The 72,089-nt window shown below is 36.8% G+C and overlaps 1 protein-coding gene across 1 annotated transcript; it reads right to left on the minus strand.

Annotated features, from left to right (window-relative positions):
- Positions 1-29,468: 29,468 nt before the first annotated feature.
- On the minus strand, positions 29,469-40,570 carry OR5AU1 (olfactory receptor family 5 subfamily AU member 1). The gene is given in 5 exon segments (XM_072623996.1): positions 29,469-29,734; positions 39,682-39,782; positions 39,784-40,178; positions 40,180-40,296; positions 40,298-40,570. Coding segments are annotated over 5 exon segments (1,152 nt in total).
- Between the last annotated feature and the right edge of the window lie 31,519 nt (positions 40,571-72,089).

A 72,089-nucleotide genomic window follows, 5' to 3' on the forward strand; every position in this document is an offset into this window, starting at 1 on the left:
AGACCATGGTCTGATCAGTTTTCTATGCTTAAATTATGAATAACCTAAAGATTAGATTTTTTGCTATTCTGTTCTGTTCTGTTTTATTGTTTTCCCCTAATATCTTCTTTTGTTCTTACCATTTTGGTAGCTTGTTTTCTGATGAAATGTTTGGTATAATCCAACTTTTCATCAGGGTAACTAAGGGGAGCAATGTGTGTGTGTGTATGTATGTATACATACACACACACACAAAGATGTACATGTACAGACCTACATACGTACATATTCCTGGATTAGATCCTCTCTAGTCAGAGATCAGGGATAGACAGGTGGCAGAAGCAAAGAGACAAAAAAGTTCACCTTCTTGAAGTCCATTGGGGGTACAAAAACCTCAGGTAGGGTAATCTGACATTCAGCTGCAAGGGTTGACCTTCCTGCCCCTTTTTACTTGGGATTCTGGCTTCATATCACACACCAGTGTACAGTGGAAAGAGCAATAGGTCTTTGATCAAAGAACCTAGGTTCAAACTCCATCTCAGAGCCTATAACCTAGCTTCCTCTCTGCTTAAGGAAATTCCTGTCCAAAAGAGGCATCTCTGATGTTTCTTCTCTACTGAACCACAGAACTTCACAACTTGTAGCTGTGTATGGGCTATGGACATATATAGAAGAAGGAAGTTTTGCGAGGAAGTCATTTTCCTCTTCTTCCACTAAAGTTTTACTTTGAATTTTCAACATGACATGGAGGTGACCCTGGATTCTCAAAAGCTAGGTAAGTGAAGCACAAGCTTTGGCAGGTTCTAGCAAGCTAGGAAAGCAAGGATTTGAGTTCAAATCTTGGTTTTGCTTCTTAATGTGTGTGACCTTGTACAGTTACTTTACCTCTATAAGCCTCAATTTTCTCGTCTGTAAAATTAGGGGGTTGGAATTGATGATTTTTTATGGTCTCTTCCTGATCTAAATCTTGTGATCTTATAACTAACCTGACTGTCTTTGGAAAAACTCATCACAAGAAGGTTGAATACCAGATAATGAATATTTTTAACCTCAGCAACTCATGAAGACCTTCTAGCAAGATCTATATGAGATCTCCATCAGTGAAAGGAATGCTTACACTATTGAGATCACAAATCTTTTAAAGTATTTGGAGCACTTCTCCATTTCAGCACCTCCAACCACGCTTTCTTAAACGTTGTGCTTTTTCTGGACCACAGATCTCAACATTCGTCATTTTTCTTCATTTGATAAAATAGTTATGTGACCCAAATTTTATACATCTTCAGCAGAGGTTGGTGTTAGGGCAATGAGTCTTTTCACTTGCAAAGTGATTGACTGAGATGAGTGAACAGGAAGCAAAGTGAAGATACAAATCTCAAACCCTTTCCTTGGGTTTATTAGCCTATAAAACCAAGTCATCTGGCCAATGATTCTGAAGTCATTCGTGAAGTGCGTCTTGTTCAGGTAACTGTAGCTTCAGGAGATTGTTCCACAGAGACTGAAGCTACTGTTAGTGTATTTTTAAGCAGCAGTGGGATGTTGCAGTGACAATTTAGCTGTCATTCTACGAGGAGGAGTATGTAAAGAGACTGTGAGTTTAACTGTAATTCTGGAAAGACTGTTAACTGTGATGGCTGAAAAAAGGACAAAGAAAAGGGGTTGATTTCTTCCCCCCTGAAAACAACTGAATTTCACCCTTATTTTTCAAAGAAATACGAAGAGAATTCTTTTTTTATTAAATTATTTTATTTGTTTTCAGTGTTCTACAATCACTTCCATATATCTTAGATTTTTTAAGAAGTACAATCTTACATAGGTTCTACACATACATTTTCACCTTAGTCATGCTGCATAGAAGAATTAAAATGAATGGGAGAAATCATAAAACAAAACAAAACAAAACGTAATACAAAAGAAAATGGTGTGCTTCATTCTGCAATCCAATTCTATGTTTCTTTCTCTGGATGTGGAAGTCATTTTGCCTCAAGAGTTCATTGGGAATTTTTTAAGTCCTTGCATTGCTAAGTACTAAGTCCATCACAAAAATTCCTCTCACACTGTGGTTGTTGCTGTGTACTACGAAGAGAATTCTTGAGAAGACTTTATCTTAAGGAAACTCAATGGTACAACTGTGTTTATAGAATTGAGAAATAAGCAGATGTACTGAGTTAAAGACTGTTATCATTTTCCTAGCTGAAACGTTGTAAATAATCATTTGCATCTTTGTTTTAATGTTGGTTACACTGTTAATAAATAGTATTGTAAGTGACTGATGTTTATTTAGGTCTCGAAGATTAAGGGGCTTGCTATATATAGTTGGAAATGAGCAAATTATTATGACAAAAGTGATTTTTAAATAAATAATATTTAGTAAATTGTGTGTAGAGAGGAATGCTTAAGAGATAATTGTTTAATTTAGAAAGTTGTTGCAGTTTTAGTAATCAATGTGGAAGTATCCAAGCCTAACCCTTTATTGTTTGGGAGAAGAATTAATTAGGAAAAAATGAGCTAGCAGCTTGTAGAAAGAAAGGTAACTCACTAGCCCTGGAGTCAGGAAGACCTGAGTTCAAATGCAGTCTCAAACACTTACTAGTTGTGTGACCCTGGGCAAGTCATTTAACCCCAATTGCCTCCATAAAAAGAAAGGAAGGAAGAAAGGTAACCATTTAGGCTACAAATGGGTTTTGTTGGTTCCAAATTCCTGTCATATAAAATTTAGGAAAGGAACCCTTGGGAGAATGGGAGAAATATTGGTCAGCTTTTCAATATTATTCACATACAAACACATGTACACCCCCACATACCCCAAATCTCTTTTAGGTTAGTATTTGCCTTGTGTGTAGGCCTGGAGAAGAGAATACTTTGGGGATACATGTTAATTGTCTTCAAGTATTTGAAAGACTGTCATGTGGAAGAGGAATTAGATTTCTACTGCTGGTCCCAAAAGGCAGAACTAGAAGTACTAGGGATATGTTGCAGAGAGGCAGATTTCAGTTTGATGAAAAAAAAATTCTCGGTAGTAGAAATTTTAAAAAAAGCATTGGTTGCCTGGAAATGTGGTATTTTCCTCCTCCCAGGAAGGAAGTCTTCAAGTGGAACCTGGATGATGACATTTGTTCTTGTTTAGATAACAGTTGGACTGGGTGACTTCTGAATTCGGAAACTTAATTAAATGATTCAGGCCAATGTAATTCTGTTATCATCTTCTGTTTGCCAGTTTTCTGTTTCATGTTGTTGTTTAGTCGCTTCATACAGAATCCTCCTTTTGTGTTCTGTTGTGTATATGTTGTTATTCAGTCATTTCAGTGGTGTTTGACTGTTTGTGACACTGTTTGGGGTTTCTTTGGCTAAGATACTTCAGTGGTTTGCTATTTCTTTCTCCAGCTCATTTTACAGATGAGGAACTGAAGCAAACAAGGTTAAGTGACTTGCCCAGAGGTAGTAAGTGTATGAAGTCATTTTTGAACTTAGGAAGATTAGTCTTCCTGACCCCAAACCTGGCACTCTATTCACTGCCCATAGAAAATCCCAAAGCCTAGAAGCTAGGTATTCTAGTAAGCTTGGAAGCTAAAGAAAATGACATGCCACCATTGGAAAGCAAGTGGCCATTTGGTACTTGGCACATGTGATTTGGGCCAGACAGGTGCCTTCCTTCCTTCCTTTCTCTTGTTTCTTTTAGGGGGTGTAGAACATGGCTAATGAGGAAATTTATTTTGCATGACTTCATATTTGTAATAGGTTTTATATTTTTTACCTTCTCAATGGATGAAGTAGGAGAGGGGAGAGAATGTAAACTTGCAAATAAAGTAAAATTGAACTAAAAAATACAACTATTTTGATTGTTTTCCTAATGTTGAATCATCTTTGCATTGCTGGCATAAATCCGCTTTGAGTATGATAAATGATTTCTTAAATGAATCACTGTAGACCCTTTGACAGTATTTTATTTAAAATTGGCAATCGGCAATGATATTGGTCTATAGTTCTTTTGTGCTTTTTCCATCCCTGGTGTAGGCATCACAATTAATTTTCTTATAAAACCTATCTGATGGGGTGCTTTATTTCTTAATCTTGAGAATAATTTGTGTAATATTGGTAACTATTGTTTTAAAAATTTGATAGAATTATCCTATGAATCTATCAGGAACAGGAATTCTCCTTCCACCTCATCAATGTGGTCCCTGGTGATGTTTTTGCAACTAGTTCTATTTCTTTTAATAAGATTGATCATTTGATGTGATTAATTTTTCTCCTTTTAGTTTTGATATTTTATGTGTTCGAAAGAATTTCTCTATTTCTTTTGTGTTCTCAGTTTTGTTAACATTTAACTGTGCATAGTAGGTTCTGATGATTCTTTTATTTTTTCTAGTTTGGTCATAATTTTACTTTGCTTATTATCTTTTCTACCTTCTACTTTCTTTTTATTCAGGTTGGTCAAAGTTTTGTCAACTTTATTAATCTTTTAAAAGAACCAATGTTTAATTTTATTTGTCATTACTATAGTTTTAATTTTCACTTTATCTTTTCTTATCTAATTTTTAACATCTCCCAGGCTTACTGTATTGTTGTTCAATTGATTCAGTCATGTCTGACTCTTCATGAATCATTTGGGGTTTTCTTGGCAAAGATACTGGCGTAGTTTGACATTTCCTTTTCCAGCTCATTTTACAGATGAGGAATTGAGGCAAATAGGTGACTTGTCAAGGGTCAAACAACTAGTAAATATCTGAGGCCAGATTTGAACTCAGAAAGATGTCTTCCTGGCACTAACCCTGATACTCTGTCCACTGTGCTACCTATCACCCTCCCTGTCTTATTTTAGGTTTATTTGTTTGCTTTCTAATTGTTAACATTCAGAGTCAGTTCATCAATCCTATTTTTTTTCTATATTGTTACTGTATCTTCATAGGAATCTAATTTTCTTCCTGAGGACAATTTAATTGCATTCCAGAAATTTTGGTATGTTATTTCAGTATTATAATTTTCTTTCACATAATTGTTTCTATGATTTGTTCTTTGAATCCCTCATAATTTGAGGTTACATCATTAAGTCTCCACTTGAATCCATATAGTTTATTTGTATTCCTTGAGTTGACTGCTATTTTTATTGCATTATGGTCTGTCAAAGATGTTTTATAATTCTGTATTTTTACATTTGTTTCATTGTCTCTGTGCCCTAATATATTGTCAAGTTTTGTAAAAGTTCCATGTGATATGGAGAAATACATATTTTCTTTTGCAGTCCCATTTAGAAGATACCGTAAGTTTTTAGCTCTAATTTCTCTAGCAATTTGTTCAATTCTAAATTTTTCCCTTTGTTTCTTTATGTTAGACTTGTCTGAAACTGAGATATTGAAATCTTCTGCTTCTATTGTATTACTGTTTTTATCATCTTGTAATTCAATTATTTTTTATTTTATGAATTTAGATCCCAAGGTATTTGGAACATATAAGTTTAATATTAGTGTTACTTTGGTGAAAATAATTCCTTTCAACATAATGTAGTTTCCTTGTTTATCTTTTTGTATCTTGTGAATTTTTTTATTTTGCTTTGTCCGATAGGATGGTTTCAACTTCTACTTTTTTGGATTCACCTGATACACAGTAAATTTTGTTCCAGTCAAATATTTGGATTTTGTGTATATCTACTTTTTTAAAAATTAATTAATTAATTAATTTTTTATTTAACTTTTAACATTCATTTTCACAAAATTTTGGGTTCCAAATTTTCTCCTCTTTTGTCCCCTCCCCCACCCCAAAACACCGAGCATTCTAATTGCCCCTATCACCAATCTGCCCTCTCTTCTATCATCCCTCTCTGCCCTTGTCTCCATGTTCTCTTTTGTCCTGTAGGGCCAAATAACTTTCTATACCCCTTTACTTGTATTTTTTGTTTCCTAGTAGCAAGAACAGTACTCGACAGTTGTTCCTAAAACTTTGAGTTCCAACTTCTCTTCCTCCCTCCCTCCCCACCCCTTCCCTTTGGAAAGCAAGCAATTCAATATAGGCCATATCTGTGTAGTTTTGCAAATGACTTCCATAATAGTCGTGTTGTATAAGACTAACTACATTTCCCTCCATCCTATCCTGTCTCCCATTACTTCTATTCTCTCTTTTGATCCTGTCCCTCCCCATGAGTGTTGACTTCAAATTGCTCCCTCCTCCCCATGCCCTCCCTTCCATCATCCACCGCACCCTGCTTATCCCCTTATCCCCCCCTTTCCTGAATTGTAAGATAGGTTTTCATACCAAAATGAGGGTGCATTTTATTCCTTCCTGTAGTGGAATGTGATGGGAGTAAACTTCATGTTTTTCTCTCACCTCCCCTCTTTTGCCCTCCACTAAAAAGTCTTTTGCTTGCCTCTTTTATGAGAGATAATTTGCCCCATTCCATTTCTCCCTTTCTCCTCCCAATATATTTCTCTCTCACTGCTTAATTTCATTTTTTTAAGATATGATCCCATCCTCTTCAATTCACTTTGTGCACTCTGTCTCTGTGTGTGTGTGTGTGTGTGTGTGTGCGTGTGCATGTGTGTGTGTGTATCCCACCCAGTACCCAGATACTGAAAAGTTTCAAGAGTTACAAATATTGTCTTTCCATGTAGGAATGTAAACAGTTCAACTTTAGTAAGTCCCTTATGACTTCTCTTTGCTGTTTACCTTTTCATGCTTCTCTTCATTCTTGTGTTTGAAAGTCAAATTTTCTTTTCAGCTCTGGTCTTTTCATCAAGAATGCTTGAAAGTCCTCTATTTCATTGAAAGACCAATTTTTCCCCTGAAGTATTATACTCAGTTTTGCTGGGTAGGTGATTCTTGGTTTTAGTTCTAGTTCTTTTGACTTCTGGAATATCCTATTCCACTCCCTTCGATCCCTTAATGTAGAAGCTGCTAGATCTTGTGTTATCCTGATTGTATTTCCATAATACTTGAATTGTTTCTTTCTAGCTGCTTGCAATATTTTCTCCTTGACCTGGGAACTCTGGAATTTGGCCACAATGTTCCTAGGAGTTTCTCTTTTTGGATCTCTTTCAGGTGGTGATCTGTGGATTTAGGGTTATCTCCTCCACTCTGCTGTTCTGTGGCTTCTGCTGCTCCCAAATTTGTTGGGAGTTCTTCTTTACTGGTATCTTATGGGCTGTGGGTTCGGAGCTAGCATATGTGTATCTTTCTACTCCGCCATCTTGAGAAGGACTCCCCATCCCTTTTTTTGTTGTTGTGATACATGTGTCCCCATGAACCCTATCATCCTCAGAAATAGTAGAAGAAATGCAGTTAGACAGAAGGACTGGGATGGGTTCTGTTATGTCTTGACGATCTTAAAAGATGAATGGAAAGAGAGCGGATAAGAAAAAGGACCTACATAGATATATGATATTTTATCAAGGCATTGCTAAAATTTCTATAAAGTTTATACACAGAACTACCTTTACCTACATCATTTAGTACTCTTGTAGAAAAAAGGAAATTATGTTAGTCTGGAATGATGTATACTTGATAAAGTCAAGCTAAGTCTTTGTAATCACCACTTTCCCCTTTTAGATGTTTGCCAACTATCTTTTTAATGATTCTTTAAATTTCCCCTCCCCCCCACAGGAATCAAAGAGAAATTCACTGGCTTCCATTTTGCAGATTCTATCTTCCATTATTTCAAAATATGGATGTTTTCCAAATCATGTTCTCACTGCCATGTGCTTTAGCATGGGCTCACTACTGTTGCAGTAGAAGGGAGAGAAACGTCTCTTTCTTCTCAGATAAGATAGACTCTGTTCTGGCTACTTCTTAAACAGTCCTATTCAACAAATGAACGTTACCTCACCCTAAGTGAGTACCTGCAAAGACTTTAACCTAAAGGGCCCAAGGTCTCCCAGTGTATCCTGGGTCATCTCCAGTCATCCTGATGAATATCTGGTCACTGGATTCAGATGGCTCTGGAGGAGAAGTGAGGCTGGTGACCTGCACAGTCCTCCCTCACTCAAAACAAAGTCAAGTGCAAGTCATGTCATCATTTCTCTGATGGCACGGTCTTTTTTGGCAATGAAGGACAAATACAAGACTCTTAAGCCAATGGACTCAAAAAAGAGATGTAGCCTTTCTCCTTGATCTTTTCATAGCCCATTGAATAGGTAGTTCTTCCTGGCTCAGTTGCCAGTCATTTTCAGCACAGCCTTCATTATGAGGACCATGGAACCAATCAGTAATTACTATATTAGGCGTCTCCTAAATTTAGGAAGAAGTCAGAAAACATATCCATTGTAAAATTGAAAATTGATTTTAATTCTATTTGTAAGACAGTCAAATTTTCATAGATTTTAATACTTTTCCATGCTGTGTAAGTCCAAACTTCTTACCTTTGTAATTTTGCCCTTCACCTACAGTCTGGAGAAAATTGCCTAAAGGTCAAGTTTTTATCTTGTAATTACCTCCACCCTTTACTCAGATAGCCTCCAGTTTGAGTCTGATTCTATTATTGTAATTTTTAATTTCCGCCCTGGTATTGTCCAGCTTTGTAACTTCATCCACCATCCATCTAATTCAAATTCAAGTTAGTTGTGCCAAACTAATCCTATCACCTGAAGATTACTCCCATTTCTCAATGAGGACAGGATCGTCTTACCTTTGCTAGGGGAGGCCCAAATGATCTACTGTCAGGTTAATCAGAAGAAAGACACACCTAAGTTTAGAAGACTCACCCCCATCCACCCCTCTCTGCCCTCATCAGAGTCTGAGAAAAGCCACTGACCCAATTTATTGGTTACTGATAGCCAAACTAATAAATTTCATACTCAGTCATGCTCTTGGTATATCTTAATTTTCAAGTGTAACACCATGGAGTCAGAGTGCATGACTAACTTGTGATTTGCTTTGGATCTCAGTCCTGAAATTTAGCAGCTAGATACAGCTGCCTTTTGTAGGTCATGTGACAGAATTTGACACAAGGGTGATATTTTAGATACATATGATGTGACATTTAATTGCTCAGAATATGGGGATCTCTTTGAACATGACCAAAGGTGCTCTCTACTTTCAAAAGAGAAACGATAGGAAATCAGCATCATGCTAGGTTTTGTGGCAGATAGAGTGTTGAGCCAGAATTGGAATCCTATATTAAATATTTACTTAGCTCTGGACTGAGTCACTGTGGGAAATGGCCTATAGTGTAGTTTGTTCAGTTGAAGACTAGAAGGACTTCCCCTTTTTGTTAAATTTCTACACACCATCTTAGATCTTAGTAGCCCCTGGTAAGTTTCCATTTCCCAAAATCCATGTCAGCCTGGGTGGTGACCTTCCCTGCTTCCTGGTTCATGTATACTTTTTGCTGCTAAATATGGGCATAATTATTTCTATTGGAAAGTAGCTATTGCGATGAGATTATACATCTGAGTACTCAGTCAATGAAGAAATGGATAAGACGGACCAGGGGACTTGCTTTAGGTCTATAAAAATCTGCTTCTTGCAGCCAGCCAGCGCACTCCCTGGCTGCTGCCATTTGATTGATAAGGGCTATGCCCTTTCTCATGAGAAAGATTAAAAAAAAACAAAACCTTTTCTGTCCTCTGACTCAGACCCCAACAATTATTTGGTTAATGATTTTAGTCCCAAACAGTTTTGGGGGCTCCTCTGGGATTCCCCAGAAGGAGGAGGGGGTCCTTCTAACACAGACTGACTGGTAGGATGTCCCACCAAAGTTTTGTAGGCAGGCCTTGGTCAGGTTTGAAAGCAACTCTCTCCTGTTGGGAAAGGACTTGGGGGGAAACTGAAACTGAGAGCAGAAAATGATCAAAAGGGGGTGAGAAACACTTGAGGGATCAGTTGGTCATGTAAGTCTGTGCACAGACCAGGTGAGCCTTTTTGATTTTAAAACCCTGGGTGACTGGATAGGGCAACACAGGAAGGACTAGTCCTATTGAGTCTATGAGATTGAGGGGTCCGAGAAACTCTGGGAGAGAAATAGGGAGTCTGTTGCTCAGAGACAGAAATTAAAAAAGACATGAGAAAAGTCTCAGTCAAAGTCGAGTGGCGGGAGTCTCCTCCCAAAGAGGAGACCGAGGGAGGAAGGAGAATCTAGATTATGGGAAGGATTCTTTAAAATTGGCTAGAAATCAGTTAGAGTAAATAGCAGCAAGTTTTGACCAGTCTTTCTGAATTTAAAGATGATGTGTACTCTATAATATTTTATCAAATTTCTTGTCTATATATGTTGTGTTGATGTTTCTGTGTGAATGAAAGTCTGTGTCTCTGTTTTATCTGACACTTTGTAAGGTTGTAAATTTAGCCAGCCAGCCAGGAAGAGCAGAAAGGCTGAGCTGGAGTGTCCTTGAAATGCTGCATGAGGAGCAGAGGGACAGGTAGGGATAGAAAAACAATATTTTACTGTTTAGTTTATATGGTTGGTAAGAGCAAGTAAAAGAATGTAGGAGAAGTGTCAGGTCAGGAGTAGAAAGAAATACGTTATGTACAGTTTTAAAGGGTCTTTAATCAAAGTCCACTAGAGGGAAAGGTGAGAAAGTGCAAGTAGGTAGAAATGAGAGGAATATGGGTACCATGTGATCATAAGTGGGAAAAAAAAGGAGGGAAGAAATTTCTCTTTTTCTGTTATATCAAAGAAAGACAGGCTAACCAGCATTTAACCATTTCTTGCCTCACTCAAAGAAGAAACTTTTGTGTAATGGGATACAACCAAAAGTTAACTGAATTCATTCTGGTTGTATTTGGAATTGTAAAAAAGTGAAATGAGTCACTCTTAATTTAATGTTTAGTATAGGTTAGAATTTATTAAAGTCTGGTGGAAGTAAGTGGAAGATTAGCAAGTGAAAAAAAAAATTTCAAGCAGGAAGCCTAGAAGAAAGGCTGAGAGTTTTGTCTTGAAGTTAAAGTTGGTACTTTATGTTCAAAGTAAGTCAACATATCTGATACCAGATAATGTATTTAAAGTGGCAAATAATAATGGTAATGATAAGAGGTTTTTCTGTCTTTAAAAAGTGATCACTTTAGGATAAGGAAAAAAAGGGTTTATTTTATTATTATTATTTTTTTTGCAGAGGGGGAGGGGAAGAAATGTGGCTTTCTTGGTATGCAAATTGTTAGACATTTAACTCCCTCTAGTTTTTAAGGTTAAGGGTAGGACAAAATTGTTAGGCATTTTATTTTCATTTGGAATATAAAGGAGAATAAAAGGTAGTTTGAGAAAAGGCAGAAAAGAAAAAGGAAGACATTAAGAAAAATGGGAGATGGGGGAACAATGGGCCCATGTGCTTTCAGCCACTCCCTTCCCCATATTAGTTCAAAAGATCTGAATATGTTGAGGAAATGAAAATTTGCAACTTGATTGGAAAACTGACAGAAAAAGTTATATAAAGTTTTATTAAATTTAAAAATGGGTAATGACTAGGGTAAAGATATTGATTATTATGATTGGTAATTGTTACAATTCAATGAATTATGAAGTTTCCAAGTTCCCTGCTTAGAGGGGAAGCCTACCTAGTTAACATTGGTTCAGAATTAATAAGATCTCTTTTACCTAGGCTAAAGACAATTAACTTAAGCACATTTTAAGTTAACATAATTTTAAACTTTTTAAGAGATGAAGGAGAAAGGTTATTCAGATTGAGCTTACATAAAAAGTAATAACTTATGAGCTATCTTGTCTTATGGTTAAAATGTAAAGGAAAGCTGGAGAATCTGAGTAATGGGACTGAGAGATTTGGAAAGATGAATAAAGGTTTGATGGATGAAAGCCAGGTAAGAAGGTTTGGAAGCAAAAGGGGGATATTCCAACCCTTCGTGTCCCTAGATAGTTGTTCTTGATCAGGTTCAGATGGTTTAGGTATGTTGTGAGGGTATGACGAAGTATTTTAAGAGGACAGAGAAATTATGTAACTTGATTTGATAATAGCTCAATCAAATCTGATATAACCCTATCTGAAGGATATCAGTCAATATTTAATAGTTGCCTAAGTAATTATAAAGCCAATTGACAGGAACTGCAGGCTGACATGGCGTAGCAAATTTCTATAATAAAGAAGCTATATTAAATGATTTTCAGGTGATAGTGTGCGTCCACGTGTTGGTGAGGAGATGAATTTCTGTGCAAGGTGATGTGGGAATGCATTCACTTGAATGGATAATGGGTTGCTTCAAGTTTTAAATATATAATAGTAATTTATCTTTATCTTGTTCTATTAAGAATTGCATTGTTAAATTAATGATGAATGAGTTAAGAAGCTGTTAAGTAAGTGGAAGTTCTTATGAATTCTTTGTAAAAGTTGCTGTACTATTAATTTTCTATTGAGAAAATAGGAATTCTTGAAAGAAAACAAGAGTGATTTTTTAAGCCTGTTTCATCTAAGGATATATTTGTATATGTTAATCTCGAGGTTTATGCTCTACTACATTAATTCTGCAATAATTTAGGAATGAATAGGACTTAAAGTGGTTTTAATGAATTCCAATGTTTAAAGATTTATTTTTGCTTTAAGGGGGAAATTTTTGTCAAGTCTATTTTGTTATCACTTATGAAATTTGTGAGATTGTTAACTAAGTTATTTGGGGTTACTGTTTTAATGCTGAAACCTAAAATTGTTAATTTATTACTGTGTATAGAAAGGAGGGGATTGGGTGAAAACTTTATTTGTATTGGTTCTACCCATTCAGAACAGTCTTCCTGTAGATATGGAGAGTCAGTGGGCAGGGGCACTAGTATAAGCACCCCTCCCTGGGGTTTGTGCAGATTCCTTTTATTTTGTAACATTGCCAAGGCTCCTGGAAACCATCTGTGTGGGCAAGGTCATCAGCCCCAGGAAAAGAACCTATTTGAGTTATTTGGTTCCTAAATAAGGAAACGATTTTTAACAATTGGCTTTTATACCAGGACAAATGTAAATTTGAGGAGGGAAGATATTATTTGGAATCCATTATGTATGTGAGTCCTGGTAAATATTGCTTATTGCAACTCCATGAGAATAAACTTGCTATATTTTGTTCTAAGCTGTGATTGGTGAAACTTGCTGTTTGAGTTCTTGGGACCATAATTAATTTTGCTTTAAATTTGAATTTGGATATAATTGTCTGCATTAAATCAGTATGTGGGGGAATACCATTAGCTAGTCAGAGAGTGAGAGAGAGAGAGAGAGAGAGAGAGAGAGAGAGAGAGAGAGAGAGAATGTGAATGTTATTTCTGAATCTGATTATCTAGTTATATCCTTGCTTTTCCTTTTCATGTCATGTTTTCTGAAATGAACACAATGCAAGCATGTGAAATTTTGCTGTTTTTAATGCAATAATTGGGTGAATTGGTACTCTTGTATAGTCTTGTAAAGGTTAAATTCACTGGAATAAGAACATTCTTTCTGAGTAGTATGGGAACAATAGGATAAAAGAAAGGAAATAAAAGATACAAACGCAATGTTGCATCATTATCCTATAGACTAAGGTAAGGATTTAAAGTTAGCAGTAATAAAGGTAAATCTGTATGGAATAGATTTTTACATGTTACAAAATGATGTAAGAGCAATTGGGTTTTGATGCAATTGACTGAATTAATTACTGGGACTAACTCAGAGACATCTTCAGTTTGAGGAAAAGAATTTCAGTCTAGGTTTCTTAGAGGCAGGTAACCTCTGGTAGTGTTTTGCATTGATGAAAACATTAAATATTTTTCTTTTGATTTGAATTCATTTCATGAGTTTAAGATTAAGTTAGTGTTTGATATTATTTATGTATCATATTCTTTTAGACTGAACACAGTTACAAAGGGATAGAGAACCTTGGGAAACAGATGTAAATCTAACAGAGCAATAACTTATGAGCTTAATGGTAAATCTGATTTTACATTATTTATTCAGGAACTAGAAAAAATATAGAAAGGCATGCAAGCTACTTAAGCCTTGCTTTAGATGTTCCTCAACCAATGTGAGATTACAATCATATCTAAGACAGATTATTCGAGCTTGCTATTTTAAGATTTTATGGGACTCTTAATTGACTATTCTTCTGAGTCTAACTCCAAGTGTGGATATAAAGAAAGACTGTCTGAGCAACTGAACAATGATGCCAGTGAGCCTGTGAAATGCTGGTATGAACTGCAAAGGGATGATCTCATGGGAAGGTTGGGAGAGTGACTATTCAGCCTGAGCTGAGGTAGGATTCTCCTGACTTAATTTCCCCACTGATACTTGACAGACTTTAAGCCTGGCTAGATGCCAGTTGACAATCTACTCCTGCCTGGAATTGACATGAAGTTAGGGAAATGTTGTTTCCCTGAAATGTCCCTACTCTTAGTGGCAATTTCCTATAATCAAAAGTTTTGTAAGCATAATACCAGATCTATTAAATAATAAATTGTTGGTAGGGGATCATCTGAGATTAAGCTATTAGGCTTGGGATTTAGATCAACAACAATAAGTTAGGGTCCTTTAATTCTTAGTGATAGCATGGGAACATTTAGATTTAGGGCTTGTGAGGTTAGCATACAAAGTCGTTATTATTTTTGTCTCAGTTGGTTAATGTTAAAAGAAAAATGGTTTGTGGTTTATATTGTAAATGCTTTAAGAGAGGCATTACATGACAAGAAGTAGGAATTGTTTTATGATGTGATATGTTAAAAATGATTATTTATTATATGTATGTAAGTAGGCTGTTATTGACTCCTTAGTGAAATCTTATCCTCCTGATGGGGAAAGGGATAGTGAATTAATGTGAAAAAAAAACAACTGGGTTCTAATGTGGATTTCTTACATGACAATTGGTCAAAGTTCCAATTTTGATTTTGTAAGAGTGATAGGAACGGTAATCTAAAATTGTATTAAGGTCAGTTTTGTAGGAGAGTGGATATTTGGATTTCTACAAGAAGATAAAGGGAAGAAGATGTTGAGATGCTATGCTAAAGATGGCTTGAATGAGCATCCAGACCAGAAAACTGCATCAGATGATGTTCCTCCCTAGTCTGCTGTATGAGATGGAACCTCTAAATGACCAATTCCTTGAGTTTCCTTTTTATTTTGAATTTCTGTATCTGTATGTATGAAAGGGGACTGCCCCCTTGTAATTTGTCAATGAGGCAGTCAACTTTGCTCCCTTCCTATATTCATATAAAGGGAAGATAGATGATGGGAAGAATTCCTAGGGGAAAGAATGTGAGGAAACTTCAAAGACATGATAAAATAACAGGGAGGATTGTGGGAGATGGCCTATAGTGTAGTTTCCTCAGTTGAAGACTAGAAGTACTTTCCCTTTTTTGTTAAATTCCTACACGCCATCTTAAGTCTCAGTAGCTCCTGGTAAGTTTCCATTTCCCACAGTCCATGTCTGCCTGGGTGGTGACCTTCCCTGCTTCCTGGTTCATGTATGCTTTTTTGCTACTAAATATGGGCATAATTATTTCTATTGGAAAGTATTTGTTGTGGTGAGATTGTACATCTGAGTACTCAACCAATGAGGAAACAGATAAGGAGGGGGTAGGGGACTTGCCTCAGGGCTATAAAAATCTGTTTCTTGAGGCCAGTGAGCACATTCCCTGGCTGCTGCCATTTGAGTGATAAGGGCTGTGCCCTTTCTCATGAGAAAGAATAAAAAAAAACCTTTTCTGTCCTCTGACTCAGACTCCAACAATGATTTGGGTAATGATTTTAGTCCCACACAATCACTTAACCTTTCTTAGCCTCATCTGTAATATTGGGATAATTACAGCACCTTCAAGGGTTATTGTAAGGATAAAATGAATAACATGAAAAAAGTTAGTGTTATATAAATGCTAGCTGTTCCTATTGTTGGCATTGGCATGGCTGTCATCATCATCATCTCCAACTCCTCAAAGTAGAGATGATGGACAGAGATACCTGCATCCCAACAGCTTCTTACCTAAAATATTTACACAGTGATGTTGTAGGTTTCTGCTCACATGGATCAAGAAGAACATGGTCATCTTTCCCACCAGAGTGATAGTGTTCATGACCAAAAATATAGCTTCTGTAGCCAAGAGTCATTGATGAGACCGAACAGTTCAAATTCCATTGTTCTGCTGAAGTTTACCCCATCCATTTCCTTTCAGGGCTTTGGGTGTCTGGAAACTTACTGAGTTCAGAAAGGAAAGGGAACAGAATACCAGGGGAAACTTTGGGTCAGATAACTCTGGTCAAGGAGAGCACACTTCAGATCAGGCTGAGTCCCATCTGGAGACTTTGGCTTTACCAATGGATCCTATCATGAGAGGGTCTTTTCTTATTTGGTTGATTACTTAACAAGGATTTATGAATAGCTACCAGGTACAAAGTACTGACTTGGTCATTAAGAAAAGGAACAAAATAAAAATTTAAAAACCCTAGTTTCTATTGTGAAATCTTACAGCATTAAGTCCTCTATTGTGTGTGTTTTTTTTTAAAGGTAAAGTTTAATTTTAATCCTATCTTTGATCTAGTGTCCTTGTTCTTCCTTGAATATTAAATCAAATTAAGATAATGAGTGTTTTTAATTCCCTTGGGGCCAGTAGAGGGAATTGTCTTAATGGAGAAAACAGATCTTCCCTAGGGATGTGCTTGCATTACCATTGTCCCTTTTGAGACATTATTCAAGAATTATAGATGGAAACCATATACCTTTATTTCTTTTGTTGATGCAGAATTTCTTCGTTTTCTGTTTCACAAGTGCCACAGAATATGAGCTGGATATTGCTTGAGTCATAGGGTTCTTGTTCAGCAAAGAGATTTCAGTTGGCTGGAATCTCTCTTCTAAATAGATTGCTCTTGTTCAGTTGTTTCAGTCATGTCCAACTCTTCTTGGCAAAGAGTAGTTTGCCATTTCCTTCTCGAGCTTATTTTACAGATGAAGAACTAAGGCAAAAAGGGTAAAGTGACTTGCTCAGGGTCACTCAACTAGTAAATGTCTGAGGTGGGATTTGAACTCATGAAGAGCAGTCTTTCTGACTCCAGGTCCAGCATGCTATCCACTGTGTCACATAGCTGCCCTTACATAAATAAACATATCTCTGAAATGTTTTAGCTAGAATACAACATGAAGATTGTTTATTCTCCCATACTGCCATTATGGTCTAGAAGGGGAAGCTAATCAATCCATTATATATATATTTTTAGTGCATTTTATGCCCTGTGTTGTGAGAGGATACAGAATTCTAGCCTATGTTGCTAGGGAGCTTACAGACAAATAAAGAAATAGAACCCACACATAACATTTTGCACAGTGCCTGACACATAGTGGGTGCTTAATAAGTATTTATTGATTGATGACAAATTAATTGCATATGAGACATTACCAAGTGCCATGTCACTAAAATAGGTCAGTGCTGAAAGTCAGTAGGGTAGAAAATGTCAAGAGTGACCTATCAAAGAATACAAAACATTCCAGAGTATCTTTCTGTTGGTTCACTGATTGAACTGTAAAATTATCTATATATCTATATTTATTTTATACATATATATGTATATATGTATACATATATGTGTGTGTATATATGTATATGTCTATATGTGTGTGTGTGTGTGTGTGTGTGTGTGTGTATTCACAGGACCTGTGAGAAAGTGAAAAGCAAAGAGCCACTATTTGGACTAAAACCGTATTGTACCACTGCTAGGCTTATACCCCAAAAGAGATCAAATAAATAGGAAGAGGTCCTATATATACCAAAATATTTATAGCAACTCTTTTTGTGAAGGCAACCCCCCCCCCCCCCCCAAAACAAGCAACTTGAAATTAAAATGATGCCCATCAGTTGAAAAATGGCTGAATATGTTATGGTATAATGTGATGGAGTACTATATTGATATAAGATAAAAGGATTTTTAGTGTTTGCTGATTTCTAAAAGATAAATCCTCATACTGGAAATTTATCAGTTGGCTCTCTGAGTTAGTATGAGCTGGCCCCAGCACACATCTGGATCTACAACTATTGGCAGTGTAAAATATAGAACACAAAGAAAAAACTTTTGTAAGAGTCTTTAACAGCCACAATGGGTATGGGATTAGTATGAGAAGTAAGTAGTTACATAATTGCTTAATCTTATCGGGATATTTTGAAAAATCTGTGATTTTATTAGTGTGTATACATATTCAAACTTATTGTAACTCTTCTATGTCATGTCATCATGTAAGATTCTTTTTCATGTGCTCTTTTAAGTCCTACATAGGAGCCTCCTGGCTTCAGAGTGATTATCAATAGTAACTGTTGCTGTTTCCCTCACAGTCTGATGTCTTTCTTTTTCTTTGCCTCATTAAAGGGGCCATGCGCTGGTTACTTTTTTTTCTTAATGTATTTATTTATTTTAAGTTTTCAACATTCATTTCCACAAAATTTTGAGTTCCAAATTTTCTCCCCACTTCTCCCCCGCCATGCCAAAACACCAAGCATTCTAATTACCCCTATCACCAATCTGCCCTTTCTTTTAACATCCCTCCCTCCCCTTATTCCCATCTTCTCTTTTGTTCTGTAGGGCAAGATAAATTTCTATACCCCATTTCTTGTATTTCTTATTTCCCAATTGTATGCAGGAACAATACTCAACAATTGTTCCTAAAACTTTGAGCTCCAACTTCTCTTCCTCCCTTCCTCCCCACCCATCCCCATAGAAAAGGCAAGGAATTCAATATGGGCTATGTATGTGTAGTTTTGCAAAAGACTTCCATAATAGTCATGTTGTGTAAGACTAACTATATTTCCCTCCATCCTATCCTGCGCCCCGTTTCTTCTGTTCTCTCTTTTGACCTTGTCCCTCCCCAAGAGTGTTGACTTCTCATTGCTCCCTCCTCCCATTGCCCTCCCTTCCATCATCGCCCCCCCCCCGCTTATCCCCTTCTCCCCTATTTTCCTGTATTGTAAGATAGGTTTTCATACCAAATTGAGTGTGCATTTTTTTCCTTCCTTGAGTCAAATGTGATAAGAGTAAGCTTCACACTTTCTCTCTCACCTCCCCCCTTTTTCCCTCCATTGAAAAGATTTTTTATTGCCTCTTTTATGAGAGATAATTTGCCCCATTCCATTTCTCCCTTTCTCCTCCCAATATATTTCTCTCTCACCCCTTAATTTCATTTTTTTAGATATGAACCCATCCTGTTCCACTCACCCTGTGCTCTGTGTGTGTGTGTGTGTGTGTGTGTGTGTGTGTGTGCGCATGTAATCCCACCAACTACCCAGATACTGGAAAACATTTCAAGAGTTACAAATATTGTCTTTCCATGTAGGAATGTAAACAGTTGAACTTTAGTAAGTCCCTTACAATTTCTCTTTCCTGTTTACCTTTTCATGCTTCTCTTGATTCTTGTGTTTGAAAGTCAAATTTTCTTTTCAGCTCTGGTCTTTTCATCAAGAATGCTTGAAAGTCCTCTATTTCATTGAATGACCATTTTTCGTGTTGAAGTATCATACTCAGTTTTGCTGGGTAGGTGATTCTTGGTTTTAGTTCTAGTTCCTTTGACTTCTGGAATATTCTATTGCAAGCCCTTTGATCCCTTAATGTAGAAGCTGCTAGATCTTGTATTATCTTGATTGTATTTCCACAATACTCAAATTGTTTCTTTCTAGCTGCTTGCAATATTTTATCCTTGACCTGGTAACTCTGGAATTTGGCTACAATGTTCCTAGGAGTTTCTCTTTTTAGATCTCTTTTAGGAGGTGATCAGTGGATTCTTTCAATATTTATTTTGCCCCCTGGTTCTAGAATATCAGGGCAGTTTTCCTTGGAAATTTTGTGAAAGATGATGTCTAGGCTCTTTTTTTGGTCATGGCTTTCAGGTAGTCCCATAAATTTTAAATTGTCTCTCCTGGATCTATTTTCCAGGTCAGTTGTTTTTCCAGTGAGATATTTCACATTACCTTCTATTTTTTCATTCTTTTGGTTTTGTTTTGTGATTTCTTGGTTTCTCATAAAGTCATTAGCCTCCATCTGTTCCATTCTAATTTTTAAAGAACTATTTTCTTCAGTGAGCTGTTGAACCTCCTTTTCCATTTGGCTAATTCTGCTTTTGAAAGCATTCTTCTCCTCATTGGCTTTTTGAACCTCTTTTGCCAGTTGAGTTAGCCTATTTTTCAAAGTGTTATTTTCTTCAGCATTTTTTGGGTCTCCTTTAGCAAGTTGTTAACTTGCTTTTCATGATTTTCTTGCATATCTCTCATTTCTCTTCCCAATTTTTTCTCCACCTCTCTTACTTGATTTTTGAAATCCTTTTTGAGCTCTTCCATGGCCTGAGACCACTGAATATTTATTTTGGATGTTTGGGATACAGAAACCTTGACTTTTATGTCTTTCCCTGATGGTAAGCATTGCTCTTCCTCATCTGAAAGGATGGGAGAAAATATCTGTTCACCAAGAAAGTAACCTTCTATAGTCTTATTTTTTTCCCTTTTTTGGGCATTTTCCCAACCAGTTACTTGACTTTTGGGTCCTTTGTCAAGAGTAGGGTATAGTCTGGGAATCTGTAAAATCTCAGTTCCTCCAAGGTGGCACAGTCAAGTAAGTACACTGGTCTGGGAGCAACCAGAAAATTTTGTGCTCAGAATCTGTGAGTAACAGAGTTCCCTCTCCACAGCCACCTGGCCTCCAGTTCCCCCAAGCCACCACTGGGGGCTGAGATTCAGATAAAGAGCTCAATTCCCCCAGGGGCTTTAGGTGGAGGCAGGGCTGCCACACAGGGCTGAGGTAGGGATCAGCTGCTCAGATCCCCCAGGGGCTTTATGATCCAACAATGGTTGCAGGCTGCTGTGGAAGCTGCTTCAGTCTGCCACAGCCTGAGGCCAGAGCTATGGGAAGATCCCCCTCCCTTCTCGGTTAGCTGAATGATTCTTCCCTTCCTTGCCTGAACAATTGCATAGATGGGTTATTAATAAAGCCTACATTTGGGCAAAGCCTTATTTGTACATGCATCTGGCATTAAATATACCCCTTGCTTTTCTCTTCTCCAGTATTGGTGTCAATATTCCATAAGAGATGAAGAAATTGAAGGAAAGTCTCGAAGTCTAGCCTTTGCTCCTGGACACTGTTTGGAAACCAAATCTCTACATCCTCATCTTTGTTCTTCACATCTTTATTTCTCTGGGGCACCCCTACTTTGCCTGGAAATAATGTGCTTCCTTTGAAACCCACTGAGTGAATTTCATTTGCCGTCCAAAGTTGGACCTGCCCGCCACATGCTTTTACTGTAAAAGAAAAACATTCTGGACTCAGAACTATTAGTCTTTATCTTTACCAGTCCCTGGGTGGGACAGCGAACAGGACTGGGGCTGGAGTAGGGAAGCTCTGAGTTCCGAAATGTCCTCACACACTTCCTAGTTGTATGAATGATCCTGGGCAAATCACTTAACCTCTATTTGTCTGTTTTCTCATCTGTAAAAGGGGCATAATAATAGCACCTACCTCATAGGGTTGTTTTGAGGATCAAAGGAGATCTAATAGCTGTAAAGGGCTTAGCACAGTGCATGGCACACAGTAAGAGTTATATAAATGTTAGCTCTTATCTTCTTGTCTCTAAAATGGGAATAAAAATAGCACTTACCCACACAAGGATGTTATGGGGATCAAATGAGATAACATTTTAAAATCCTTGACAAAAACAAAAAGCACTCCCCTCTGAAACAGTTGTACAGAGGAGGGGTTGTGGAATTCATCAGAAAAATGACTACCCTTCGAAGAATTCTTGGCTTTACCAAAAGATCCCTTCCCATTCTAAGTATTTTGAATAAAGAAACTATAATTGTGGCTTTAGGCAAGTCATGTACAGACTTCAGTTATGGTTTTGTCTTGCCTGGATAGCTGTCATTTCTGTATGTTATAATTTATAGCTGAGAATGGAACCTAGGAGGGACATAAAAAGGGGGGGGTGTTTTCAAAGAGAAACAGGCTAGGGAGAGGAAGGCACTCAGTATCTTCCACCAAGATGATTACTGCAGGGCCAGCACTGGAGCTGCTATGTAGTGGTGGTGGTGGTTGTTCTTCAGTTGTTTTTAGTCATGTCTGATTCTTCAGGAACCCCATTTGGGGTTTTCTTGGCGGAGATCCTGGACTGATTTGCCATTTCCTTCTCTTGATATGTGGATTGTTGCCTATTCTCATTCTCCACTAGTAGAATGGAGAGGTGGGGGAGTCAGGGGAGGGAACCAGAACCAGCCTCAGGGGAGCAAAAGGAGGCACTAAAGAAACTGGAGAAAACTGTAGAACAGAAAGATAGTCTTGAGAAGTAAGAAAGATTTAGTTAGTTTACATCACTGGGCCAAGTCTAATGAGACAAAATCTAAATTATCTGGAACTCGGTACTTGCATCTTGGGGTACTGGTGAGTTGGTCCAACTTCCTGCCTTTCCTCCAAGTGTAATGCCAATGATGAATGTAGTAGCTTCCTAGACCCTGACTGGTGATGGTTAGAACCCAGGAAACCATTCTTTTCTTCTTAGTTGCCTGAGATGCTCTATGAGACCATTTCAATGCCAACCAGATTTGTCTAACCATGCCTTGCTCAGCCCAAGATCTGAAAGCAGACCTTTCAAGGGTTTTTAAAGTCCACTGAGGGGAGAAGTATTCTCCAGTGTCATTCAATGTCTTCCCAAGTGCATGGAGATGGTCAGATCTACAGTTTATCATGTTACTCTAATTAATCAGAAGGAAAGAAAACCCCTAGCTGCTCACCTCCCCTGAGGTCAACAGCAGTAGTAGCAACAATCTTAGTTTCAAGGGTTAAGTTTGCTGCCACATCAAGGGAGGAGGATGAATTTGGTACAAAGTTGGGGGTGGGTGAGTGGAAGGGGAAACCAAGGAAGAAATGGGAACACTTGGTCTTAATTTAATTCATTAAAGCATTTGTGCAAAATCAATAGTATCATCAATAATCTCTCCTCCTAAAGATACAAGTCACAAGGGGAAAAAATGTCCAGGATGCTTAGGAAACTCCAAGTCCTCTTCTGCCATGAGCTCCATTTGATCATACAATGTCGAGAGTATCTTTTGTGCGTTCTGCAGCCATTAACATTGCTGTTTGGAGATCAAATGAGATCGTACAAGTAAAAATGTTGGCAAAAACATATGTATTTAGGGTTAGGGTTAGGTGTATATCCAGATATCCCTTCCACATTACACGAGTTAGGGAAGCAGTGCCAGTGGGGTGAGGGCTTCCCCCTCACCCAGAAAATCTGTGTAAAAGTTTTTGGCCCTCTCTTTGGACCAGAGAAGAAGTGTGATTTTTTTTTCTTTTTATTTTATGGAGTATTTATAGTTATCTTATTGTAAAATTTGAGTTGATATTATGCAATGCTATACATATATTTCATGGGTTTCTGAATTTCTAAACTTTTTCTGTGTCATTTGCGTGCCTTTGCATGTCATCTGCTATTTCTGCAAAACTCCCCCCAAATTCCCTTTTAATTTCTTATGCCAACCTGCGATATATCAGAACCACGATGGGGAAAGTTGCTATGTGAAAGGAATAACTGTTATACATACATACATACATACAGATAAAACACGGCTGTTGTTTGGAACAGAGCTTCTTAAACTTTTCCCACTCATGACCCCTTCAACACTTCTTAAACTGTGGGTTGCTACCCTATATTGGATCGCTGGTACATGGGTACATAGCCTTTTATGTGGCCCCTTTGGTAAAGTCTATGGACTTCTCAGAATAATATTTTTAAATGTATTAAATAAAATGCACAAGATTATAAAGGGAACCAGTTACGTTGAAGTATAATAGTTATCAAAATATTTTGGAAAAACCAAGTTCATGAACTTCTGGTTAAGAAATCTTGATCTAGATCCTCTAGCATCCCCAGGGTTCTACCTGGCAGTGTTTTCTCATGAAAATGACTTATCAGAGTATAAAGGAATCACAGAATCATAGAATCTGATAGTTGGAAGAAGCCTCTGCATCCATCTCCAAAGGACCCCCCTCTACAACATAGCTGAAAAATGGTCATCTTGCCTCTGTTTGAAGACCCTCAGTGAAGAAGGAGGTTGATTTTGCTTTTGACCTTTTCCAGATGTACTCTGACCAGAGGGGAGACAAGAAGGTTTATTGCCTTCTTATTCCTGGAAGCTATGAATTGGTGCAAAGTTGAGGGACCAGGAAGGAGAGGCCAAGAAGAAAGTGGGAATAATTAGTCCCAGATCAATCCATTAAAAATATTTTTTGCAAAGTCAGCAACATTGCTAAAAATCTCTGCCCCTGAAGGATCAGGTCACAAGGAGAGAAACATCCTGACTCCAGGAGTTTCATGTGTTCTACTCTTCTACTCAGACTCCACTGGATTGTACGTTACTCATATACAGTCCTTTCCTATACATTCCATAATGCTTAGTATTACTTTGCTGTACTGAAGATTCTGCCATCCCCAAATCTGGCAATAAGGGGTGGCAAGCTTTTGATACTGGTGCTAGGGAAAGCAAAGTAGCTTAATACAGTTATTTAATATTCTTATTCTCTACTAATTGTTATATAGTGAGAGAAATGATTCATTGAAGACCCCTACTCAAACTCTAATCAGTATTAATCAGTTCGTAATGATTTTATAAGGGATAATTATTGTTAGTAATATATTTACATATATGTTTAACATATTCACCTAGTAATACGTATCTAGTCAATCACTTAATAATAGATATAAGAATAAGAAATGTATTCATCTATACTTTGTATAAATCACATAGGAGTATAGATTCTAATAGAAGGGTCCTATAATGGGCCTCAGATTTTAATGCAGTATTCATTACTTGTTTACCAGCTATGGAGCTCACTTGTGCTACCGCAAGAATGCTGACAAAGATATCTCCATCCTGTTGTGCTCAGATTCCATGACCAAACCAAGAATGGGTGTGGCATGGGATGAAAAATCTCCCTGATATGTTCTTGGAGTGTATGTGTAGTGTGTTTTGTCTCCTCCTGCCTAATCTAAGGAGGAGCCCGTCCATCCTATGACCATCTAGTCATTCCTTGCTTCACCCAACTTGTGACCCTGCTGACAGATAATTTTTCCTTATTTTAGCTCATGCTTCATATGTCAACCAATGGAATTCTATATTTTACCATGCCTCTATAAATACAAGGTCCTGGAAGAATGGGGCATCTCAGATTGTGAGGAAGATCTGAGGTCCACTTCATTAGGAGAGGGCCATGGACCCTTTAATAAAGTGCCATTGATTCAGAGCTCTGTCTCAGCCTCTGTAGGTTGGACAATTTTAATCCCCACAATAGCTAGGTGGTATATTGAGAGCTAAGTGACACTGAAACTCAGGAAGATTTGAGTTCAGATTTGGCCTCAGCCACTACTACCTATGTGATCTTGGCTAAGTCACAACCTCTGTTAACACTTACCTCCCAGGGTTGTTATAAGAATAAAATGAGGTAATATTTTTGAGGCACATGGCAAACCTTAAAGCATAATATGTTAGCTGTTACTCCAATTTAATTAGCCAGTGACAAATATACCTTTAAGTACGTAAAAGGAAGTCACAGAAACAGTTCAACTGCCCATCTTTTTGGGTTTTTTTCCTTTAAAAAAATTCTAAAATGAGTAAATACAAAATAAAACAAGTATTTATACTAATAGAACAAAGATTACACACTGCCCCCACCCCTGAATTTCTATTATATATAGATTGCTTTATTTTTAAAGTATGGAAAAGATTCAACACAACTTTAAAAAAATATTTTATTTTCCCCCTAATTACATGGAAAAACAATGTTTAACATTCAGGGTTTTTTTGAGTTCTGAATTCTATCCTTCTCTCTTTCCCTCCCTCCTCCCTGAGATGGTAAACAATCTAATGTAGGATCTACATGTGCAGTCATGTAAAACATATTTCCATATTACTCATTTTGTGGAAGAAAACTTGAACCAAAACAAATGAAAGAAGGAAAGAAAGTGAAAAATAGTATGCTTTGGCCTGTATTCATATGCCATCAGTTCTTTCTCTGGAGACAGATAACATTTTTCATAATGAGTCCTTGGGGATTATCTTGGGTCATTGTACTGCTAAGAATAGCTAAGTCATTCACAGTTGTTCATCCTACAATATTGCTGTCACTGTGTGCAATGTTCTGATTCTGCTTACCTTGTTTTGTATCCGTTCATGTAAGTCTCTCCGGATTTTCCTGAAGTCACCCTGCTCATCACTTCTAATAGCACAATAATATTCCATTATAATTACATATCACATCTTGTTCAGTCATTCTCCAATTGATGGGAAATCTCTCAATTTTCAATTCTTGGCCATCACAAAAAAAAAAACAACTTATAAATATTTTTTATATAAATAGATCCTTTTCCCTTTTTAAAAATCTCTTTGGCCTAGTAGTAGTATTGCTGGGTCAAAGGGTTTGTACAGTTTTATTGCCCTTTGGGCATCATTCCAAATTGCTCTCCAGAATGGTTGAATCAGTTCACAACTCCGTCAATGAGGCATTAATGACCCAGTTTTTCCACATCCCCTTCAATATTTATCATTTTCCTTTTTTTGTCATATTAGCCACTCTGATAGGTGTGGAGCGGTACCTCAGAGTTATTTTAATTTGCATTTCTTTAATCAATAGTTAATTAGAGCCCTTTTTAAAATCTGACGAGAGATAGCTTTGATTTCTTTATCTGAACACTGCCTGTTCGTGTCTTTTGATCATTTGTCATTTGATGAAATCAACACAACTTTCAAAGCTGCCTGCCTTCTCTGTGATTTCTTCTGGTCTATCTTCTGTTTTTGTGTTGTTTTTTTTTAAGGAGGAGGGGAGCTTATCTTAAACTTCCTCTCACCCTAACTTAGCCATAGAAAAAGAAAAAACAAAATCCTATAACAAATATGCATACTCAAGCAAACAAACTCCTATGTTGGTCATATAAATACACACCCATACATAATTTTTCATCTTGAGTGCATTACTTCAAAATTTGGAGGCTGATAACATGCTTCATCATTGGTACTCTTTAAATTGTGGCTTTTTTTCATTCATTAGAGTTCTTAAATCTTTGAAAAACCTTTTCTGTCCTCTGACTCGGACTCCAACAATTATTTCATTAAATATCCACTTCCCCCTACGGCAATATATTCAGTTTTGCCGGGTAAGTCTTTTGTCTTTTGAAATATTGTATTCCAAGTTATCAACTCCTTTATAGTGGTTCCTTGGGACTTGAATTCTTTATTTTTTACTGCTTGCAGTATTTTTCCTTTGAACTGGAAACTCTGGATTTTGGCTACGTATCTGAGAATTTTCATTTCATTTCTGGTTTTTTTTTTTTTTTCAGGAGGTGACCAGGAGATACTTTTTACCTCCACTTACTCACAGGTCCTAAGAGATCTAGGGAATTTTCTTTTTAAGATTTCTTGCAATATGATATTTCTCTCTCTCTCTTTCTCTGTCTCTCTGTCTCTGTCTCTCTTATCATGGCATTCAGATAGTTGAATTCTTTCCCTTGAATGTTTTGCTGGTCAGTTTTTGGTTTTTGTTATGAGACACCTTATATTTTTTCCATCTTTTGACTTTGTTTCAATATTTCTTGTTGCCTCATGGAGTCATTGACTTCTATTTGGTCCATTCTAATTTTCAGGGAGTTTGTTTCTTACACAGGGTTTTCTGTCTCTTGTGCCAATTTTTTTTTTTTATTCCATAGACTTCATTTCTTTTCTAATATGTTTTTTGCAGGTGCTTTCATTTCATTTATAAAATATATTTTTAACTCTTAAAAAAACTTTTGCTTCTTCTCTTCTAGGAATTGTAGTTGGATTTTTGCCCAAGTTGTGTTTTTCTCTGGAACTTTTGTTGTAGATGTTTGGGGTCATTCTCTTCTTCTGGGTTTATGTCTTAAGCTTCCCTGACACCATGATAACTCTTGATGATGGGATTCTTTTAAAAATCCTTTATTTGTTTTCTCATTTTGTCCTGGGTATATCACACTTTTCTATCTATCCCTTTGCTCCCTTGCCCACTTTTCATGTACTCTTCCATGTTGTATTGTAATCCTACAAAAATATTGATGCACCAGAGACAAGGTGTTACCAGGTTCTTTCCTACTGCCCCAGGTTTACATCTTCACTGTTACCTTCAATGGATTTCTGCCTTCACTGTCTCCTTATATACATTTAGAAAGAAGTCTTTTAGTGGTCTGTTTCTTGCCATGCTCTTGTTGTCCTTGATGTATTTATTAACTCTTATGGTGTTTCTGTTTTTTTGGCTATTTGATAAGGAAATGATCTCTTTAGTTTTGGTTTTCTTTCTAAAAAAATGTTCCATTTTTAACAATTTTTTGAATTACTAAATTTATTGTTATTTTCTCCCTTACTTATGATTTAAGCTCAGATTTTTCAGGGTCGGTCATCTTGGCCTGAATACTAAGCTCCATTGCTCTTTGGAATACATTATTCCATTCCTTTCTATGTTTTATGGTGAGTGTAAAATAGCTTTGTATGATTTGAATTTCCTTTCCTTTGTATTTGAAGGTCTTTCTTCAAATTGCTTACATAACTTGTTTCTGAATTCAATTGTTAAATTTAACCACTAAATGTCTTGGAGTTTGCAACCTTATGTTTACTTTTTTCCTGGAAATGATCTATGAATTTTTTCAATTGTTTTTTCATCTTTTATGTTCAGAAATTCTGAGCATTTCCTGCATCCTGGTGTCAAGGGTTTTTGTCCTTTTGTGTTCTTCTGGGAGACCTTTAGGTTGTCTCTACATATCTTGTCTTTGAGATCAGTATGTTTTGCTTACATAATGAGCACATTTTCTTTTAATATTATGGTTTCTGGCTTCTCTTCTTTTAGGTCATCCTTCACTTCTGTACATATGCATTACCTATCTAGTGTTCTCTCTTTCGTTTCTTTGCTGAGGCTTGCCATCACACACTCCAGTTTTTCTATTCTGCCTATTGTCTTGCTGTGCAGTTCATAAATTCTGCTCTCATAATTCTCATTTATCTTTTGAACCACGCAGAAACAGTGTGTTGTAATTCCATGTTCTCTTTACATTCTACAGTGTCTTTGGTCTCATCAAGTGTTGGGTCATTTTATGAGATCTATAGAGCATATTTCTGCCTATTGTTAGTGTTTTTTCTATTGACACATCTGCTTATATTCAAGGTTTTTGTGTTTTCTTCTTCTTTAGATCTTTGATAATTTCAATATTCATCCCCCTGCCCCCACCCTGTTTTCCCCTGTTGTTCACTTTCTGACTGTCCCCCTGATTATAGTTTCCTCCAAATCTTGGTCTTAAAGAGTCTCAGTTTCCTCCCATGCTGAGCAAACCATTGTTCCTCAGCCTAGGTTTCTTCCCCTAGAGACTTCCAGGTGGTCAGAACTGACCCCTGTTGAGTTCTGAGCTCTTTTTCTCAGGCTGAATGTAATGCTGCAAATACACTCGTCCTCCCTCCATCTTCCCAGCTCCCCGATAGTGTACTGTTTGAGTGTCTTATCCTCCTTCCTCTGTTCCTCATTTTTCTGGCCTGGCACCAGTAGATCAGAGAGTTGCCATACTGTCCTATGGGATTGTCTACTCTGACACCTGCAGTTCAGAGTTTTGTAGCATTAGTGGTACAGGGTTATCTGTCCTAGCATCAGTAGTTCAGAGTTTAGGATTGCTAGTGCTCTGGCGTTGTCTGCCACCATGCTGGCTGTCTGTTGTGCCCAAGCAAACTTGAAGCCTAGAACCACAGAACTGGACAGAGGGAAAGGTGACTGGAGTGGGGGTTGAATTTTGTTGCAAGCCTGCATGTCAAATCCTTGGGTCTGATAGTGCATCTCTGTTGCTGGTAGCGTGGACTGGGATGGGGGTGGGGTGATGTTGGCATCAGCTTTTAAAAAAAATCTTCTTTTGGATTCAGGGTATCTTAGACACATGAAGACAGTTGAAGTTGCTTTATCTTTCATTCACAATTTCTATTTTGGAGAGGTTTGGGAGGTCATGGGCATCAGAAAACCTGTCTGGTCTTCCTTCTTGTTTCTCATGTCACCTAGAAGTGCTTTCCCATTTCTTTTAGTGTCACCGCTATCTTTCCAGTTACTCAGATGTAAAATGCCATTGTCATCCTTATTCTCTCTCTCCAACTCCAACCAGTTGATAAAACTTGTTTAAATCTCCACAACCTCTCTCTCACATGTCCCCTTCTCTCCACTCCCATAGCCAACAACCTATTTAAGACCCTCATCACTTTATGCCTGGATTGGTGCAAAAGGCTCCTTTTTGGTCTGTCTCTCTCAAGTCTCTCTATAATCGGCTTCAACATCCACACAGCTGACAAAGTAGTCTTCCTATAGTACAAATCTAACCATGGCACTCCTCCCCATAACCCACACTCAGTAAGTTCCTTTCATTTTCTTATCACCTATAGGATAAAATATAAACTTTGGTATCATTTCTGTTACTTAATCATCTGGCCCCTTCCTCCCTTTCCAGCCTTATCACACATTACTCCCCTTCATATTCTCTAGCATCTGGACATACTGGTCTGCATTTTTGCTGTCCTTCACACATGATACTCTTTCTGTCTCCCATGTCTTTGCACTGGTATCCCTCATGAAAGAAACGTATTCTCTCCTCACATTTGTGTCTTAGAATCTCTTGTTTCCTTTAAGATTCAGCTCTGATACCTCTATGAGACTTTTTAATGATCCTGAGGAGCTAGTGTGCCTTCCTACCCTCCATTTCCTCTAGCTACTTTCAACCTTTCCACTGCTTAATACTTTCCAGGGTATTCATCTTATATATAGATATAAAGATATGTGTCTCTATAATACATATGTATCTATATCTGCATCTATATGTCTTCTGTAAATATTTATTTAATGGGTTTGGAGCATGATTAGAACAAAATGGAGGCAATTACAAAGAAGGAAGAGGCAGCTGGGAGGTGCAGTGGATAGACCACTGGGCTTAGAATCAGGAAGACTCATCTTCCTGAGACATGGATGTTCAGTAGGTCTACACTAAGACTGGGAGCAGACTCTTTCCACTGGTTGGATCTTTGAAACTATAAGACTGGGACAGTTTACTCTCTTTTTCCTGATGCATTCAGGGGTGCCTCATTTGCTTACAGCTGCCAATCCCACATTGCAAGGTGGAGAGGAGCCTGAGGGCCATGCCAACCCCAGACCATGTGGCTCTAGAAAAGGGCTTGAAATTTCGCTCTGTTTTATTTTTCCCTTTCAATTTTAACTGCAGATAATGCAATCCTGGACCCCAGAGCTGCAGCCCTGGAGAACTTGGAGCCCAGGATTCCAGGATTAATGTTACAACTAGGCCAGCAGGGAAAACCTGAAAATCCAGGTTCCTAGCCCAGGTGAGGTGTTAGACTTCAACTTAGTGAGACTAATGCTATCTAAGAAATTTTGTGAGCCTAATATCTCTGGTTATCATTGACTGCTCTGAATTGATAGCATAATAATATTCAGCAACTATAGCAGAGGTCTCAGTTTTTAAGCAGTTGTGGTTGAAAGGCCAAGGTGAAGCTAATGAGCTGGAGACAGGGCAAGTGAAGGGATCTCTAATAATGGGGGAGGGGACTTACTGGTAACAACCAGGAATTTCACTATTTCAACCCCCTTAAGACAGGTGTGTGTTGCTTGTGAGGGAGGGCAGGTGGCACTGGGTCACTCTCTGTGGACTACAAGGAGCTAGCTGAACAAAGTTACCTGCTCATCACTACAGTTGTGCCAGAACTTGTCAATACCATAAACCAGGTAGCTCAGGTTCAGGGAATGGTATGGATGATGAGCCTCCCCAGTGCTTACTTCTCTTTTCCAATGGCTGAAACTAGTCAGGAGGTTTGATTTCATTTGGTAAGGAGTCAAATATACTTTTATTGTCCTTCTCCAGGGCTACCAGAGCTCTCTCATGTTGCAACATTATGACAGGTAGAGATCTCAAAGAAACCTCTCTTCATGAAGGTGTTGAGACTGTATAACTGTACATTGAAGACATTATGTTTACCAGGTCAGATGAGGCCATGGTGGCAGAAGCTCTAGAACAGATAGTGGACTATATAAGGCACAAACAGTAGGAAACCAACCATTAGAAAATCCAGTATCCAGCCTGATATGTCAAATTTTTGGGCAAATAGTAGGTGGGGAAAACCAAGCAGATTCCAGGCACAATGTAGAGTAAGCTACTGATGCTTACTTCCCCATAATCTAAGATGGAAGCCCAGAGGTTTATTGGAGTCTTCAGATTTTGAGGAATCCATATTCCTCATCTGGATAGGCACTAATGTTGGACAGAATAAGTGACTGTTAGACTTTCAGAGCTACCAACACCACAAAGCTTCCGCTCACTATACTACTTTTGGAAGGCAGTTACTTGCCTGTTACTGGGCCCTAGTTATTACTGAACAGATGGCATAGGGTCATACAATCACCCTTTGTCTAGGCTTGCCTATTATGAGTTGAGTGATGCAAGATGGTCCCTCTAACAAGAATGGTAGTACATAAGAGGCCTCTATTGCTCAATGGAAATGGCACATTCAGAGTTGTGCTTGCCAGGGCTCCTTAGACATGAATGCCCTTTACAAAAATGGGGTCACTATGTCTGAAACTGAGACTTGTAGGTCTAGGCCTTGGAATCCTACCTCTCCCACTAGCCCAGTGAGTCTTCACCTATCAGGTCCTGGTTCCTGAGAAACATTGTTTTGCCTGATTTACCTATAGCTTCATCCACTATGAGAGAGGAATATGGAACTGGACTTCTTCAGATATTAATCCAGTGACAGAGGGTACCTTAGGAAGTGGGGGTCCTGGTAAGTATTCCTAGAGAGCTGAGCTTCAGGCTGCATTTATGGCATATGAGACAGCTTTGAGGGATGGGGCAGAAAAGACCTCCATCTACACTGATTCATGAGTAGTAACTATGACTCTGACTAGGTGGTCTTGGGCCTGGAAAGAACAAGTTTGGACAATCAAAGGCTCTCTCCATTGGGGTCAGTCTAATGAAAGACTTTTGCCTCCACTACTTAGAACTGTTTGTAGGGAATGTCACTATCTGTTAGATTCATTGTATGTTAAACAATCAGGTTGGAGTCATTACAAGAATAGGAAAAGTTGAGAAGTGAATCCATTGACAATATGGACATTGGGATGGTGATGTCATGGGCACAAAACCAAATGATCCATCTAACTACGGATAAAACAACTATTCCTGTCCAGCTGTTAGCCTTTTGCCAGTTAGAGCCCTCAGAAGGTTGAGTGGCCCTCAATCTGTCCCCAACTGGCAAAATTGCTGTCTCCTATCTCAGGGCAAAAAGTTTGCCCTTGCTAATTAACAGCTACCTCATCATGCACCTGACTGCTCAGGTCAAGTATCCAACCTCCCAGAAGCCACATTTGTGCCAAATTAATGCCGCCCTTGGAAGGAGAAGGGCTCTTCTATCCAATAGCTCTGGAATCCAGTCTCCAGGAAAACTTACTGGATTAGAATAGACTGTTTTTGAACGTAGTTCTAGGAAACCCTTTCTGATCCTAATTCTTTCCTCAGTGCAGAGCTGCCTTAATATTAAGGTATCTTACTTTCTAATAGCATAGAAAGGTGAAACTGCTACTATATAACTGTAATGAATGTATATTTACTTGAAATGTGTATGTAGTCTCCCTGAAGAATTGGAATTTGGAACTGATTGTGTGACATGAGAGACATTGGTACAGGACTGCCCAGCATGGCATACTCTCCTCAAAGAAGGTGCTGTGTTCTATGAGGAAAGCAGAATTGAAGTAGCTCAAAAGAAATGTGAGATGAGCAAATTTAGAGAATCCACCCCAAATGTTCACTTGGACTATTTGTGCCTAACCCATGGTAGAGCATTCCAAGCTCATACTGGTAGGATCAAACACAGTTACAAATGAGGAAACTGAGGTAAACAGGGTTAAGTGACTTGCCCAGGGTTGCACAGCTACTAAGTGTCTGAAGTCAGATTTTTGAACTCAGGAAGATGAGTCTTCCTGAATTCAGGCCTGGTACTTTTCTTTCCCCTTTACATTCTCTTGATGAGATTTTCAGGGAGGGGGTAGTTTTGCTCTTAAAACTTTGGAGCTTTCCTTCTTATCTTTTAATCATATCTCTTTTTAATATTGCTTTGTCTGAGACCATGACTACTATGCTGGCTACTATCATGATTATTATTATTTTTTGGATATATATAAGGTATAATAGGCTTGACTCCAGCCTGTCATTTTAAGTTTGTGTTGTTCCTTTTATTTCAGGTATATTTTTTGTAACCTTTGGAATTTGTTTTTCTTTGCTTCCCTTTTGGACCTTGAAGGAAAATGGTTTCTTTCTTCCCCATTAAGATCTAAGTATTTGATAATCATTAAGCTTGAAATTCGTCAAATGCATTTATCTTCCTTGGTTTCTTTTGTCTTCTATGTTTTCATTTCAAAGATTCTACTTAACTCTGGTCTTCTCAACAGGAATGTTGGACATAATCTATTCTATTAAAAGTCCATTTTCTCCCCTATAATACTGTATGCACTTTTACATACCTTATTATTGATTGTGAACCTTTTTTGTCTTTTGCTTTTTGGTTTATCATCGTTCAAGTTTTCTTTTACCTTTAAAATAATTCTAGCATAAATTTGTGGTCCTAACTGTGGTTCCTTGAAAGTTTTTTTTTTCTTCTTGACTGTTAGTATGTCTTTTACTGAAGAACTCTGGATTTTGGCTATGGCATTTCTAGGTGTGGTGGCTTGTAGATTCTGTCTGTTTTTACTTTGTCCTCTAGTTTAATAGTTTTGGGGAGCAACTTTCTTTTATTATTTCTGAGATGGTATATAGATTTTCATGTTTGGTTATAGTTCTTAAGGAATATAATAATTCTTAAATTATCTCTCCCTATCCCATTTTCAGGGTTATTTGTTTTTGAGTGTGGATGTGTTTTAATAATTCAATTTTTGAACTTTGTTTTAATGTTCTTGTTATTTCATTGAACCACTGAGTTTAATTAAAGCCATTCTGCTTTTCAGAGTGTCCACTACTTGGGTAGGGCTTGCTACTTTCTATTATTAGCTATTATTTTTCTTCCAAGTGTTCTAATTTATTTCTCTAAATCTTATTTCAGCTCTTCCATCATTTTTTTTTAAATCCATTTTTGGAGTGCTTATGATTAATCCATTTTTTTTCTAGAATTCTATTATAATTATTGTAAAGTTGTCTGTTTTCCTGGTGTATTATATTGGATTCCCTTAATCCATGAAATTTATTTATTATTAGGAATTTTCTTCTGTTTACTCATATCTTTTGCCTGTGTTATTGGATTTGTACTTTTTGTCAGACAGACCATACCCCCTCCCACAGTGTTCAATGGGATGGTTAGGCACAGATTCTGTCCCACTCCATTCTCAGAGTGAGATGCTGCTGGATAGAATGCTTGAAATGCCCACATACATGACAAGAGAAGCCTAGAAAACTAAATACATTAGTGCAACTTGAATAGACTAAATCATGTTGGTATGAGGAAACATATGGCCGTCATATAGTATCAACCAGCTCAGGTATAGGTGAAGAAGAGATAGCAATTCATAAAGGAACTAGAAATATCTGACCAGTGACCTGATTAACTTATTTTTTTTCTTAAATTTTTTTCCTTTTTTATTTTCTCCCTTCCCCCACCCTAGATTAACATCATGTTTCTGGAAAATTAGCAGAAGAGATTATGCAAATTACTGCTTCTACATGCTACATATGTCCCTATAAAAGTTTTTTTTGGTGGGGGCGGGGCATGACTTGGCCCTGGCACAAAGTCCAAACCCAGTAACTCAAGCTGAAGATATGATTAAAGAGAAAACTTCTAATATAATAAAAATTATTATGGATTAGCTGAATCCCAATATCAAATATTAGAAGAAGCTAGTTCCACTTTACTTACTTTCACAGTAAAGTTAGGCATGATTGCATCCTGGGCCATCTCCAGTCATCCTGATGAATATCTGGTCACTGGACCCAGATGGCCCAGGAGGAGAAAGTGAGGCTGGTGAACTTGCACAGCCCTCCCTCACTTAAAACAAAGTCAAGTGCAAGTCATGTCATCATTTCTCTGATGTCATGGTCTTCTTAGAAAACAAGGGACGAACACAACAACGACAATAACGACAAAGTTAGGCATGTATCATTTCTCTATAGGTATATTAACTATGTTTGATTTTGTTTTATTTCCTCATGTATTGAAGGTAGGCATGTGCTATTGCTATGCATAGATGTAATATGTCCTGCATGTAATTTAAACAATGAAGCAATTTGAAGAAGCTAACAATGCATAGCAATTAATGTTTTATATTGTGCTATGTTTATCGCATATGTGGGAGGCAAGAAAGCTCTGTTTTCCACATTCCTAGGTGATAAGGGTAGTGACCTAGCATGGACAGGTTAGAGGTCAGAAACTAATATGCAGGCCCAAGAAGCTGTGTGAAGGGGGACCTATCAGAGACGAGAACATGGAGTCACATGGCCAGGGGACGGTATCGCAGGAGATCCAAAGTTAGGAAAACAGCATAAGAAACCCCATCTTTCTGAAAATGTTGTAGTCTTCCTGTAACCTTACGGGGGAGGCTACCCAGAAGTAAAGGTTGATAAAGGCTTTCCTGATCTCACAACAGGTATTGTTCTTTGTTTAAGGTGTGCTTGTTTCTCACTGTTGGGAGCTTGTTAGACAGGCTCACTTCTAACATATAGTATATATTTTTATCTTTATTTTTATTTTTTACTTGTTAAATAACAAGTATTTTTTAAAAAATTACTCTTCTTTCCACCTGCTTCTCTCACTGCCCTATTGTGCAAATTAAAAACCAGACAAACCAAAAAGCAAATCCCTCAATACATATCTACTTAGTCTGGCAAACCAAATTCCAACATAAATCATGTCCAAAAAATGTATATCTCTCTCTTCATTTTAAGTCCATCTTGCAAGTGGCATGTTTCATCTTCCTTCTTTTTGACTTGTGATATGTCATTGCCTTTTATAGTCTTTCATAGCTGTTTTCTCTGTTAGGTTATCACTGAATAAATTGTTGTCCTACTCTCATTTCTCACTGTATCAGTTCATGAAGATCTTCTCGGTTTCCTCTGAAATTTACATTTCATCATTTCTTATGGCACAATAATATTCCATTATATCCATATACTACCATTTGTTTAGCTATTCTCTAATAAGAGGAAAACCCCTTGGATTCCATTTTTTGGTGAACATGAAAAGAGTTGCCATAAATATTTTTGTACATAAAAATTATTTTCTTCTGTCTTTAATTCTTTAAGGGTTTAGGTCTGTAATGGTAAGGGAATTTGAAGATCTTCTCTGCCCCTTAATTGCCCCATGTAACCTGCTTTGAGCTTTGGCCCAGCCCACAGCTTGAGTCACATGGAGCCAATGGTGGGAGGAGCTTGCTGAGTGGGGTGGAGCAGGAAGAGAGAGTGAAGTAGAGCTGGGAGAGAGAAGAGGTGGAGCAGAGCAGACTAGCTAGCCTGGGTGAGGGAGGGACATTTTGCCTGACACCAAACTGGTAATTGAGGGACCACTGACCTCTATTATAGGCGACTACTAGCCTCGCTAATAAATGGGTTATACTCAGACCTTTGTGCCTCAGTTTCTCTTCATTGCAGATCATGATAGGAGAGAGAAAGCAGATAGCCACAGGGTTCTGACTTATTCTTTGACCATGATTGTCATTGCTTCTGTCATGACTTCACATGCTATTTGTGAGGAACCAAAACTGCCTGATGCCAGCTTGTGGAAATGATTCAGGTCTGATTCCAAGGTCAAAGTCTCAACTAACCCAATATAAACAGGGAGAGATACTGGCTGTCATTATGACTTTTTCCAGGCTGAAATTGATATTCTTCCCTCTAGTCCTCTGGTTTTTTTTTCTTCTTACTTAAGTAGCTGACTATGAGACAAAGTTCTAGACATGAAACCCTTCCCTTTGATTTTTCCCATAACCCTTTGAGAGCCAAATGCTTTGAGATTGTCCTTTTGGCACCCCAGAAAGGAAAACTGGGAGAGTAAGCTGAAGGACATTTGGGCAAATAATTGGATGAAGTTCCTTGAAGGAGTACTTTATAATTTTCAGTGTTTTTATTATGTTCAATAAACTATGCAACAGTAAATGACTGAGTTCTTTGAGAATGATCATCTAGGAAAGGGAATTCAAGAAGGGAGTGAGAAGGGGTCAGCAATTTTTCTATAATTTTTGAATAAATGATGACATGCCACATTATCTATCCCACAAATCTCATCATCTATTCTAGCTAACTTCTGAATACAGCCAGCCAGGGTTAAAAGCACGTTACCCCCTTCCCCGCCCCCCGACACATACACACACACACACACACACACACACACACACACACACACACACACACACACACACACACACACACACACACTGCTGTGCACCACTGACCAAAGATATGAGCACTGATATAAATGAGATTCATTATGAACATGTGACAGAGGGGCATAGGGGAGACCAGATGTTTGCTAGATGGAGTAGACCGCCACCTGGTGGGAAAATTGTACATTCTTTTGATTATTAATTCAGTGACAGGACTTTCCTGCATGCTTGAGGAAGATAGCACATGGCCAACAGAATAATAATAGAAAATAGTAGTACTCAAAGTGTCACATGGAGTAGCCACCGAGGATCACATGTAGCCTCTATCCATGTTACATAATGATCCTGAGTATTCCTTGTAATGTAATTGATTTTAATTCCATATTTCCCACAAGTTCAAAGCCACAGTAGTTCCAGGGCTGCCATTTTTCAAGATATCACTTTGACTTTCTATTTCTCTTTTGGTCATTTGTTTTAATAAGCAGTTAAACAGGGAGCCAGATGACCTAAGGTAAAATCATAATTTTGAAATATTATCGGGAAAAAAATCGGTAAAAGACAATAAAACATAATACAGCATTGACTTTTGGAGTTTGGAGAATTTGAAATACAGCAAGGGATAATACAGAGACCACTAATACTGATTTTAGAAGACGAGTTCACATTCTTGTTTCTAGATTTACAAGGTGCTTAATTGTATAAAAGTTACAATCTTCCTGAGCCTCAGTTTTCAAATAAAGATATTACATACCTTATATGATTGTTGGTGTTCCAGTGCCATCCAAAAGTATTGTACATGGAAAAAGAAACAAGAAATATCTTTTATGAAGTACCTCATAAAAAAGGAGACTGTGAAAAGGAGTTTTGAGAGTATCTCTGTATTAACAAAGTCTTCTTCAAATTAATCATAGGGATATATTTATTACAAAAAGTAGAGGTCTTAGATTTTTAAAGATTGCAAAATATTCAAAATGTGGAAAAATGGTTGAACCCTTTTTCATCTGAAACACTGTCAATCAGTACAGTTGGATCAGGTGCAAATCTTCTTCAGATGAGCCTTGTCTTTAGGGAAAATCCCCTAAAACTCCCATTTATCATAGTAGTTGGGAGTTGCAAAGCTACAAGGATACACATATTGATGAAGGAGCTGCATAGAAATGGACCAGTCCTGAAGCCATCAACAAAATTGTGAGTTGGTTTGTTTTGCTGCAGGCACAAAGCTGTGTTGTAATACAATGAGACTGTCTTAGCTATGCTAGTTTCCCTTTCCAGACCTTCCACTGGGGCAGGTAAGTGGTGCAGTGGATATAGCACTAGCCATGGAGTCAGAAGAACCTGAGTTCAAATCCAGCCTTAGATACTTGACACTAGCTGTGTGACCCTGAGCAAGTCACTTAACCCCATTTGCCTTGCCAAAAAAAAAAAAAAAAAAGACCTTCCATAAACTCCCCCTCCCCTTTCACATCTTTGTTCCTCAGAGAACACATCAGGAGATTCACCATTGGGATGACCACTGTGTATATCACAGCATATACAATCTTGATTCATGGAATAACTGGAAGCAGACTAAAGGTACTTGAGGAGACTTATCCCACAGAAGAGGCATACAGCTATGAGATGGGAGGCACATGTAGAAAAAGTTTCAAATCTACCTTCAATAGAATTCATTCTCATGATAGTGAGAAAGATGAAGAGGTAGGAAACCAAGATTGTGATGGTAGAACTCAAAAGGTTGAAGTCTACAAAGATGAAGAAAAATATTTTACAAAGAAAAGTGTTTTCGCAAGACAGGGACAGGGTTGGGGGTCCATCACAAAAAAAGTGAGTGAAGACATGGGTCCCGCAGACATTTAAACTGAACATACAGCTTGTATGAATGATAGGATTGAGAAAACCAGCACCAAAGGAACCAACAAACAAGAAGACACAAACAAGAGCTGGACACGGTGACATGATATAGTAGTGAGTTATGGATGGTAGCATTGTGGTTAGAGGCCATGGCCGCTGTGAGGTAGCACTCTGTTGTTGCAAATCCAGCATGAAAAAAACAAAAAACCCTGAGCCATACATCCTAGGTAGGAAATCACCTTTTCCTCAACTAAAAAGTTCATCAGGGTCTGGGAGATGATAAATGAGGAATACTAGAAATCCAAGATGGAGAGGCTTTTCAGGAAAAAACACAAGGAAGTGTGCACATTTGAATTAACATGGATCAAGAAGAACATATTCCCCATCAGATTGATAACATACATGATCAAAAATGTTCCCCAAAGCAACTTTTTTAGGTGAGGGTCATTGGTGAGAGCCAACAGTTCAAATTCCATTTTTTTCCTATTTTTTAATTTTTAAAATTGATTTATTTAATTTGTTTTCAACATTCACTTCCATAAGCTTTCAAGTTTTAAATATTTTCCACCATCCTTCCCTCCCCACTCCCCAAGATGTTATACAATCTGATAAAGGCTCTACATATACCTTTTGATTAAACATATTTTCACATTAGTCATGTTGTAAAAAAAGAATTAGAATGAATAGGAGAAATTGCTAGAAAAACAAAACAAAACAAAAAAGAGAGGGAGATAGCAAATAATCTGCTTTGCTCTGCATTCAGAGTTCATAGTTCTTTCTCTGTGGATGGCATTTTCCAACATGACTCTTTTGAAGTTGTCTTTAGATCCTTGCATTGCTGAGAAGAGTTTAGTCTATCAAAGTTAGTCATCACACAATCACAATGTGATTGTAACTATGTATAGTGTTCTATTGTTTCTGCTCATTTCACTCAGCATCAGTTCATATAAATCTTTCCAGGTTTTTCTGGCGTCCACCTGCTCATCATTTCTTATGGAACAATAGTATTCCATTGCATTCATATACCACAATTTGTTCAGCCGTTCCCCAGTTGATGGGCATCCCCTCAATTTCCAGTCCTGGGCCACCACAAAAAGAGCTGCTATAAATATTTTTGTACATGTGGGTCCTTCAAATTCCATTGTTATGCTTAAGTTCACTCCATCCATTTTCTTTCAATCCTTGGGTGCCTAGAAACTTACTGGGTTCATAAAGGAAAAAGAAAACAGTTTGACTGGACCAGATAACTCTACCCAAAGAGAGCACATTTCAGATCAGGCTGAGTCCCATCTGGAGACTTTGGCTTTACCAGTGGAATCAATCATGAGAGGGTCTTTTCTCAGTGATTAGTTACTTAATAAGAGTTTGTTAAATAGCTACCATGCACAAAGCACTGGCTTGGCCACTGAGGGAAGACACAAAGGAAATTTTAAAACATACTATGAAGCACTGCCTGCCCTGGAGCATTTACAGCCTGACAAGGAAAGCTAATAAGTCGATCAATTATTTTTTTAATGTCTTCTCTGTGTCTTGCACAGTGAAAAATGATCTCCACTTTTAAAGAGCTTACAATTTAGTTAGAGAGATCTAGCTGAAACGTTAAGTAAACATCCACAAATGAAATTACATAAATACAGTTACTAAATGTCATGTCACCAAATTCCTCCCGAATTTTAATAAAGAGGTTGGTCTGATATAAAGGAATGGAGTACAGCAAAGGAGTGGCCAACATAAGGGCCTGGATGACCCTGTGTCCCAGCAGAACTTATTGTAAATGCATTGATTAATCTTTACAATAGCCAATGTGTTGTCAGAGTCTATGGGAAAAAGAAAAATGATTAGTCACTTTTTATGATAAAACTACAACCCCTAACAACCACAATGAAGATTGGGATGGGTTTATCATGATAAATAGTTACTTAAACTTTCTGGGGTCTTCCAACCCTTCTTTCTCTTTTCTAGATTTAGGAGACTCTTAATGGTTTGGGAGTAGACATACAAAAGATCGCCAAGTTGGTACCAGGTGGATATTAGAAGGTGGAAGGGGAATCATAGGCAAGAGTCAGAGAGAAGGGAGAGGAGGCATTGGTGAGATAGGGAGGAATCCAGAAGTTTTCCTCTCATCTTGCACAGGAGATGTGGGAGGCAGTGAAAGACAGGCTCCGAGGCTTTTCCTTGCCTTGCCTGAGAAACTGTACAGATGGTTTACTCTGGAAGCAGGAGAGAAGTATGGTAGGATTCAAGAAGGAGAGAGACAGAAAGAGAGACAGAGACATAGAGACACACATACACCCAGAGACAGAGAGAAAGTCAGCATATAGGAACCATTTTCTAGTCCTGTGACCAGCAAAAAACACCAGGGGAAGACAAAACTTGGAATAACCTCATATTGGGAACTTAAGAATTCTGGTTATTTGGTCCAGAGTCTCTGTATTGTTTTCTTTCATATTTTTAACAAAATATTCTCCAGCAATGTTATTAAATGAATTTTTCAATGGGAAAGTGGGTCTCAATATTCTATTTAAAACTCATTTAACACCTCTATTTGGAGACAAACAATGAGGAAAGAGTAGAAAAGATCAAGGGAGCTTCAGTCATTGGCGAACTTTCGGTGGAAAATAAGCTGGGTAGAGTTTCTGTAAATCATTGGGACAGGAAAGGGCTCTGAAATTTGCAACAGACTATTTGATAATACCTGTCACATGTCACACTTTATGGCTGGTGATAAGAGACTCTGGATAAAGAAAAAACAAGGAAAATAGCTCAATAAATGCAAGAGCTTATATCTGGCAGGTTTGTTTTAGAACAACACCTCACACTATATACCATAATAAGCTCCAAATGAACACATAACTTAGACACTAAAAGTTGTATAATAAAAAAATAAAAGGAATGAGAAAGCAAATAACTTTGACATGTGGATAAGTTCATGACCAAACAGGGGATAGAAAGGATCACAGAGGATAAAGTGAACAATTTTGATTACATAAAATGACAAAAAGTTTTGTACAAAGAAAACCAATGAGAAATTAGAAAATTAGAAGGGAAACAGAAAATTGGGGGGAAAATCTTTTTAGTAAATTTCTCTGAGAAAGATCTTCTATCCAAGATATATAAAGAACTGATTCAAATATATCAGACTAAGAGCCATTTTCCAATAAATAAATGTTCAAAGAATATAATGAGGTAGTTCTCAAAGAAAGAAATTCAAGTTATCCATAACCATATGAAAGTGTCAAATAATTTAAAATGAAAGAAATTAAAATTAAAACAGTTTGTAGGTTCCAGTTCATACCCATCAAATTCTTAAAGATCACAAAAACTGAAAAAGACAGTTAGTTGCTGGAGGAACCAAAGGAGAATAGGTATGCTAACGTACCTTTGGAAGAACTGTGATTGGTCCAACAATTCTGGAAAGTAATTTACAAGTGTGACCCCCAAATCACTAAACTGTATAGACATCAAAGATAGAAGAAGGGAACTCATGTTAAAGAACTAGAGACTAAGAGGTGCCTTTCATTAGGGGGATGGCTGAACAAGCTGTGGTATGTAAATGTTATAGAATATTATTGTACCATAAGAAATAACCAGAGGTATATTTTTTAGGGAAACCTGGAAAGAACTGTGTGTACTGCTACAGAGTTTGGGGACCAGAATCCATAGAATAATCTATATATTTACAACATTATAAAGAAAAACAACTATGAGAGACTTAAGAATGATGTTTAATGCAATGACTAATCCCTATTTCTGACAACTTTCTGACAGAAAGGTGATGGAAAAAGGGTGCAGAATGAGGCATACATCTGAGACATACCAATGTGGGAATCTGTTTTACTTAACTATGCATATTTCAACACCCCAAAAACAGGAGAAAGGAAAGAAAAAAGGGTCACTGAAACATTTTTAAAAATACACAGAAGAGCAGATGGGATGCTAAAAGGAAACACAGGCAGGCAAGACAGCTTTGGAAATTACATGCTGTTTATATGGTTGAAAGTACAATAAGTTACATGAAACAAAGATTTAGTTTCAATTTTCATTTTGTTTTCTTCCTGTATGGAAATACTATTTTTGGTGTTTGTTGGGCTCAGAATAAAAATACGGTTTAATAAGACAAAAGGCAAAATGGTATAACAGTAGTTTAGCTTTGTAAATATAGGCAAATAGCATTTGTAACTGCTACAAGGCCTTCTGGGAATTATTTCAGGCAATTATGACTTTCACAAGATTTCAAAACTCAACTCACCAATTTTTAGTCCAAGACTTGTTTCCTTTTCAGTAAAAGCAGATGGGGAGGGCACATTAGGTTTAGGAAACAAACATTACATCCCCAATGGCTTTCAAAGGAAGCATATGGTTTCAATACAAAGAGATGAACAGTCCAAGATGAGGAACTAGAGAAATTATTTCCAAATGGTCTCCAAGACAAAAGTTCTCTGGAGTTGTCCTCTAATCTCATTTTTCCTTAGAGTAGATCCACACCAATGTTGGAGAAGGGATAAGCAGAAGAGCTTGGATATGTGATGAAAGCAGGGCAGTATGCAAATGAGAGACAAGAAGCCTAAATGCAGACAAATGGAAAAACATCTTTTGATGGTGTTTTGCTTTCAAAGATTAAAAACAGACTCGACATTCCTCTCTTTCCCCATTTCTAGGTGTTTTCTTCTTTCCAATCTGGGAGGCTAGGCAAGTCACTTGTTAAGCCTTGATTTCCTTATCTGTAAATGGGAATAAAGACAACACTGCCTACATGAGGTTGTTGAGGGTATCGAATGAGATAATATATGTAAAAACCTTTGAAAAAACTTAAAGAACCATATACAATACGTGTTAGCTATTGTTATTATATTGGCTCTGGATTCTTATAGGAAGAGCGGTATTGCTGACAGCTTTTCAAAGAATTCTTGGCTCTCCCAAAAGGTCTTTTCTAGCTCTAAATCCTAGGTGTTTAAAAACTTAGCATCAGTGCCACAGGCAAAGTCACTTAACATGTACAGACCTTGGTTGTGGCTGCATCTGTCTGCCTGAATAGCTATCATTTCTATATATTATAATTTACAGCTATGAATGGAATTGAGGAGGGGCAGGAAAGAGTGGGATGTTACCGGAGGAAATGAATTAGGGAGGGGAAGGTGCTCACTACCTAGCACCAAGACGGTGATTCCTACACTGGCAACAGCAAGAATCTATAGTAGGTCAGGGGCTGCTATGTGGACTCTTGGGCATCTCAGATATCAGGGAGAACTATAACAACAGAACTAGACTCTGGGGCAATCAAGGGAGAGAGAAGAGACAGATTCAGATGAGCAAAAGCAGGGATGGGTGATGGGTGGTGGGTGGGAGGTACTGGAATTGGAGAGAGACCTAGCTCTATCTTACTGAGGGCTATCTTCAGTCGTCTTGCTCTATATCTTGCCACTGGACCCAGATGGCCCTGGAGGAGAAAGTGAGGCTGGTGACTTTGCACAACCATGCCTCACTTAAATCCAATTCAATTGCAAGTTATGGCATCACCTTCCTGATGTCATCGTCCTCTTCGAGAATGAAGGACAAACTGTAATAACATCAACAAGCTGTATCTTAATGAAACCCAAGAAGGCTTTAGCTTTAGTAGCTTTTTTGACTGCCAAGGGAGGGTAGGCTGTGGAGCAGCTTCATTGGCTGCCCCATCACATTGCTGACTCGAAGTTTGCAGTTGAAATCCCCAGGCATTTTTTAAGACAAACTGCATCTACTATATGCCAGACAGTGTAGATAATAAGAATGGCTAACTTTTCTACAGTGCTTGCTATGTGTTAAATGCTTTATGAATATCTCATTTTATCTTCACAACAAACCTAGAAGGTAAGGGCTTTTCCTTCCTGTCCCCTCAATTTTACAGATGAGAAAACTGAGTCAGACAGAGGTTAAATAACTTGCCCAGCGTCATATGGTGAGTAAGTGTCTAAGGATGGATTTGAACTTAGATCTTCCTGATTTTAGGCTCAGTGTTTTCATCGGCTGCACCATCTAGCTGCCCCAATTATCATTTGTTAAGGCACTGTGCTAGAGATTGTGTGTATGAAAAACATGACCTAGTCGTATTTGGGTAGACCTGTGAGTAGTTTACATTCCACTGAGGTTGTGTGTAAAGAGGTGGAGCTGAGGAAGTCTTAAGTGTATGAAATCTAAGCAAATAAGTAGAATATGAAGTATTGAATGATAAAAGAGGAAAGATCCAGATGAAGCACTCTTGGAAAATTTAGGGAGGGGGAGAATGCTTTGAGCGAGACAAATCAGAGAACACTAGACAGTAGGGGTGGCACCTCAGAAGAGAATGATTCTAAAAGGCAAAATAGAGGTGAGAATGAGATTCTAGGTATGGAGGATGTCCTGAACCAAATTCATTTCTAGTTTGAGGAAGAACTAGCAGTAAACTGTGGATAGATTTAATAATGTTACAGGCAATTTTGGCACCTGGCTCAAACAGAAGGAAAAACACTTGAATCAACTTTGTAATTCATCGTGTGAAAAAATACTTTAAAATTCAGTGTTTGTGATTACGTTAACAAGGACACTAAAGACAATTCACAAATTCATTAATTGCTGTTTACTAATTTATTTCTGCTTGCACTTCTATTCCCAGAAATTGTTTAAGCAAATCACTTCATCCCTGAGTCTATCCATTAGTAAATGAAAGTGTTTCCCAACTAGACATGAATTTCCCAATTTTGGAGCCCTGGCTCAGCTAATCATTTCTTCAGAACAGTTCTTTGTGAGCTCTGGAAGTGTCTTTGAACAACATTGATGTTATTCTACACAATGTTCTCTTGGTTCTGCTTATTTCACTCTGCATTATTTCATGCAAGTCTTCTTATTTTTTTTAAAATTAAATTAGTTTTTCCTTATATTTTAAGTTCTAAACTACCTCCTTCCCTCCCTCCCCACCCTACACTAGAGAAGGCCACTATTTCACACTCACACATACATGTATGTATGTATGTATGTAAAACCATACGATATATACTTCTATGTATCAGTTCTTTCTCTGGAAGTACATAGGATCCTCCTTCATGTCGTTGATTTGAATGTTAATAACCCTCAGAATAGCTTAGTCATTCATAGTTGTTCTTCAAACAATATTTTTATAGCAGTATATAGTATAATTCTTGGTTGTGCCCATTTCACTCTTTTGTGCACTTCTTTTCCATGTTTTTCTAAAATCAGCTACTTCATCGTGTCTTACAGCACAGTATTCCATCACAATCATACACTACAACTTGTTTAGCCATTTTCCAGCTAATAGGCATCCCTTCAATTTCCAGTTCTTTGTCATCACAAAGAGAGCTGCCATAAATATTTTAGTGCCTATAGATTCTTTTCCTGTTTCCCGCATCACACTGAAAAGAGACCTAATAAAATGGTATTGCTGGATCAAGGGATATACACAGTTTAAGAACTCTCTGGGCATAATTCCAGGCTGCTCTCCAAAATGGCTGATTCAGTTCACAGTTCCAACAGTGGAATCTGGAAATTGGAAAGTCTCAATTTTTCTAAATCCTCTCCATTATTTGTCATTTCCCCCTTCTATTATTTAGCCAATCTAATGGGTATGAGATGATATCTCAGAGTTGTTTTAAATTTGCATTTCTTTAATCAAAAATGATTTAGAACATTTTTTCACATAACGATACATAACTTTGATTTCTTCATTGGAAAACTGCCTGTTCATGCATGTCCTTTGACCATTTATCAGTTGGGAAATGAGTGATATTGTAAATTTGACAAAGTTCTTTATATATGTGAGATATGAGGCCTTTATCTGAGAAACTGGCTGTAATTTTCCCCCAATTTTTTGTTTTCCTTCTAATCTTGGCTGTTAGTTTTGTCTGTAGAAAATCTTTTTAATTTAATGCAAAATTGTCCATTTTACATCTCACAATGCTCTTTCTCTTATTTATTCATAAATTCTCCTATCCATAAGTTGGATAGGTAATATGTTTCATGTTCTTCTATTTTACTTATGATATTTCCCTTTATATCTAAGTCATGCTTCCATTTTGACCTTCTCCTGGTAAATGGTATAAAATATTGGTCTATACCTAGTTTCTGCCAGATTGCTTTCCAGTTTTCCCAGCAATTTTTTTTGAATAGTGAATTCTTATCTCAAAAGCTTAAATCTTTGCATCTGTCAAACATAAGGTTACTATAATAATATAGAGCTGTGTATTGCATGCCTGCTCTGTCCCACTGATCCACCTTTCTATTCTTAGCCAGTACTAGATAGTTTTGATAATTAATTACCACCTTACATTATAGTTCAAGATCTGGTACTGCTAAACCTACCTCCTTTATCTTTTTTCATTAATTCCTTTGATATTTTTCACCTTTTGTTATTTCAAATGAATTTTATCATTTTCATAGCTCAAAATAATTTTTTTTGTAATTTAATTGAGCTGACATTGAATAAGTAGATTAGTTTATGTAGAACTGTCATTTTTACTATATTGGCTCTGCCCATCCATGAACAATTAATATTTCTCCACTTATTTAAAACTCACTTCATTTGTATAAAAAGTGTTTTATAATTGTGTTAATGTAGTTCCTGAGTTTGTCTTGGCAGGTATAATTCCAGGTATGGTATGGTATTTATGGTTATCTTAAACAAGGCCTCTCTTTCTATCTCTTGCAGATTTCGTTGGTGATATATAGAAATGCTGATGATTTATGTTAGTTTACTTTATATCCTACTACTTTGCTAAAATTATTAATTGTTTGAACTAGATTTTTAGTTGAATCTTTAGGATTTTCTAAGTATCTATCATCTGGAAAAAGAGATAGCTTTATTGTCTATTCTGATTCCTTCAATTTCCTTTTCTTCTCTTATTGCTATTGCTAGCATTTCTAACTGAATATCAAAAGATATTGGTGATAAGGAGCATCCTTGTTTCACTCCAAATCATATTAGGAAGGTTTCTAACTTGTCTCTACTACAAATGTTTGCTGATGGTTTTTCTTATCGTTTTAAGGAAGAATCTGTTTATGACTATGCTTTTCTCAAGTTTTTTTTTTTAATGTGAGTGACTATTGTATTTTGTCAAAAGCTTTTTTTGACATCAATTGATATAATCATATGATTTTGTTATTTTTGTTGATATAATCAATTATGTTAATAGTGTTCCTTATGTGAAACTATCTGTGCATTCCTAATGTAAGTCCCACTTACTCACCTTGTATAATCTTTGTGATATATTGCTGTAGTCTCCTAGCTGGTATTTTATTTCAGATTTTTGAATTCATATTCATTAGTGAAAGTGGTCTATAATTTTCTTTCTCTGTTTTTGCTCTCCTGATTTAGGTATCTTCACCATATTTGTTTCATAAAATGAGTTTGGTAGGATCTTCTTTGCCTATTATTCCAAATAACTTATTTAATATTGGCATTAGTTGTTTTCTAAATGTTTAGTAGAATTCACTTGTAAATCCATCTGATCCAGATGCCTTTTGTTTTTTGACCTGTTCAATTTCTTTTGCCAAACTAGGTTTATTTAGATACTCTCTTTTCTGTTAATCTAGGCAGTTTATATTTTTGTCAGTATTCTTCCATTTCATTTAATTTGTTAAATTTGTTGGCATATAATTGGGCAAAATAATTCTTAATTGCTTTAATTTCATCTTCATTAGTGGTATATGCACCATTTTCATTTTTGATACTAATGACTTGGTCTTCTTTTCTTTTAAAAATGGTATTAACCAATGGTTTATCTATTTTATTGGTTTTTTTTTCAAAAAACCAACTCTAAGTTTTACTTAGTATTTCAATGGATTTTTTTACAGTCAATTTTATTAATCTCACCTTTAATTTTTAGAATTAGGTCATCTGAAAACTCCCATTTGTTTAATCAATCAGGATAATGTGATGGCTATTAGATGATACAAACTTTTCTCTCCCTCCAGTTTCTCCACCTACAGAAGTAATTTCCCTAGGTTTGAGGATGTTCCAGAAGCAGTAATAGATCATTTTAATACTATATTTAAATGGTACAATCCTATTTGCAAAGATGTAATTGATTTAATGCTAATTTTGCTCTCTCTGAGTGAAAGACAGTCATAGAGGCAGCTAATAGGTTAACCCCAGTAGAATGGGAAAATCTCAACTTTAGTGGTCTCCCCAGTTGGCCTTTACAGGACTCACAATGAGACCCCAATAAAGTTGATGGTTATAGCAGATTACAGCAAGCCAAACAATCTTTGCTTGAGGATATGAATATTTTTTCAATATGTCCAGTGAACTGGAAGAAGTTTCAGTAGACAGTGCAAGAAGGTGAGAATCCTAATCAATCATTTTTATATTGTTATGCAAAAGTGCTAAACTATATGCAAGGTTATACCCCTTTACTCAACAAGATGCATATGTTATCTGCACCCATTTTGTTAATCAGTCTCTGTCAGAAGCAGGAAAACATTTCAACTGATACCTTAGTTGGTATAACTTGCCTATTGAGCTAATCGAATATATTGCTTTATATATTTTCTGAGAAAAGGGAAAGCCAGGAGGAAGAAAAAGAGGAGAATTGAAGAAAAATCAGGCTGACATTTCACTTTGGGAACTCTCAGATCAGAATGTCAAAGGTCTCTTACCTACTGCCTCAGAGGTTCTTACACAGGCAATGTAGCAGGTAAGGTCTACATCTCAAGATCCATGTAAGTGGAAAAAAGGGTCATATTAATCAAAATTGTAGAGAGAAGAAGAAAAAGGCCTCTAAATAAGAAAGGAAAAAGCAGCAGTAGGTTCCCTAAGGAACAGTAATGCACGAAGGGTAAGGGGTAAGAGCTGTGGATCTCAAAGATAGATTTTTCTTTTCCTGGACTCCAATATTCTAGCTTTGGCTTTTCTCCAGATGTTATCTTCTCCGTTCTCCTCTCCTCTAACCCGCACCCCCAAATTTTAGAAGTTGAATAACTACTCCTTTCTATCAATAGGTATCTGGTAGAAATTTAACAAATGCTACCTGACTAACTGAGGCTGAATGTGGAAAGGAATTTTATTAGAGGGTAAGTTTTCTTCTTGCTTTTAAGAATATGCCTTTCTCCTTGCAAGTGTTCTTCCACTTTATTTAAGTTGTTAAATTTGTTGGCATATAATTGGGTAAAATAACTTTCAATAATTGCTTTAATTTCATCTTCATTAGTGGTATATTTGCCCTTTTCATTTTTGATATTAGTGATTTGGTTTTTTTCTTTTTTTAAATCATAATAACCAATATTTCATCTTTTTATTGTTTTTTCCCATAAAATCAGATCCTTGGTTTATTTATTAATTCAATGGTTTTCTTACCTTCAATTTTATTAATTTTAGTTTCAAGATTTCCAATTTGATGTTTAATTGGGGATTTTAGTTTGTTCCTTTTCTAGTTTTTTATAATTGCATGACCAATTCATTGATTTGCTCTTTCTCCATTTTGTTGATATAAGCATTTAAAGATACATGCATACATACACATATATGTATATATTGAAATCAGCGATTGTTCTGGGTGGAACTTGGCTTATTTGTTTGCGGAAGAACCTAGACATGAACCAAATCTAAACTGTAAGAGATTTTCTCTTAAATTCTACTCTGGAATGCGGGAACAGTGAGTCAGAGAGTGGGAGAAAAATCTAACTTCTTTGGAGGTGAGGCTTTCCCAGAACTGAATGGAGGTTTTCCGGAGCCCAGACCTATCTTTCTGTGAGAATTGTGTCCCCAGGTAACACATTAATGAGTACACTCCCCTCAAAGATGTAGATACCAACACATTCATGCTTGACCATCTTGTATGATACTTGTTCACATCCACTCATAGGCAGCTAGGTGACACAGTGGCTAGAGCACTGGTTTGAAGTCAGGAGTATTTGAGTTCAAATGTGGCGTAGGACATGTACTAAGTGTATGACCCAGGACAAGTCACTTAACCTGTCTGCTTTAGTTTCTTAATCTGTAAACATGCTTCTCTGAGTTGTTGAGAATTAAATAAGATATTTGTGAAGTACTTAACGCAGTGCCTGGCACATAGTAAGGGGCTTGATAAGTCTGTCTTTCCTTCCTCCCTTACCATAAATCCTCCACTGGTGGTCCACGTACAGTAGGAGTTTTCTTCTAATCAATTAATTAAAAAGCATTTATTAAACACCTACTCTGCTTTCAGGTGCTGTGCTAGGTATTAGAAATACAGATTAAAAAATAAAATTATGTACAATGTGTACATTTTATCAGAGCAGACATGTAAACATTGGGGTAATACAAAAATATACAAGGCAATTTGAGTTAATTTCTAGATCTTTTGAAATCGTGAGAGTGCTAGTGAAGCAAGCATACTGTATGTCATCTATTTCTTCATCTTTTCATATGACCAGTCCACTTTCTGTTCCAGTTATATATCTTACCCTTTCTCCTACAGAATTCTTGGTAGATAATGTGTTGTAACCTACTCTCACATATCTTATGCCTCTTCATTATTCTTTGAGAAACCATCACCTTTAACTATTATAAGATTTACTACTTCATGATTTTTAGAAATGAGCCTCATCAGAAGAATATTGCTGTTATAAACATGGACCCTTATTTCTGGAGGAAGCTTGGGATCATTAAAGGCACTTACACTATTTCCCAAAGGCAATTAAGTTCTTCTGTTCAACTCTGGGCATAATTCATTATAGATTCCTATTGTCTATCCAAAATACATGTCCTATGGGCCAGCTCTATAAGTTATCCATCCAATCACTTATCAGTTTGGATAATAGGCTTTCTTTATCCACTTAGCTTTTCCTGTGTGTACAGTTAAAACAAAATCTTTTGAGCAAATTTAGAGCATATTTGGAAGGCTCTTACGTCACCTGCAAATAAGAGCATTTGTTGCTCTATCTTCCAAGAAGATCAAATGTGGCTGGCTGAGGTGATGACTAGGCTTCTAGTTTTGCTCTTATAGTGTTTGATTTATATCACTTAAATAAATTTATATTGATACCTTTTGTTTTTACAGCACCAAAATTTCTCCCACTATCCTTTGTTCCCTCTCTCCCAGTAAGCCATCCCATATCACACACTTTGTTAAAGAAAAAAAATTAAAAATAGGGAGAAGAGATAAAGCCAGCTGAGTGTATCAATGCATCCCAAAAGTTGAAAATATATGTAATACTCTATATCCACAGATCTCCTACTTCTTTATTTTGAAATTTTTTGTAAATAGTATATTTTCCCAATGACGTGTAAAGATAGTTTTAAATATTCATATTTATAAGATTTGGATTTCCAAATTTTTCTCCCCCTCTCTCACCTTCCACCCTCCCCAAGACAGCAAACAATCTGGTATAGATTACATGTGTGTAATCAATATTAAACATATTTCTACATTATTTATTTTGTGAAAGAAAGGAAAAAAAGGGGAAAACAAACAAAAAGTGACACTAGTATGTTTCCATCTGAGCTCAGATTTCATAGTTCTTTTTCTGGATGTGGATAACATTTTCTATCATGACAGATCTCCTGCTTCTAAAAAGAAATGTGATAGGGTCTCTTCTCATATCTCTTCTTTGGGGTTTTGCTTACGATTTGTAATTTGGTATCATTCAATTTCAATTGTTTTGTGGTTGGGCTTTCCATTTACATTCTTGTGGTCATTTTCTATATTGTTTTCTTTTCTGTTTATTTCCCTCTCCAATGGTTTATTTAAATCTTGTTATACTTCTCTGTATTTATCATTTTCATTGTTTTTTTTTAAGGATATGATAATATGCCATCACATTCATGTGCCACAACTTGTTTAACTATTCCCCAATTAATTGCCATGTACTTTGTTTCTAGTTCTTTGCTACAACAGAAAATGCTACAGCATTGGTATGTGTTGGTATTTTGATGGGTGATTCCTGTAAGCTTCAAAACTTTGTGATATGAATTTACATAAAATAAGAACTGTCCTGTAGTATAGAAGAGTTCCACAATTTCAAATATTTTTTTAAAAATGACTTCCATATCTGCAACTAGTTATTTCTTGTCTGTTAACAATGAGAAAAATTATTATTTTTGTTATATTAATAATCTATTATTAATTAGGATACAGGTTTTTTATTTCCTTATTCAGGCACCAGCCCCTATGGCTAAGTCAATTTCAGGAAGACATGACTGATGGATGGGATTGCCCTAATCCTTGGGAAACGTACTCCTTGATCTTGGACAGGACCCTACCCAAGACCTTACTTCTGTTTAAAGTGTAAAAAGAATCTAGTCTAGGTAAATTCCTACCCAAAGCAGTGAGTCCCTGCTCTTACACCCCTCCATTGGAGTTTAGAGTGACCCAGCTCATGAAGGAGAAATCCAACCAGAGTGGTCTGAGAGGAGAGGAATTCTCTTGTCCAGATTGCTGGAGGTGGCTGAGTCTCATAGTTAAGCCATGTTCTCAGCAGGTGGGGCCGAAGACTTTTAGCCCATCTCTTCATTTAAATGCCCACTAATCAAGGCTGATTTCTTCTGTCAGGGGCATTCCCTTTCAAAAAAAAATTTAAGATATTCAGTATCATTAGATGTCTTTGGTTACTGAGAAAAAAATTAAATATCAATTTATTGATTATTAATCTAATTAACAAACTATTAATCACCCAGAAACTCTGTCTCTTGGGTTTTTCATTCATCACAACATATTGTCATCTAGATGCTGCTGATGAGCAAAGCATGCTGAACTGTCAATCAGCCTTAAACTTCATCTGGGGAAGAACTCCCCTCCCCTCTCACATACAGATGTGACTTTTTTCCCTCTTATCCCCAATCTCTTTGTGTGTGGGAATTTCTTAGGAGATCACTCAATTTCAGGGATACAGCTTTCCTTTTAAACCCAGAGAGCCAAATGTCCACCCTGGCTGTACTCACCTACTCAACCACTTCCAGGCCAGTGTTCTTTTTACTGGCATGCATCTCAGAAGAATTTGGCTTTCACTATTGTTTGCTTTTCTTTCTCTAATGCATTTTCATTTCAGTTAAATATGTGGATTGTGAATCTCAGCCAGATTGCTCTGGTAGCTCCAACTATAATTTACAAATCTTTGATAATTTAAATCTGTTTCCCTTCTGGGTTGTTCTCCCTCCTTTCTTAATCTAACTACACACATGTAAGCAAGCATAATTGGCATATATTTAAGTAGCTTTTAATATATATATGCGTTCTGAGAAAACTTAAGACAGTACTACTTCCAGAGAGAATTCTAAATGTGGCCATGGGATTTGCAACTACAAGGGAAGGGGGAAAAGGACTGATGTCCCCTTCATCCCACTCTCTATTAGGGAATAGGTGAAAACAAAGAAATAGATGAGGAAGATGAACAAATGAATTTCAAAATAGAATTCATTAATTTTTACTATGTGCAAAGCACTGTGCTGAGTGTTGGGGATACAAATAGAAAAATAAGACAGGTCCTGCTCTCAACTTGCTCACAGAGGGAAACGTCCCATGGTCCTTAAGGTACAGCAACAAATTAGATGATAATTCTTTTTGAAAGTCATCTCCACAGTTAAAAAATTCATTTGTTTTGATGTTGAATCATTGGACTGTGCCAAGGACTTTGGTGGCCAAATCTTTCTTTTTTGGGTCTTTAGTAGCTGTGGCTGTAGGACAAGTTACCAGGCTGCATCTCTACTGGGGTTGCTTCTCAGTCAGGAATCATTGCTATTCCAAAGGTTCTTGTGTTCAGAGTCCTGGGCTATCTCCATCAGGGTCGAGGGAAAAGGGGTGGTGGCTCAATTTACCTGGCACCCCCTATCAGGGTGCTCTGCTGCTGGTAAAAGGGAAGAGGACGGTGGCAGGGGAAGGGAATCTTTAATGCAGTCTCACCAACAGAACCCCTCTTTTTTCATGCCAAATGAGCACTGTTCAGCTTTCAGCTGTTTTTTCTTTCATTACAATACCCCTAGCTCTCTTTCGGTGCCCTACGCATGGGTGGCTGGATGCCAGCTGGCTCACAATTCAATGCACAATGGAAGAGATCGGCATACAGGATCCTCAGAGGACACTATCCTGAATGCAGCTTCTAGCTTTCTTCACTGTCCTTAAGGGCAAAACTTTGGTTCGCCACATGCCTCCAGGGGGCAGAATTTTATCATGTTTCCCAAAGCCAACATGAACCCAGAAGTCAATCCAGACTAGTCACGTGTGTTGTCTGGTTCTCAGCTTCAACACTCTCGTTGGTCTCTAGGTTACTACAAACATATAATTAAACTTGTGTTATTTAGTGTATAGAATATCTGTCACCTGGTTCTTCTCTCAAAAAAGTATTTTTTTTAACTCTAAGAATCTTTTTTGATTTGGCATTTTTTTCTTTTCCTTTCCACCTCCTTTTCCCCAATTAAAAACAGGAAAAAATCCGCCCAAACCCTTGAAACAAACACATATGTAGTCCAGCAAAACAATATTCATATTGATCATTTCAAAAAAAATTCATGCCCAAATATATGAAAACAAGTGTTAGCTATGATCTTCCCCACCAGATCACCAGACAGTTCTGGGGAGATCAACGGAAGAAGTTTGAGGGGGAGATTTAGCAGCCCTAAGAGTTTTCCAGGAAAATAGATGTGTCCATACAAAGTATGTTCTGGGAATATTGGTAGGTGTTGTGCTTGCCGCAATGTTCCGTAGCAGAGGATGGTGATACTCTTTTCCATAAGGAGCTTTATGCTTAGCTTTTGAAATATTAGATTGACAAGATGATTGATTGTCAACTATTGAGGGTGCTACAAAAATTGTATTGGTATATCTGAGACAAAGGCAGTGTGGGCCTTTCTTCCCTGCCCAAATTTAGGATATTCCTGAAAGCCCTCATTCCACTTGGTCACTTCCCCCTCCCACCTAGTTGTTCCAAGACTCTGAAGTCTTTATATACAGATATGAGGTACTATTGGGATGAGTTCTTCTAGAGTGAGAGTTGAGGTTTCCTCCCAATGCTCAGGCTTTTTAACTGGAGGACCTAAGGCGTCCTAGAGGTCATGCATCGAAATCATTGAGAGTGAAAAAAGATGTAGGGTCAGATGTAAAAGGGATTGCTAGATATTGGCAGCCAGGTAAGTTTTATACCAAAGATCTTCAATGGTTCCATAAGATTGCTGTAGTTTCCATAGGGCTTTTAGATGGAAGACCACTGAGGAAAGGAGAACCTTTGCTCAGGTGGAGGAGGGTTAATGATCTGCTCTTTATGTCACAGTTATGGTGGGTAACGAGGGGAAGTGGATATTATGCATTCTTGTTTGTTAGAACTTATACTGCTTATTATGCTAGCTTCAGTGTCAGTTATGGTGGGTAGGACTAAATAGAAGCCCTTGGAGTTACCTGACAACTCCATGTAGTTAATATGAAATAATATCAGGTCCTAGGGGAGGAAGGGAAGAGTTTGAGATAGTTCCTCCTGGAGTTCTTTGTGATAAAAACTTCCTGCATGATAAAGCAAAGAAGTTGGATAGTCCCTGGGGACTTGAAATAGTATATCAGGAGTAGAATAAAATTGTTATTCCAATTGCTATGGATGTTCCTGATCTTGTAAACAAGGTAGAACAGGTAGGTAAAGACCTGGGTAAATGGTAAGGGGTTATTGATCTCATGCCTTTCCCCGCCATATTTCCATTGCTAAGATTAGATAGGAACAGTTTGTTTTGTTTGGGGTATTCGATATACCTTCACTGTCCTTCCTCAGGACACTGATATCCACCACTATTTGGATGAAATAATATTGGGTCAGATGAGGCCATAGTGGCTGGGAGCCTAGCTTGGATGGTGGCTCATATAGCAGACAAAAGGAAAGAGAATAACTAAGAAAATTCCGAATGCAGCACATTCAGTTAAATTTTGGGAAATAAACTAAATGGGGAGAACCTAGATGATCCCAGATGTATTCTGTAATAAGCTACTGACATTCTTTCCTCAATAATCCAAGAAGGAATTTCAGATGATTATTGGACTTTGGGTTCTGAAGAATCCACATTCCCCCGCTATGAATCTGATGCCTCCGTTTACCAAGCTGCTTCTAAGTCTGCTTCTTTCAAGTGGAGTTTGGGATAGACTAAGCTATAGAAAAATATGAAGGTCGCTGTCTGGCATTCTTTATGCCAGACCCTTTACTCCAGGCCTGTTTTGGATGTCTTCCCCCATAAGAATTAGACTAATTGGAACCTTTGTAAAGCACCAAGAAGTGGCCATATTAAATGAATGTTAGACTTCTGGAAAATAAGTTCCTGAGGCAGCTGCTCAAATGTGCCACTTTAAAGCTTATTTTATTTTAATTCTGAAACTTAGCAAACTCCAAATTAAATGAACATTTCCACGAACACAAAAGGACAGAGAGGATTGTACATGAAAATGCAGAGCTATTTTTTTTACAGCTTTAAAAATCTGTAAAATTGCAAGTTCCTGAGGACAGGGACTGTATTTTGCTTCTTTTTAATATTCCCAGCACTTAGCATAGTGTAGTACTTAGGTACATAGTAGGTGTTTAATAAATGTTCATTGATTGGGCAATTGATTAAAAGATATAAAAGTTCAAAAGCTGTTCAGCTTATTTGTGCTTTATTCTGACCTTTCTTTTGCTTTCTTCTTGACATTTAAATAATAGATGCTTTTTAAAAATAGACATTTTTTTTGCTACCTTCTCTCTATGCTCACTCCCATTCTCTCTCTCCCACCCTTCCCACTGAAGAAAAAATGCCCTTGTAGTAAATACGTACAGTCACTTCTCACATTACATTCAAAAATCTATGTCTTGTGCATCTTGAGTTCATGACCTTCCTGTCAAGAGGATGGGTAGCACACTTCATCATCAGTCCTCTGGAATCATGGTTGGTCACTGCATCAGTCAGACGCCTCAACTCTTTCACAGTTATGTAGCCTTCTCACACCAGAAAATCTCTCCTCTCCTGTATCTCCTTGTCCTGATTGGCCAGTTCCTCCTGAACCCTCCATTTTAAAGAAGGGTCCAGAACAGCTATGTCAACTACTTCATTCCTCTCCAGACTTTCTTTTAACTCTTCAGCTTCATTTTAAATGCTGTCTTCCTCCATTAGAATAAAACTTCCTTGAGATCAGAGACTATTTAAAAAAAAATTTCTAGTTAGTATCCCCAGTGTTGGAGGCACAAATATTAAGTATTTATTACATATTTTTTCTTTATAATATTATTCTTGTACAAATTATTTTGCTAGTTTTGTTCAGTTTATTCTATATCAATTCATAAAGGTTTTCCCAGATTTTTAAAAAACTCTTCATTTCATGATTTCTTACTGTGTAATAATATTCCATTCCATTCATATCCCACAATATGTTGAGCCATTTCCAGCAGATGGGTGCTCCCTTAGTTTCCGGTTCCTTGCTTCTATGAAAAGAACAGCTATGAATATTTTTGTACATATGGGTCTCTTCCTCTTTCTTTGATGCCTTTGGGGTATAGGCCTAGTAGTTGTAACACTGAATCAGAAGGTATGCACAGTTTGGTGAGCTTGTGGGCATAGCTTCAAATAGCTTGCCAGAATTATATTAATTCAAAGCTTTAGTGCACCCATTTTCCCATGGTCTTTACAACAATTGTCATTTTCATTTTTGTCGTCTTTGGCAGTGATGAGTGTGAGATGGAACATCAGAGCTACTTTAATTTGCATTTATCTAATTATCAGTGATTTGGAGAATTTTTCTCATTTGGTTATTGATAGCTTGGCTTTCTTCTTCTGAAAACTGCTTGTTCATATCCTTTGATCATTTATGTTTAGGAAAGTGGATTTTATTCCTATGAATTTGAATCAATTTCTTATGCATCTTGTATTTGAGGACCTTATCATAAAAAATGATTCAAAATTTCCCCATCGCCTCTTTCTCTTTTAATTTTAGATTGATATTGTTTGTGCAAAACCAAAAATTTTTATATAATCAAAATTGTCCATTTTATCTTCTGTGATCTTGTATTTCCTTTTTGGTTGGGAACTCCTTCTATCCCTGCTTATTTTTGATGTCAGCTTTTATGTCCAAATCAGGTATCCCTCTGGAGCTTTTCTTGGTACATGGTATGAAATATTAGTTTATAAACTAATTTCTGACAAATTGCAGCTTTTCCAATATTTGTCAAATAGTGAGTCCTTCCTAACCTAGTAATTGGGGTTTTTAGGTTTGTTAAACATTAGACTACTAGGTTAATTTGTTTAGATAGGTTGTATTCCTAATGTTTTACTGATAATACTTTCTATTTTTAAATATTTAACCAATACCAAATTATTTTAATGATTATTTCTTTGTAGTATAGTTTGAGATCTGGCACCGCTAGGCACAAGTCATCTTCCTTTTTGTTCATTATTTCCCTTGAGAATTTTGACCTTTTTTCCTCTCCATATGAATTTTTTAAAAATTAAATTAAATTTTTTTGTTACATTTTAAGTCCCTGTCTCCTTCCCTCCCTTTCCACCCCACACTAGAGAAGGCTCCCATTTGACACAGATATATGTATGTAAAACCACACTATGCGTGCATCTATTTATCAGTTCTTTCTCTGGAAGAAGATAACATCTTCCTTGATAGATCCCGGATAGCTCATTTGAATATTTATAATACTCAAAGACAGCTTAGTCAGTCATAGTTACTCTTTGGACAATACTTCTATTGTTATATACAACATTCTCTTGATTTTACTCATTTCATTCTTCATTATTTCATTCATGTCTTTACATGTTTTTCTAAAATTAATCATCTCTTTGTTTCTTACAGCACAGTAGTACTTCATCACAATCATATACCACAACTTGTTTAACCATTCCCCAATTGATGGGCATCCTCTAAATTTCCAGTTCCTTGCCACCACTAAGATATATTAAAAAGTATATGTAGGTATCTTCACACACACACACACACACACACACACACACACACACACACACACACACACACACACACTTCTTTTCCTTTTTCCCTCATTTCCAGATTGCCCTCCAAAATGGTTGGATCAGTTCACAGTTCCACCAACAGTCTATTAGTGTCCCAATTTGTCCATATCTCTTCCAATATTTGTAATTTCCCCCTTCTATCTGATAGGTATGAGATGATATCTCAAAGTTGTTTTAATTTACATTTCTCTAATCAATAATGAATTTTTTCATATGACTAAATACAGTTTTGATTTCTTCGTTGGAAAACTGCCTGTTCATATCTTTGGACCATTTATCAATTGGGAAATGACTGGTATTCTTGTAAATTTGACTCAGTTCTTTATATATTTGAGATACAAGATCTTTATCTGAAAAAAAAACTGTCTATATGTTCCCCCCCTCCCCATTTTCTGCTTTCCTCCTAATCTTGGCTACATTAGTTTTAATTGTACAAAATCCTTTTTAATTTATTGTAATCAAAATTACCCATTTTACATGTCATAATGCTTTCTACATTCTCCAGTCTGATAGGTAGTATGTTTCATGTTCCTCTAATTTACTTATATCTCCCTTTAAAATATTGAGGTCGTGTAATCCATTTTGACCTTATCTTGGTAAATGGTGTAAGATATTGGTCTATACTTCCACATAAATTTTGTTAATATTTTTCTAACTTTGTGAAACAATCCTTTGATAGTTTGATAGATGTGTTCAGTCATTTAATCCACAAACATTTATTAAATGCTTACAATGTGCCAGGCATTGTGCTGAGTTCTGGGAATACAAACCAAGGCAAATCCTACCATCAATGGTTTGCATTCAAATCGGGAAAACAGCATGCCAAAAATTGTACATACAAAATTTATATAGTATAAATGAAAGGTAATATCAAAGGAAAGGCACTAGAAGTAGACAAGGCATTTGTCAAAATTTAAAAAATACATATCTTATTGATACTGTGCCCTGTGTTTTAGGCAAAAGTCTGTCAGAAACAATTTTAATTGACTTAATACTATTGCAAATTTAAGCATTTCTAACTTAGAGAGAAAAATGTTGAAACTAACATAGTTCTCCTCTCTTCACCCCCTATGATCCCCTTGCATATCTCTAATTTGAGGTAACATTACAGGAATTTTGAGCAAGGAAAAACTTACAATATATTAACATACAGTTTTGAGTAACTATCCCAATCACTTAATCTCCAAATGGAACTGTTCAATATTTCCTTGATCACCTACCTCAAGGACTGAGAGGACTTCCTCTCAGAGATCAGTATCTTAATCTTTGAATGGAAAACAGCACATTGCTCTTATATGGATCATGGCACCCAAAACTTCAGAAGGTGGGAAAGGTAATGATCTTAATTAGATAAGAGGTAAACTTCGTTTCTGCCCTTAATCCATTTCCCAAGGAAGGCGTTTTTTTGTCCTTGATCTTCTACATGCTGTCCTAAAGGGAAAAGTCTGGAAAATTTTAGACCACAGATGTATTTCTAAATATTTTCAGTTGAGATAAAAAATTTTTAATATGCTTTTATGCAATGAACATATTAATTTATGTAGTGTTGTCATTTGTATTACATTGGCACAGCCTATCCATAAGCAATGAATAGTTCGCTCATTATTTAGCTCAGTCTTTCTGTAAAGAGTGTTTTGTAGTCCTATTCTTATAATTCCTGTGTATGTGTTAGTAGATAGACTTCCAAGTATTTTAGACACTTCGTAGTTATTTTCAATGTAGGAAGATCATCCCCCACCCAACACCAGTATTGTATACTAGTATATAGATCTCATACCCCACTACACCATTGTATTGTATGGTTTCCTGTTTAATGGGAACACTTATCAATGAAAGCCCAACTGTTAGAAGTATGTGCAGTATTCTCTGCCTGATGTAATACCACCATGTAGAAACTAATTGAAAAGCCAAATCTAATTCATTATGGATTTGTGAAGCAGGCTTACCGTGTAGGTTATTGCATTAAACAGAGCATGCTTGTTCAGTCATTTCAGACTCTTCATGGCCCCATCTGGGGTTTTCTTGGCAGAGATACTGGAGTGGTTTGCCATTTCCTTCTCCAGCTCATTTTGTAGCTGAGGAAACTGAGGTAAACAGGGTTAAATGATTTGCCCATGGTCACACAGGTAGTAAATGTCTGAGGTCAGATTTGAATTCAGGTCCTCCTGAATTCACTGCTCCACCTAGCTACCCTAGAGCATGCTATTAAGAACTGGGATCCCTTCTATTAAGGACCCCTTCTCCTCTCATACTCTACAGATACTTATTAAGGGATCACACTCCTGAGTATAGGAGTGGGGGAGTTGGGGAAAGAGGTGTACAAATTTATTTCTCTTTCCCCTCATCATTATCACCTTCACCCTAGAGGTAATTAATAATCAAAAAAATAAGAGGGTACAGTACTCCCACAAGTTACATTAATTATTTTTTTCTTTAAGTGTTTTTATTAGATATTTTTGTCAGAAGAAAATAAAAATTTACTGATTTTATAAGTTCATAGATACCTTTGAGGTAGTCTAATCTAGTCTAATCTAGCTCCATTTTACATATGAGGAACCTAAAGCTCAAAGATGTTGTGTGACTTACCTAAGGTCACATAGAAAATAAGAAAAAAGTCAGGACTGAAACTCATCATATTTCCACCAAATCGAATACAAACCAAAATATAAAAAATAAACCAAAATATAAACCTATATTTTATACTGTTAGCTCTATGTAATCTATATTCACAAGAAAAACCAAATGGATAAATACTGTCGATTGTTCAGATTATGACAACTAATTGGATGGACATTCTATAGAACTCATTTCTCTATCAATATATGTACTTGCATATGACATGTATGGGTATACCATATATCTTAGTTCAGTTTTAAACGATTAAAGTTTAAAGTTGCATTAAGACTTTTGCGACAGATTGAGTATATGTGTGTATTCACTATCTATCCAAAACCTATCATTAAAAATGTTATCCTATATGTGTGTGTGTAATATATGTATCACATCTGTATATATAGATATGTATGTATATACATACACACATGCTTCTTTATACAACAGGACAATGAATTGGAGCAAGAATTAAACAAGGGGAAACCACTATGCCATATTGCCTCAATACAGAGCTCCTTTAATGATCAATAAAGTTTTCCAAGAAAAAAGGTCTGTCTTTTAAATACCAATGGTCTTACTGAATGGCTCCCAATAAAGGAGTATTAAAGGGGATAAAGAATTAAAAATGGGAATGACATAGAGCACATGGTAGCTATAAGCACACTGCAATAGAACAAATAAAGACCTCTGATGAAGAACCAAAGTATGTCATCAGAGAAATGCATATTTGAAAAAGAAAATCAGCTTGTCAAGTGATGAAGAGTGATAAATAGGTGGTGAACAATCAATCAGTAGACTCCATTTGTATCCTCATTATATCAGCAAACAGAATGGAAAGATCTCAGAATGTTGCATGCCCAGACTCCCCCTCTCCTTTCCCCTCACTCCGAATGTCAAACTTCCTAAAAGACATGGATAAAAAGAGCTGCCTAATAGAGGCATATATGGACTGTGATGTGTGCACCATTAAAGAGAATATCCACACTGATTGAGCTCAGAAATCCATTTCAGTATCTGAGTATCTCTCTACACTGCTAAAACCATCTCATCAAACTAGGAGTTTTGCCTTAGGATTCTGACTCCCTCATCTCTTTACCCATGTTTACTTATCTTTTATTTTTTTCTTCTTATTCAGCTGTAATGTTCTTTAGCTTATACATTCCCCTAGATTATTTGTGCCTTATCTTCTGTTTTCTGCCCCACAGGTGCAAATTTGTTATTCAATAAATAATCAATCGAGGGTTCCTCCTTGCTTGAGTTCTATGAATTCTTCCTATTTATACTCATAGCACTGGTGGAATTTTTATTCACTCTATGGCAATTATATTGATGTTAACAGTTAATTCAAAGGCTCACAGATTTAGCGCTTGAAGAGGCCTGAGAGTTCACCCAGTCCATTACCATAATTTTATAAGAAACTGAGGCTCAAAGAGGAAAGGTCACACAGAGTAGGACCCGGTCCTCTGACTCGAGTCATTTGGAAATATGAAGTTTTTATTGTCCCTACAATTTAACTCAATGAATCTATTTGAAAATATTTTTTTCTTTCCTCTTTCTTTTTTTCAAAGTTTGATTTTATTTGTCACAAATTTCCCAATTTTACTTATTTACTCTTGTTATCTCTCTAAGCTAAAAGTCGTTCTGATATCAGGCCTTTTCTCTAAACATTGTTTGAATTCTTCTTGATATTTAAATAACCATCTTTTTTTTCCTCCAAAAGAATGCATACTTTTGTTTAGAAACTGACTGTGGGATCCAAGTACATATTTAAGAATTTTACATATGTCATACTTTAGATTCTTTTATCCTTTTGTGTTCTTGTCAAAAATATTTTTAGATTCAAAGTTATGGTATTTTTTGATACATAATGTTTTTCTTTTGGAGGTTCTGAATGATTTTTTTTTTTGTTATAATTTTGAAATTTGACAGTGATGTTCCTGGGTTAGTTGAATTCGAAGTTCTTCTTTACTGGCGTTTTATGAATTACTCTTAAACAAAATGTCTTCAAAACTTCTGGGAAGTTTTCCTGTATAATTTTTCTGAAATATCCTTGTGATATTCTTTGAAATTCCCAGTGCCCAAACAGTTGCTATCCAATTTTTTCCCTCTTATTTTCTGATTTGCCCTCCCCTCCATTTTAACCATCTTCTGCAATTCTCTCATTCACTGTTTTAGTAATTCTCTTGTTAATTGTCTATATTGATGTTTTTATACTTTTGTGCTCATTTACAAAGTGCTAAGTTCTAAAATTATATTGCTTCATGCTTTCTTAGCTTTGCCCAGTTCCTTTCTTAATTAAATTTATGAGGTTTTATGGGCTGATTTAATGGCTCCCTCCAATTTCTTCCAGTGTGTTTATCACTGTTTTTATTGCATCTTTAGAAATTTCTTGTATGGTTTCTAATACAGCTAGTGATGCTCTTTCCATGTTTTTCTTCTGATGTTCCTTGCCTCATTTCTTAATTATTTCCATTATACCATTACTTTTTTTTCAGTTTGCTTATTTTAAAAAATAGCTAACTTTGATAGAGTGCTTATTATGTGCCAGGAACTGTGCTAAGCACTTTACAAATAACATTTTATTTGACCCTCACAATAACTCTGGGAGGTAAGTTCTATTATTATCCCTATTTTCTGGATGAGGAAACTGAGGCAAACAGAGATTAAATGACTTGCCCAGGGTGACAGTGTCAGAGGTAGTATTTGAATTAAAATCTTCCTGACACCAGGCCAAAAAAGTTTTTTAAATTTAAAATTTTATTTTTAAAAGCTTAAATACAAAATAAGAAAAAACACTGCCCTGTGAACAGCAGAACTAAAGAGAGGATTCAAAATATAAAGCAATTAATTTCCATTTCAAGAAAGCCTATAACAAATACTATTTATTGTGTTCAGAGCTATCCATCTTTTCTTTAATTCGTTGTAGGATTTTTTTACTCTCTGCTCTACACTTTTTATTTTATTCTTTTTTTTTAACCCCTTCCTCCACCTCCTCCCCCAAGAAGGCTACAATTAAGCACATTATCCACCAACTCATCATTTCCTACACTACAGAAAAATCCCAATCTTATATTGTCTAGTTATTTTAAATAGTCTAAAACAATATTGATTAATATGACTGACACATAATTTCCTTATTTTTCTCTTTTGATTTAATCTATTTTAGCTTTAACTTTGTCTGAGATCATGATCACTAACCCTACTTTTCCACTCTAATAAATTCTACTCCTACTCTTTATTTTATGTTTGTGTGGATCTCATTTCCCCTCCCTCCTGAGTCCTCTACTTTACTTCCACCCATTTCTTTGCCCTCCTATTACTTAAACTAGCTGCCTCATCCCTCCCTTATCCTCTCTGCTCCCCCTTTCCCCTTGTCCTTTTGTTTCTATCTGAATTTAGAAGACGTTTGTAGACTTTTATTCTCTATTTTTGTTGTTGTCTCTTCCCAGATCTAATGAGTAGAATTTCTTCTAGAAATCCCTCCCTCTCCCTATCCCCTTTCTTTCTGAATTTAGGAGACTTTATACATACATACATACATGTACACACACATACATATATATATACAGACACAAACATATATATGTATGTATGAGTACTGTTCCCTCTTAAATCCATTCCTGACGAAAGCAGGGTTCCAGAACTCCCAATCCTCCTCCCCCATCTAATTCCTCTGTGTGAGTTCTTCCTCTCATATCTTATTTGTATAAGATAATTGCACTCTTTGCTTTTTCATAGATGGTATTACTTTTTAAAATCACACCGTACTCAGCTTTACCCCAATCTTTCTTTTGAACTACCCAATTACTAATTACAATCTTAGAGATACAGTTTACATTTCCTTGTTTAGAAAGTAAACAGTCTGTACTTGTTGAGTCCCTTTGTAATTAGTCTTTGATATTTGCCTTCTATTTTCTTGTATCGTGTATGTCAAATTCTCTATTAAGTTCAGATCTTTTTGCAATAAAATTTTAAAAGTGTGGCAGTTCATTGAATATTCTTTTATTTTACATTCAGGATTATGTTTAACTTTGCTGAATATGACAAGAAGTTCTTATTGATATTTTCCTATATCCATGATTTCCCCTAGGATCATGGAATATCTTTTTAATATGAAAAACCAACAATAAAATGACATTTTTATTCCTAGAATGCCATCTGTATCCCAATTCTTTTGAAATTGGTCTAGCTCTAGTTCATTTATCTGTTTTGTTATTATCTATTGTATAATGTCGTGATCACCTGAACAATCATGAAGTGAATTTTTGGTGCTCCAACCAAACCTTAATGTTTGATGCATGTCTAAGTAACCACCAATTTACACATTCTCAGGCACTGGCTCATCAGGCAATCCCCATGTCCCTTTTCCAGAAGACTGCATCATATAACGTCAAGATGCATCATTTTAGATAAAGTCAATATTTATTTCCCTAGTATGGTCTCCCTCCAAAAAAAAAAAAAGAAAAGAAAAGAAAGAAAAGATTAAAAGTACTCCCCTTTAATACTCTACATATCTTAGGATCCTTGGTTCCCCCTCAACTCCAGACAGGCCAGTAGAGGGCTCACTATCTCCTCCATGTGAATCAGAGCCAGGGGTACTCAGCCAAATTTTCTTTTTCATTTCTGTAAGCAGCCATGTCTATGAACCATGAAACTGGTTAGGATTCTAAAGGCATTTATTAAAGGAAACTGGGGAATGGGAGGTGGGGAAGAATAGAGAGGAAATTCTACAAAGTGGCTGACTTCTCTAATTCTGTCTTGTCATTATCCCTAGATATTATCCCCGATTCTCTGACTATATGGCAAAACTAACCCTAGATTCTTCTTTCTCTCTGGAAAAATCCTACTCGGTTCATGACAGCGTCCTTAAATGAACCTATCTGTGTTCCTCTCAGGCAATCCAGTTTGGGGTTTTAGGGCAGTTCCTTCAAACTGCCCATCCTAGAAAGAAAAGTTAAGTATAGGATGGTCAGAGGTTCCCAGATTATGCTTCTTGACAAGCAGATCCTGTTCTCAGAACCAAAGTTATTCTTATGTCACTTTTTTTTGTAAAATAACCCCAAAGAACCTAATACTTTAAGTATTTATATCACAATATAATCATTAGTAGATTAGCATTAACAGAGTAGTATTTTCCCAAGAATTTCCTTTATAACTTCTAAGGAATGACAGAAGAATCTTTCTTCAACACCTTCTGAGATTTGAATACTAATCGGTCGAGTCTGTATTCATAGATGACTGCCATCTCTTTCTGTGTGCCCATTCCTCCTTCTCTCTGCAACAGGTACATGAAATATCTGGGGATTGACATACCTTCCTACTACTTCCAAAACATGATTTAGGGACTGGGTTAAAGTTATTCTACATTGCTGTGCTTCAATCCCATCCATTGACAACTCCTTTCTCTTCTATCCATCGGATGTAGGATCATTTAGACATTATACCATTAGCTGGTCTACATTTTGTTACTCAAACATAACACTCCACTCATTAGCATTGTCCAAAATGGCTTTTCCCCATGCTTTCCTTCTTTACCTCTTACTCTTGGAATCTTGTTTCCTTCAAAATTTAGTTTGTTTTACTTTCTATATAAAACCTTTCCTGATTTTCCCGGCTTATAATGTTCATACTTTTCTAGGAATAGCTTGCATTTATTTTTTATGTAACGGTAACTATTCTGCCCCCAAATTCCCATTAGCTGACAACTATGTGTGTTATGTTTCTCCCCTCCTTCATGGTCATCTGGTACTCCTAAGGGAGTTGAGGATTTGTCATTTCCACCATTAACCAAAACTCCTCATTGAATGTGTTCCTGCTAATTTTATGAGTCAAAACATCCCAGTTCCATTTAACCATTTAAAAGCCAGATTTGCTTTCACAAAAGAATATTTGCTTCAAAAGCATAACTAAACCAAACATATAAATTTCTCCTTCCAGTACTTAGGGAGTATAATCTTTCCTGTAAGACCTCAGTCTGTTGGGATGTGAGAATGATTAAATTTACAGCTTAGCTCAGTTTGTATATCATATTAGCCCTACTGAGTTCCAAGTCTAAAGCCACCCTGGGCTTGAGTCCTGGGACCCTGGTTTCTCAAGGCTTCCCTACTGAACTGGTGGCAACATCCAGTCTGGAATCTTGAGTTTCAGGGTCATTATGGCTTAAGTTCCTGAGTCCAGAACTCTGTTCCCTGCACCTAGAACTGAAATAAGTTGGTGGAAAGAAACTTCTCCTAACAATGTGATAAGGCAAGCCAGTTCTATATCCAAGGAATAGCTCTCAAGCATTTACCACATGGTTGCTTCCATCTTAGATGATCTAGGCATGCCAAAGCCATATTACATTACATATATGTATATGTATCCATGTATATGTATATACACACATATATACACATACACATATACATACATACCCTCCACACATATATGTACCCATGTACACATACATTCTGTAAATAATTTGCCCATATCAGGGGCAGAGCCAATATGGTGGAGTAAAGGCACCTAAACCCCTCCAAATACCTTTAAAAATGACGCCAAACAAATTCTAGAACAGCAGAATCCACAAAAACATGGAGTGAAACAAATTTCCAGCCCAAGACAACTTGGAAGTTCATCAGGAAAGGTCTGTTCCACCAGGATGAGACAGAAGTATAATCTAGTGCAGGCCCTGAGAGCACAGAATGAGCCCCTGCAAGTCTGGAGCAGATCTTGGGAGTGACAGAAGTGGCAGTGACAGCATCAGTGGCAGCAGTAGTGGCAGAGGCCGTAGCAGCTGCTGCTTTCATAGCTCTCAGTCTACAGACAATAAGGGATCAAACAACTGGTCAAAAGGAGATTACAGGGGTCTTTTTGCTAGCACTGAGGCAAGACTCTGTGGCTTTGCCCAAATATGGGTTGTAGTCCTGGATGGCAGTCCCAGGATGAGGAGGAGCACTACTATAGCAGAGTTTGCAGCCAGGGTGGAAGGAAGACCCTCCTCACAGTTCCAGGGCAGAAAAGAGTGCTTGTGGGCTCTAACAGACCAGAGCACAGGTCAGAAGAGTAGAAAATACCTCTCCTTAGATCATGCAAACTTGGAAGAACTGAAAAGTTACAGGTCCCTACAAGTGTCTCTGAAAGCCCCTGAAACTTTTGGGACAGTACACCCTTCACCCTGGAAGCAGAACCTCATTTTAACAAAGAGTTAAAAGTCAAACAATAGGCTGGAAAAATGAGCAAACAATGGAAAAAAACACTTCTGACTACAGAAAGCTACTATGGTGACAAGAAAGATCAAAACACATACTCAGAAGAAGGCAACCAAGTCAAAGCTTCTCCATCCAAAGCCTCCAAGAAAAATATGAACTGATCTCAGGCAATGCAAGAGCTCAAAAAGCATTTTAAAACTCAAGTAAGAGAAGTAGAGGAAAAATTGACAGTGATGCAAGAAAATCATGGAAAAGGAGTCAGTAGCTTGCTAAAGGAGACCCCCCAAAATACTGTAGAAAATAACACCTTAAAAAGTGGACTAGACCAAGTGGTAAAAGAGGTCCAAAAAAGCAAATGAGGAGAAGAATGCCTTAAAAAAGCAGAACTGGCCAAATGGAAGGGAGATCCAAAAACTTACTAAAGAAAATAATTCCTTAAAAATTGGAATGGAACAAGTGGAAGTGAATGACTTTCTGAGAACTCAAAAAACAATAAAACAAAACCAAAAAATGAAAAAAATGGAAGACAATGTGAAATATTTCACCAGATAAACCACTGACCTGAAAAATAGATCCAGAAGAGAGAATTTAAAAATTATTGGATTACCTGAAAGCCATGATCAAAAACAGAGCCTAGACATCATCTTTGAAAAAATTATCAAGGAAAATTGCCCTGACATTCTAGAACCAGGACATAAAATAGAAATTGAAAGTGTCCATCAAGCACCTCCTGAAAGAAATCCCAAAATGAAAACTCCCAGAAATATTATAGCCAAAGTATAGAACTCTCAGGTCAAGGAGAAAATATCGCAAGAAGCTAGAAAGAAACAATTCAAGTATGGTGGAGCCACAGTCAGGATAACACAAGATTTAGTAGCCTCTACATTAAGGGCTTGAGATATGATATTCTGGAGGGCAAAGGAGCTAGGATTTCAACCAAGAATCACCTACCCAGCAAAACTGTGTGTAGTCTTTCAGGGGGAAAATGGATATTCAACGAGACCGAAGAATTTCAAGCATTCTTGATAAAAAGATCAGAACTGAATAGAAAATTTGACTTTCAAATACAAAACTCAAAAAAAAGCATAAAAAAGTAAACAGGAAAGGGAAAGCATAAAGGACTTAATAAGTCCAAACTGTTTACATTCCTACATGGGAAGATATTTGTAACTCGTAAGACCTTTCTCATTATCAAGATAGAAAGAGTATATACATATATATATATAGTATATAGTAATATATGTAATATACATAATGGTATATTATATGTGTATATAG

This window comes from Notamacropus eugenii, chromosome 7, assembly GCF_028372415.1.
Source record: "Notamacropus eugenii isolate mMacEug1 chromosome 7, mMacEug1.pri_v2, whole genome shotgun sequence".
NCBI lineage: Eukaryota > Metazoa > Chordata > Mammalia > Diprotodontia > Macropodidae > Notamacropus > Notamacropus eugenii.